At 41.2% G+C, this 59,718-nt stretch overlaps 1 protein-coding gene across 1 annotated transcript; it reads right to left on the bottom strand.

The window, feature by feature from the left end:
- Window positions 1–14,844: 14,844 nt before the first annotated feature.
- Window positions 14,845–59,218, bottom strand: LOC311524956 (vitellogenin-1-like; the record flags this gene model as incomplete). Its single annotated transcript, XM_084636627.1, has 35 exons — window positions 14,845–15,029; window positions 18,053–18,214; window positions 19,424–19,583; window positions 19,688–19,836; window positions 20,516–20,613; window positions 20,963–21,149; window positions 21,995–22,130; window positions 23,477–23,615; window positions 23,701–23,843; window positions 25,038–25,244; window positions 26,414–26,587; window positions 28,093–28,140; window positions 28,227–28,787; window positions 29,184–29,359; window positions 30,066–30,285; window positions 33,383–33,527; window positions 39,040–39,225; window positions 39,343–39,436; window positions 39,522–39,711; window positions 39,974–40,093; window positions 40,175–40,276; window positions 40,375–40,499; window positions 43,497–43,594; window positions 43,692–43,909; window positions 46,009–46,227; window positions 47,669–47,794; window positions 48,863–49,028; window positions 49,127–49,284; window positions 49,389–49,539; window positions 53,642–53,793; window positions 54,410–54,571; window positions 56,473–56,724; window positions 58,452–58,603; window positions 58,820–58,840; window positions 59,179–59,218. 35 exons carry the CDS (start codon window positions 59,216–59,218, stop codon window positions 14,905–14,907), a joined length of 5,562 nt encoding a protein of 1,853 aa, XP_084492753.1. The 3' UTR covers window positions 14,845–14,904.
- Window positions 59,219–59,718: the final 500 nt, after the last annotated feature.

Raw genomic sequence — 59,718 nt, 5'->3', positions numbered from 1 at the left:
TCCTGCTAATGCTCGATACTGCTCTCATACTCACCCTACATTTCCCTGTGTCCCTGCTGTCTTGTGTGGGTGTTGTGCTGACCATCTGCCTTTTGGGGGCCTGCGTCTGGCCCTTCTGCTGTGGGGTCTCTCATGTATTGGGTCTTAGGCGTGCTCAAAGCACACCTAAAGGATTGTACCCTATTGACATGTCCTGCCTGGTTTCAGAATCCCACTTTGGGGCCTCCAAAGCTTTCAGCTTCAGCTAAGTCTCTGAGCAGCTTGTTAGCCATGGGGCAGTCAGGGCTATGGGAGGTTTGTGAATACCAACTGGTAGAAACTTAGGTGCCTAGGGGACTTAGGTATCTATGGGGTTAGGTGGAATGTGAGTGCTGGTTTAGAAAATAGCGGTGGAGCCTAAGGATGGGATTCACAAAGCTATGTAGGTTCCTAACTCTGGTAGGTACCTAAGCTCCTTTGTGACTCCCTCCTTAAATGGTGGACTTCAGAACCTACAGGGGGCAGATAGGTGCCTAAATATCATTGGGGATGTGGGTCTGAAAAGCCTGTGATCCAATTCCATAGTGTATGAGTAGTGGTGCAAATAAAGAAAGAAACTGGGGCAAGGATACTTAGTTGTTTTGTTTGTTTTGTTTTGGGGCCTCAGCGTGAAGACTTGCTGGAGCTGGGCAGAGTGACTCTGCTGGATGGGCCAGTTTCATCCAAAAATTGGGTGGTGGGCACTAGGCTTGCTTATTAGCTATTTGAAGCTATTTAGATTATTTCTGTTGTGGTTAAGCACCCAGGCAGGGCATATCCGGAGTCCCTGAGAGAGTAAACAATGGCAGCCCAATAGCAACTCATGGGGAGGAGTCATAATTTATAAATAGGAGGAGAGGGAGGATGCAGTGCTGGAGCAGTGCAAGGACCAAAAAGTTCTGCTGTAAGGTTTGTATTCCAGGGTCTTAGGCTGTCTGTTTGACTCCCTCACCCAACTGCACTGCTAGAAATGCTCCAGGCTGTGCAAATTGCAGACTGTCATTGCAAATACCTGAGGGGAGTCTGAAGGAGACTGTGGGACTATCACTCTTTGAGGAGCTGATGTGACCTACAGCGGGTTTGGACACTATGCCACTGAGAAGGGTAAATCCTCTCAGAGGAAGAGTCCGAGGGGAGTGTATGCACATAACTATTTTACATTTTAAGTTGATAGCCACAAGTACTAAAACTTGGGGGAAACGCTACTGAAAGTGTTGTCTTTAAAAGATTTCTTATTGCCAATATTCACACTTGTTTCAAGGACTGTAAGTAACTATGATGTAGTCATATATAGATTTATTTAGTAAATGTTTTCCTTCTGAGATTTTGTGTCACTGACCTTCTATCAGAGATTTAACTCTGTATGATATTTGTGGGAATAAACATATATGAAAGTGCTGAAAAGACTACACTCTGGTCTCTACTGAAGCAGAGAGAGAAGCTACAATACAGGCAGAGGGAAAAAATACTATATCTGATTTAGCATACCGCCTTCCCCAGACCTGTTACAGAAACACCCACAGGCTCCAATCAGGACCCCATTGTTCAAACACAGACTTGTTTTTGCCCCAAAGAGCTTACAATTTAATTAAAGGAAAGACACAACATGGAGGAAGAACAAGAAATAATAAAATCATAAGGCCAATTGGGGAAGGAGCTAGTTTCCCATTGCAACTGGCCTATAGACAGACTTTCTGTCTCTGGGTTTGTTTTTCCTTGATTACATTAGAAAGAGTCAGTGTATCCCAGAACAATCTGTAGAGGTTCTGTGCTGTCAGAGTGTCTCTGCGTGTCTTAACCCCAAATTGGCTCCATAACAACGCCGCCCCAGTGGAGCCATTCTGCCATGGACTTGAAGCAGCATAAGTTTTGGTGTGGAATCTCAGAGGAGACAATGCATGGAGATGGTATGCTCCCTCCTTCCGCCCACTCATCACCACCTGAGCATCCCTCCTCCCAATCCACTCCATGCTGGGGAAGGATCCAAGGAGTTTTGGCCCCATTATGGCAGGGTGAACAATGAATTCTGCAAAAACAATGTGGACATTAAACCATAATGAAAACAATTTTAATATAATTCTAGGTAGAGAGGAAAGGGAAGGAGAAAGAGGGTGTGTATTTTTAAAAAATATGGGATCAGCTACTCAGCTGATGTGAATTGATGTAATTCCACTGCATCAAAGGATCTGGTCCCCAGCGTAAGCAAGGAACTGTTTACAATCATAAACCAAAGGAAAAATGATTACAAGTGAATAGCACAGTCAGGAGAGACAGATAAGGCTATAAAATTCCAAAGGCTTTGGCAGACAAACATTTTAACACGAGATTGAATTTAACTATTAAAGTTTAATGAATGGCTTCTATTAGGAACTGCTGTAAGGTCTGAATGGCTTTTTGCATACTCTGTATAGGAGGGGCCGTCAGTGTGTAGTTGCTGTCTGGTTGAAACAGCATTAAAAATTGACATTCATTGTGTCTCGGTGAGTCAAGCAGGAGAATGCATTGGTAAACTAATGAAATTAAAATAGGTAAAAAATAGGTTTAAGGTAATAATGGTATCTGTTGTAATCCTGTCTATCTGTGAATACAATTTCTGCTTCTTAGACTCCATCTAAAAGTAATGAAGGATACTGGGACAAATAAATATCCACTGTAAATTACAGTTAAGTGAACTGTTGGAAGAAGCAGACAAAAGTTATTTTTGGTGAATTCAGATGTTTGTAGGTACCCAAAAATAACTTTCCTATGTTGAGTCCAGGAAAGCTATATTTGCTGGTTTTGAACAGCTTTGGATTTTCTCAGTAAACTGTTCTCCCAGCCCTGCTAGTAATGTAATCAGCACTTATGCAGCAATAACAGGAGTGAGAGTGGCTTAGGCAATATCTTTAACCTCCAGAGACAATGGAAAATGGAGTTTACAAAGGCGCAGTACTATAATGCACTTATACAAAGAAAGAGTATTTTGGGGGTTGAAACAAAGAGGGCAGTAATTCACTTAAAACTTTCTGGAATGTTTACAAATGTATAAATAAACCAGGAGGAGGAGGCTTTAAACCATTGTTAATAATCAAAAGAGTCAGTAGATGGCATGAGAGACTTAAAAATTCAATGTGAAAAGGCGTTCCCTTCTTCAACATTGTGCCCTGTTTCCTGTTTTAGCACCAAGCCCTCCACTTTGTGGATTCCCCTGGTCTCTCATTCATCAGTTGTACTTTAGTTACATGAAGCACATTTGTTTTTTAGTTTACTCACTAACCACTTGTTCAAACATGGAGCGAAATCCTGGCTCCATTAAGATAAATGGGAGTTTTGTCATTGACTACAAAGGGGCTGCGATTTCACTCATTATTTTTTGAAGTTCTTATAATGAAGCGTAGGCATTTAATTTCCAGCAGCAACCTGATCTTAAGTTTTTCTTCCTCTCCTGCTATCCTGGATTCCTTGTCGCTGGCTGCAGTATAATATCATACTTTCTCCAAATGACACCCGGTGTCCTTTCAAACTAATGAATCAACAGGACCCTAATAGAAGCATCTGATTGGTCCAAACTGTTTATCACCTTTGTTCAGGAATGAAAAGAATCTGTTTAGATCAATCTTTTCTCTCTTTGACTTTATTTTAAGATGATCTAAATCATTTCGACTCATTACAAAGAGGTCAGTTTTAATCAAAACTCAACACAAGAAAATCAGACATGCTGTTTTGATTTCTCCAAATGCCTCATTTTAAAATGTGCTGAATCCTGAAACTGCAAGCCCTTTTCTTATCACTAAAATATACCGCATTTGGTAATGAGACCTATTGGAAAAATACCTTAATTTCTATCTTCATGGACTAAATTGTGTAACGTATACAAGAATAAATATTAATATCTATGTATTATTAACTCTGTGCAGTAGGTAGATATTGTTATCTGGAGCTGGAGAAAATGAGGCTGAAAGACCACTAGATTTGCCCAAGGCCACATTGCAAGTCAGTGTTAGTGCCAGGATTAGATTTTAGGACTTCACAGACTCTCAGGCCTACGGCATTCTTCCAGCCCTCATTTCATTACACAAGTGCAAACGAAAATAAAGAATAGAGGGGTGAGAACCACTCAGTGGTCTGGCAGGGCCCCAAAATGTCAATGGTATACTCGTTACAGCTGCTGCACCCAAAAAAATCAGCAAACCGAGATTCAGGCTCCAAACACTTGCAAAACACACTATAACAGATTCAAAAGTGAGGGAGCAAAGTACAAGATTACAGCTTTTATATTTTCTGTTGTTTATTGTGGATAAAGGGAATAGAACAAAAGTCAGTATATGATGAATAAAGCAGCAGAAAAGTCAGATGAACAAAGAAACTCACCAAGAAACAGAAGAACTGTGTGAACAGCGAGGGCTGTCAGCCAATCAGAAGAAATCAGAGCTGGTGGCCTTGCTGCACTTACATGCCATGAAGAGCAATGGGGTTTCTGCCCCAAACTGGGGTCCAGAGGAGTCCCTTTTTCTCCTACAGGGCATAAAAGAGACCAAGCAGATGGTTCCCCAGATGATCCAGCAGAAGTAGCAGTGATGGTGAGAGGTCCAGACCTGTGGAGGCAGGAGTAGAAAGACTGCTTTTGAAGGAGAGGTGGACGACACTGGAGGCCAGGTATCAGGAAAGTGGAGCAGAGCTGGAGCAATAGAAGCTTGCTGCCCAGAACAAACAAGCAGCTCGAACAGTCAAGTAATGCCCCTGGGACCCAGGAGGAAGGACATAAGGGTGTGCCTGATCAGGGGCTAGCAAACAAGCAGTGGGGGTATGATGGATGCCATCACTCTGCCTGCAGTCTTCAGCATTATGGCCACTAAAGGTTTTTCTGGGCATTGGCATGTGGGACCTTTTTTCTTGTGTTATTTTCTGTAGTGAAGTAACGGGGTTTAACTCTGAGGGCTCAGGTAGAAGCCTAGGAGGCCCAGAGTCAGTGGCTGAGGGGGCAAAATTGCTGTCTACCCTTGCCCGGGAAACAGAGTCAGGGGTGAGTGTGGCTGTAGCCACAGCAAAAAGGTGCTGTGGCCCAGAATCTGCTAGGAGCAACCTCTTCCTAGCATATGCACAACGGGCTATAGGAACCATCACCTAATTTGATCCACTTGTTGGATCATTAGCTTCCTCGGCCCAGGCCGGATATTGATGGGGAATGGGACATGAATGCTGAGCCATGGCCCCCACTAGGAGCAGTGAGACACTGCTACAGCTGGGAAATGCTGTGGGACAGGATTCCGCTGGCAACCTGGAAGCTTGGCACAGCAATAAAGCGATGTGGGTGATAAAAGCACTGAGAAATTCATGCTATCTCGTGTAACCTCCCCTTTCCTCCCTGGATTATTCAGCAGCAGGCAACACTCGCCTGGGTGCCTGATGTTGACAGTAAAAGAGATCCTGAGTATCCCAGTGGTGATGTTGGATAGGTGGGAATCCTCTATCCACCCCTCTGCTGCTGTCCCTTTACTGTACTAGTAAAGGAAATTAATCTTGGTGGTGCCTGCACCTGGTTGGACCCTGTACACATGCAATGGCATGCCTACAGGGCATATAAGAATAAACCTGAGCTAATCTATACAATGCATCTCAATTAAAAGTACCAATTATAAACAATATGCACCTAATATACACTTAGTTTACAGTTAACACACCTTTACTTAACAATTTAAAAACCAAGCTATTACAGACTGAGATGAATTAAAATGAGATTAATTAAAACCAATTTAAATTTGCAAGTGGCAGTTCAATAAATCCGTTAATAAATGCAGTTTACAGTAGTAAATGACACTTATCTAACTTGCATTTACACTGGCACCATTTCCTCCACCTCGGTGTGTGAGCGACTCTGAATTTCAGAGTTCTAAACACTTGTGTAGGTGCACTTGAAGACATGGGCATAGTTTGGGGAGGTTCAGGGAAGGCCTTGCCCCCCCCAACAGAGGTGAGGCCTGAGGAAGGCATGTGAGGTCATGTGCCACACCCCTCCCCCAGCTTTCTGTGAGTGCTGAACTGCCCTGCAGGGCTCATTATGCTCAATCTGTTGGGGGCGGGCGGCAGACATGCCAAACCCGAGGGAAAAACACAGAAATTGGGCCTCTTTTTGGCTAATTGGCTTGCGAGTTGCTTATTGACCAGTTTTTGGCTTGTAGCCTGTTGCTTCTTTGGCTTGTACCTTGTTGATTGTTGTAGCTTGCTGCTTCTTTTTTTTGATTGACTCCTGGCAAGCAGGAGAAAGGGGGCGGGGGTAAGCAGGGGCAAGGGGCAAGCATGGGCAAATGGGGGAAGAGAGTCAGGGGTGCCCAGTGGGCCCATCATAGTCCCAGACTGCACTCTGGGGGGTGGAGGGGGTTCACATAGAGTGTTGGAGTTCTTCGTGATTGGCTTGTTTTGGCCTTGTTTTGAAATGGAATTAGCTTGATTTTTGTCTTATTGTGAAAGTCAGGGTGCTTATTTACCATAGGTCAAGCCCTGCAGCCAGGCAGCCCAGTGAGGCGGGGAGCAGGATGGAGCAGCTGCTCCGTGTTGCTACCTCAGCAGTTGGACGCTATCTCTTGGGTCCTAGTTCCTACCTGTTTCCTCTACAACAGTGAGTTCCCACAGGGGACAGGGAAAGGGGTAGGGGGTTGGGGAAGAGACAGTGGAGAAGGGGGGATAGGACAGGGGAAAAGAAGGGGATGGGAGAGTGGATTAAGTTGCCCCTCCCTACCTCTTCCACTTGCAGTCCCCCCGTTCTGTCCCTAATGCTCTGTGCCTTCTGCCTGCGGACCACCCATGGCACCACCTTTTCTGCCCCTTCCCCAGGCCTGCCCCTTTTCCATCTATGGCCCCCCCATTTTCCCCCCCACTGCGGCCCCCATCCCATTTTCACCTTTCTCCCCCTCCCACCACTGTGGCCCCCAAACTGGAGAAGCTCTGTTCCAGTTCCATGGCCCCATGGCTGCAGCACGACATGAGACTCCTCCAGTCCCAGGACTGCAGCAGGGCATCCAGAGGCGACCCCTTGCGCTTCTGCGGGGAACCAGGGTTGGAGTGTCGGGGCTTCGCCTGCGCCACTCACCTGTCTGTCCCCGGCACTTCTGCGGGAGAGTGGGTCAGGCACGGGGTCTTCCCCTGCCACCCTACCGAGTTTTCTGGGGAGAGGGTCAGGGTTGGGGGCTGGGTTTTCCCCCATCCCGCAGCTTCTGCAGGGGAGGGGGTGCGGGTGCTGGCATTTCCCCTGCCGCCTGGGCTTCCCCTGCCGCCCCCGCACTGGGGTTTCCCCACCTTCCCGGCACTTCTGGTGACTGGGGGCAGGTGCTGCTGCAGGGGCTTCCCCTGCTGCCCCATGCTGAGGTCAGGCGGGAGGGGCCAGGGGCTGCCCTGGCAGCCTGGCACTTCTAGGGGCCAAGGGTGGGAGCTGCCAATGGGGATTCCCCTTCCACCCTGCGGTGGCTTTATATGGGGGGGATGTGCCCATTTTTCCAGGTCCCACCAATTGTCCGGGGCCCCTGGTCATGGACATTGTGGGCCCAGTGGATAATCCATCACTGGGGTGGGGCTTTGGGGGAAAGAGGCAGCAGGCGGGCAGGGCCTCGGGGAGAGGTAGAATGGGGGCAGAGCATTGGGAGTAGTGGTGGGACAAGGCCTCAGGGAGGGGAGGTGCAGTGGAGGCGGGGCTTCAATGGAAGGGACAGAGTGGTGGGGCCGGGCCATAGTTTTGGGTGTTGATGGACCACCACTTCTAGGGAGCTGCTGGAGCTCCTGGGCAGAAGTGACTCTCATGTCATGGCCAATGGCCAAAACACCAGTATCAACTCATGGGGGAGATTGTGATAATCAGGGTGCAGATGTAATGCTGACAGGCCCCCGTCATCGGTGGGCGGGATTGAACCTGGGACCTCAGTGTATGAGCCTCTTATAAATATAAAGGGAAGGGTAAACACCTTTAAATCCCTCCTGGCCAGAGGAAAAACCTGTCAGCCCTGTAAAGGGTTAAGAAGCTAAGATAACCTCGCTGGCACCTGACCAAAATGACCGATGAGGAGACAAGATACTTTCAAAGCTGGGGTGTGTGGGGGAACAAAGGGTTCTCTCTGTCTGTGTGTTGCTTTTGCTGGGACCAGAGAAGGAATGCAGATCAGAACTCCTGTAAAAAGTCAGTAAGCAATCTACTTAGATATGCGTTAGATTCTGTTTTGTTTAAATGACTGATAAAATAAGCTGTGCTGGATGGAATGTATATTCCTGTTTTTGTGTCTTTTTGTAACTTAAGGTTTTGCCTAGAGGGATTCTCTATGTTTTGAATCTGATTATCCTGTAAGGTATTTCCCATCCTGATTTTACAGAGATGATTCTTTTACTTTTTCTTTAATTAAAATTCTTCTTTTAAGAACCTGATTGCTTTTTCATTGTTCTTAAGATCCACGGGTTTGGGTCTGTGTTCATCTATGCAAATTGGTATGGATTTTTATCAATCCTTCCCCAGGAAAGGGGGTGTAGGGCTTGGGGGGATTTTGGCGGGAAAGATTTTTCCGAGTGGGCTCTTTCCCTGTTATTTTTGTTAGACGCTTGGTGGTGGCAGCAATAAGGTCCAGGGACAAAAGGTAAAATAGTTTGTACCTTGGGGAAGTTTTAACTTAAGCTGGTAAAAATAAGCTTAGGGGTTTTTTCATGCAGGTCCCCACATCTGTACCCTAGAGTTCAGAGTGAGGAAGGAACCTTGACAGAGCCTCTACTGCCTGAGTTAAAAACCATATGGCTGTTAGCTAAGGCTGTAGAGCAGACTCATTAATCTCTCTCTCTAAGTGGTCTTGATGCCACTACATGGGACAGAACACCACACCCCGTAGGTGTGTGGGTTACACAGACACCCCAAGGAGAGAAGATAAGGGTTAACTCCTGCCACAATAAGAAGTTCAACCAATTGATTGCATATACTGTTATTTTAATGTAAGAGAATACCAAGTAAGATCTTTTATGAAAGCTTGTAATGCACTGAACTAAACAGTCATTTTGAGATACGTTTATGGCTGAAGGTTATGACTGTATGTGTGTATGGCAAATTGCAACTGACCTCAGCAGCATCTCACAACAGCATGGTGACGCAATCAGGTGGGGGTGGGGGCTACCTCTGAACCAGACAAGACTGCCTTCAAGCATCAAGCCATTTTCCAGCCCGGGAAAAAACAATGAGGAACCACCGAAGCTATGGGACCTGCTTGAAACTGAAATATCTTCAAAAACGAAGCCAGGCGAGCGTTTTCTCCTCTTTGAATACCTATAGTGACTGAAGAACATCCCCCCCCCCACCGCAAACTTTTTTAAAATGGAAGGGGTTTACGTAAAACTGAGGGACAGGCTGTATATAGGCCAGAAGCTGTCCATGAAACACTGACACACAGGTGGTATGCTGGGAAACAGTTCAAAGGCAACTTGTATTAGAAAAGGGATTTTATTTAATGTGGAAGTTAAAGCCTGAGGTTATGTCTGTGTTTATTTACTGGATAACTCATATATGTTTGCTCTTTCTTACCATTTCATCTTTGAATCTGTGGTTTTGTTATTAAATAAACCTTTTGTTTACTTTACCCTAAGCATGTCGCTGTGGTGCAAACTGTGTGGCATGTGTGCACCAAAGAGAACTGATAACGTAGGGGAAGGGGAGCTGGATTCACACCTTTGGGAGTGCTGAATCAGAGGGGAAAAGTTAGAGTTTCTGGTACTTAGGAACTCAAGAAATTTGAGGAGACTTGGGAATTTGGGGAGACTTTGGCAGGGCTGTTGAGTCACCCTGCAAGGAGTAACTAGGCTGCTGGATGCCAGAGTGACTTTGCACTTGTGAACAGGTTATTGGTCTTAGGGATCTGAGCCACAGTTGCACAGGCACCCCCAGGCTGCAGAGCAAGTGGTGACAGACCCTCCTTAGTAGGGTTGCCAATTTTGGTTGGACATATTCCTGGAGGATTCCCCACATGACATTATCTTTAATTAAAGATTAATCCTTAATTCCTGGAGATTGCAGGACAATCCTGGAGGGTTGGCAACCTTATCCCTTACTGGTCTGGGTGCGCTCCAAAACATCCTAAGGGGCTTAACTGAAAGGCCATTTGCCTAGCTTGCTACAATACAGAACAAAACTTAAGCAATTCATAGCAGTTGAGATGCAACAGTGAAGAAAGGTACAGTACATAAAAGCCTTGACTGTGAAATATACATTTTAATACTCAGTAGATAATTGCAATGTGAGAGTTGCTTTATAGCATAGGGCAGTACTGAATTCCAAATGAGCTTTAAATCCAAACTTCAGCCAGCCTCTGAAATAGGTCTGAAATATCATTGCGGTATATTAGGGCTTGGTGCATTGGCCTTTTGACACTTACCAATCTAACATTGCTCTTAATTCCTTTGGTAAAATGAGTTTGTTCTACAAGATTCCACCCTCCCTGGTCCCACCCCAATTCCAACCTGTGGCTTTATGAGCTTTCATTATATTTGCATTTCACAGCTGCAGCATCAGTGACTTCCTTCTGTCTTTTAAAGATACTCAGCTGCCTCAGTGTGGGGGCAGTAATGAACGAGCACCATCACCTCCAGAACAACAGACAAAAATAAAAGCTGTGCCTTAAAAATGGAAATAATGTGAGCTGTGGCTAACCTCTGTCCTGAATGGAACAGAAGGAAGCAGGCATGCGCTCGTTTCACTAGCTATGGCTTCCTCATCTGGTCGAAGCGGCAGTTTGAGCAAAGCCTTACTGGAGAAAGTGCGAATGGCTGCCACTCTGTGCACTTCTGTAGCAGAAATGAACATCTGCTCCATCATCATCTTGTGCTCCCAGCACATACACCTCCCGGATGTCACCTTTCCTTTCGTCAGCGCCTGAGTGCTGTGGAGCATTCTAGCTTACAGCCGTTTAGACTGTGCCCGTACTGCCCCTGAGTGGACCTACACGTATAATACTGTCCGCTGATTTCAGTGGCCTGGACATAAAACAGCTACCGCATGGCGGCTGCAGCACTGAGCCACAAGAACGTGAAACAATTACACATGTTGCGATTTCAAAAGCCTGTCACAAGTTGCTGAGCTAACTTATGCCTTCTGATGCTTGGGGCCAACTCCCACTGAAGGTGGTGGGACTCATTTTAGTGCACCTGAGTGCTGAAGAAGGTTAAAAAAAAGTTTAAAGTAGCAGCATGGTCTTCATCCCTGTTTCTCCGCGTCAAGCTCCCTGCTACTCATCACTAGCAGACTGACCTTAAGTCAGGTGACTGGCCTGCCGTTGTTACTAGGGATGAGCATTGAATACTCAAGGCTCTGCCCTTCCCAGTTTTCTGTATGAGGCCATCACTGGGGATAAGCATTTATCGTTTCAGGCAGTACAGCGTAGTGTGCCTAATTTGGTTAATTTTATTTAAGAGGGTGCTATACACAGGGAAATGCATTTTTACTGTCTTCTCCTTGTTGCTCTTGTAGATCTGAGGCTGCCACCCCTGAGACAGGAACATAACACTCTCTGCATTTGCCGTAATTTATGGCATTATTGTGTTCCCATTATATAATACACTGGCTTGTATATGTGATTGTGTTTCCGCTCTTGAGGTTGATTCCACTGACTATAAACAGCCTGTGTCTTACTTCCAAGGGAAGGAATTCTCTTTTAGCTGACATAACAGGGGCTTATATTTTTGGATACTGCAGTGCTGATTACTGAGGTATCTATAGGTAGAGGGCATGGTCTATTAAAAATAGAATTAATTCATAATGGTAAAGAGTATTTGGCTTGATCAATTTTCCATAGTAGTACCTTTTGAGCAGTAAAGCTCCTGTTAACATTTCTCTTCACTATCATTCTTTTATTTGAACTGGTTTACTGGAGGAAGGTTTCCCTTTCATAAACAGGTGGCTTAAGAGACAAGAAGATTTGTCAAAGCTGCCACAAATGGCAGTGGGAAGTGGCCCAGGCCCAGTGGTGAGCTGGAGCCGGTTCACACCTGTTCGCGTGAACCATTTGTTAAATTTTGAAGCAGTTTTAGAACCGGTTGTTAACCTGCTTCCCTGCAGGGGGCGCTGAGGCTTTGATGGGCTCCAGCTGGGAAGTGATGTAATTTCTCCTCCGGCCGCCAGGGGTGCTGCACTGCGGGAGCCATGTGGGCTGCCGCCACGTCCTGGGCACGAGCCCTGGTGCTGCTGCTGCTCCCCCCGACCCCTGGCCTTGGGGCTCCCAATGCTGCCTGGTGGGTCCCCGGCTGCTCTGCTGGACCTGGGCTGCGTCCTGCTGCTCTCCCCATGAGTACCCACCACCCTGCCCGCAGCCAGCCCCCGTCTCCAGCCACCCCCTGCCCTGCCTCCAGCCACCCCCTCACCTCCTGCCTGCAGCCAGCCCCCATCTCCAGCCACCCCCGCACCCCCTGCCCGCAGCCAGCCCCTGCCTCACCCCCTGCCCTGCCGGCAGCCAGCCCGTCTCCAGCCAGCCCCTGCCGCACCCCCTGCCCTGCCTCAACCACACCTGCACCCCCTGCCTGCAGCCAGCCCCGTCTCCAGCCAACCCCTGTCCTGCCCGCAGCCAGCCCGTCTCCAGCCACCCCCACACCCCCTGCCCTGCCCGCAGCCAGCCCCTGCCACACCCCCTGCCCTGCCCGCAGCAAGCCCGGCTCCAGCCAGCCCTGCACCCCCTGCCCTGCCTGCAGTCAGCCCCTACCTCCAACCACCCCCTGCCCTGCCTCCAGCCACCCCCTCACCTCCTGCCTGCAGCCAGCCCCCATCTCCAGCCACCCCCGCACCCCCTGCCCGCAGCCAGCCCCTGCCTCACCCCCTGCCCTGCCGGCAGCCAGCCCGTCTCCAGCCAGCCCCTGCCGCACCCCCTGCCCTGCCTCAACCACCCCTGCACCCCCTGCCTGCAGCCAGCCCCGTCTCCAGCCAACCCCTGTCCTGCCCGCAGCCAGCCCGTCTCCAGCCACCCCCGCACCCCCTGCCCTGCCCGCAGCCAGCCCCTGCCACACCCCCTGCCCTGCCCGCAGCAAGCCCGGCTCCAGCCAGCCCTGCACCCCCTGCCCTGCCTGCAGTCAGCCCCTACCTCCAGTCAGCCCCTGCCCTGTCTCCAGCCAACCCCGCACCCTCCTGTCTCCAGCCAGCTCCAGCCAACCCCTGCCCTGCCCTGCCCGCAGCCAGCCCTGCACCCCCTGCCTCCAGCTAGCCCTGCCCCACGCCCCTGTCTGCAGCTGGCCCCACATCCACTGGTGCCCTGCAGTTCCCAGGGCAGTAACCCTGCACACCGTCTTCAATGAGGGGGGCAGGGAGCAGCTGGGACCCACACATGTGCACACCCTAGGGTGACCAGACAGCAAGTGTGAAAAATCAGGACAGGTAATAGGAGCCTATATAAGAAAAAGACCCCAAAATCTGGACTGTCCCTATAAAATTGGGACATCTGGTCACCCTAGCACACCCCCCAGGGGGTGGCAGGGACCCACACATGTGAAACGGAGCTCATTTCTATTTCAGGCCCATCTTTTTAAAAAAGAACTTTAGGCAGGGTTAACATACACCTGTATTTTCCTGGACAGGTCAGGCTTTTTGGTTCTTAAATTGCCATCCGGGAGAAATTTTTAAATTTTAAAAATTCCTCCCAGGAAAATACGGACATATGGTAACCCCGTTGGTACAAAAAATACATACTGGGGCACATCCCTTAAATCAGAACTTTTTATAGGGAACCGGCTGTAAAGATTTTGGCAGCTCATCACTGCCCAGGCCCAATAGAGGAGCTGACAGTAGCTCAGCTTGTACTTTGTCATTTTAATGAGAGGAGGCGTGTAAGATGCTTCATCTACCCTTTTGCAGTGCAACTCTACTGAGGAACTAGCAAGTAACATGGATTTGGCCTGAAGAAGAGGTTCTTCAAGGAAGAATAAGGAGCATCCTGTGAACACTGTATTACAAATAAAAATGTAGCAGGAGAACTGATGTTATTGTTCCTAGACTGAATGGAGTTGATGGGAAAACTGAGGATCAATATTAAATAGTTGTCTGAACAAATTTTTTGGTTACTACTACCACACGCCAGACAGAATCTGGCCCTTACTGTTGGACTTTATTTTAGATATGTAATGTATGGGTATTGTTATTTGTATCATATTTTTCTGTCATTCTTTTGGTAATTTTACTCAGTGTTTTACTAATTGTTTTCTAAAGTTTTTCTAGGCATGAATTTCATGGATGTACAATAGAAAACAATCAACCAAAAAAGTTCCTTTTTATTCTGGTAGCCTTTGAACTAACATCCCATTCTTTTAAATTCAAATCAAAATGGGCACTGTGTCACACACACTGGCTCTCTGGAAAGCTACTGTGGGAGCCTAGCAGTTCAAATCATTCTTTCATACTGTATACTAAGGCTAATGCTTTTGTTGGGAGTGAATTTTTTTTTTTCCAGAACAGTTCCGAAGCACTGGATTTTCCTTTATACTAGAAAACATAAATGAAAACAATTGTGTACTGTATCTTTAGTATGCTCAATTATGAAATCCTTTATACAATAGAATGTTAGAGATAGCCATAATCATGTTTGCCTCTCATCACCCAGTGAAAATACTTTTAAGAGAGGACCAGTGTAATTATATTCCAGATAAAAGGAACCAGAATATTATACTTGGCTTGATTGCTTTGTTGATAAGAAGCAGGGGGTGGGAGGAAGAGATCTGGATACTTATTTAATGAGCAACATATTTATTAAGCAGCATGTATTGTACATAATGCATTTGACTTTGTACGTAATGCATTAAGCTTACCTATTTTTAAAGCATATATTTTTTAATATTTTACTGCAGCTATTGCATTCCCTTTGCAGCTGTCCAACTATTCAATCATTTGGGAGAGTACATCTATGGCATATTGCTAAAGCATTAAGATGAACTACAATCGTCAGTGCAGGAACAGTCAGTGTCAGCATCCACAGATGCCACAATGTCCTCGGCTGCATATTTCCTGTCACTGCTCCTATGCCAGTCAGACAGGCTCACAGCAGAATCTGTCAGAAGAGCAAAGCCACATTAACTAACATCAAGCAAATTAACACTTGAAAACATTTCAAGGCAATATTATTTTGATGGCTGCCAACTCTTTCACCAGACAAAGAATATGGGTCCAATCCTGCCTTCACCATTAACATCTGACTGACCTATTGACTTGGAGCAGGATTTTCATTCGTGGAGTAATTATTATAATACTTCCCTAAAACAAAATGAATTGCATTTCATGATGCACAAATATAGAAAGCAGGAGCTTGTAAAAGTGCTGGATGTGACCGCCCTTTAAATAAGAGCACTCTGTAGAAAAGCACATTAGCCATCTCTTTTCATATTATCACTGCCTGTGAGGCTGGAGTGGGTGGGTGGATATTTCATCTCTCTGTTTAAGTTCATTCTGAAAGATAAGCCCTTTGGAGAATTTTCAGAGGTTCATAAACTTCTAATTAAAGTTTTCCATATATTCTCAAAACTGGCAGAGCAATGTCAGTTTCAGTATTAACCTTACCAGGTTGCTTTATCAACAGCAGCTTTAATATATCATAAACCCCTACTGCTGAAATAATCGAAATGGAATAATATTCATCCTCCCAATAAATATTCTGAGCTGGTTGGAGGTTTAACATTGCATATGGAAGAATATTAGAACCCACATTTAGATTGTTTGCCTAAGTAGAATGTGCCAACCTTTCATAATTTTATCTCTAGTTGTTTTGTCAGACATATGAGCAATATATTTACAACATGCTATATTATATACCAAGAGAAAACCCAGAACTGTTTGTATGGGTTTTGGCTGTATCAGTCATTCATACTCAATGAATGAAATGTTAATGCACTATTTGGTGGAATTACACTTCTCTGACCAACTTGACACACAGGTTTTGTATAATAAACTATAAAACATATTATCCCAGCATGATGCTTGAGCTGTTTGTTATTAAAGATTTAATATTTTAAAGCTAGAAAATGAGAAACCCTAAAGTGTCTGGTTTTGATTTGCTTTTGCTTAGCTTTTTCTCATGCCTTGGTCTTCTAAATTGTTGCATACTAAGGGCCCAATTGTGCGACCCTTAGCCCCATAAGTAGTCCTCTCTTCTGCGAACAGTCTCAGTGGCATCAATGGAACTGCGTACCTGAGCAACTATGATGCAAGTGAGTCAGAGGTTGTAGGATCAGGCCCATCAGGCAAACTTGCCTGAAGTATAAACTGCAGTATTTGGCCATAGATGTCTAGGGCAATAGGGGAAAATTTTCCCCTCAGTTCTGCACAGCAGTAACTTCCCTGATATTATGCTCACCCTACATGTGTGGGCCTCCCATTGCTGTCAGTGATGTGGGCTCCCACTTCGTGAGGAGCAGAGTATCAGAGCTGAGTTCTCCCTGTGTGGATCTGAGAGAAGAATTTTGCCCTCATATATAGGTGTTCATTTTATGAACCTGCTTCTCCTGCTACTCATCTGGTTCATCAAACAAAAACAACAAAAAAAGGACATCTCTTAAAGAGTTCCACTGTAATGCTGTTGATTCCCAGCCTGAGGAAAAGCAATCATGTTACTGAAGAACACCAGTGGCATCCTCTACCTTCCTCCTCCTCCTCAGGAAAATAATAATAATTAATAATATTAAAAAAACCCTTGATAAAAGAGCAAGAAGCAGAGGTGGTAGTGGGCTCTTTTGTCTGAGGTTCAATAAATGAACCAGAGAAACCAGCAGCTGCTGTGCAAGCATCAGTGACTACGATGACTGATTTGGCTGATTTTCTTCTTTTCATTTTGTGTGAGAATGAGACAAGTTTATTATAGTGTAGTATTCGGAAGCAGTGAGTGATCTAGGGTGATGACACTTCACAGATATGGAACATGGACACAAAAGAAAATCTGTGAAACACGGATATGACAAGATTTTAGAGATAGCTTGGCACTGAGGGTCTTTTCTTTTCTTAAAAGGATTCATCTAGTCACATCACATGGTGCTGTCCGTATGCTATTAGCTCACTGTGTTAGTTTTCTTATTGGTTGTGTGAGCTGGGATGCAGACTGAAGAGATATGTTTTGGTGAACTGCTTCGGCACATTGGGTATTCTAATAATATGAGCAAAGCATGATGATCTTCAGGAACATTGTTTAAAATCAGTCAGAGAACACTAGGTTCTTCTTCTGGTGTAAACTGAGTTCTATGGAGCTATGTCAGTTTACACCAACTGAGGCGCTGGCCCAGAAGTTTATCATGCAGAACAGAGCTGTACTGTTACAACAAATTGTGTTTACTTCTATGGTACATGTGAGTTGTGTGATCAATTCCTGTATATTTAAGGATTTGGAAGTAATGCACCAGAATAGAAGAAACTCTGTAGACATGAGGCCTGATTCTCCTCTCAAACTTGTGTGAATGCAGAGTATCTACTTTGTAGACAACGGAGTTGCACTAGTGTCAAGTTCATATAAGTGAAAACAGAATTAGGTCCATGCTTTTTAAAAATTTGATGTGTCTGAGAGTTAAATACCTTCAAAAAACAAGCTGTTTTCTGAAATAATCTGAATTTATTAATTTAGCAATATGTTTTTTGTTGATGCATTGCACATGGGCAGAGCATGGCAGCCTAATCACACTGTAGTCATGTCACATTACGTGACTGACTTTCAGTTTTTTTACTCATCTTGGTCTATATGAAATAGCAGATTGCAATGTGACTAAAAGGACTTTTTGTTGCTTATCACAACTCAGTGAAACATCTGGAAGGCATGACACATTTTTATTGGTCACTGCTGACCCTTTTACCATGGCTAAGATTTTTTTCAGACAATACCATCTGCCAAATAATCCACACTGGCTTCTAGCTACCCATGATTGTAATTGCTTATGTAAAATATTAATGGGGTTAGGAAATAACAGCTCTGAAAGCCAGGTGGGTAGTTGGGGGTCTGCGTGATGCTGTGCTATATCTTGACTAACTGATCTGACAGAGCTCCTCTGGTATGTGACAAAGAAAGTAAAACAAAACAAAACAAAACAAAAATCCTACCTTTTGGGAAACAGGAGAAGCCAACTTTAACCGAGGTTTTCTCAGTTGGAGTACAGCCTCTCATACACTGCAGTATCCTGTCAACAGAGTAACATGTAGATTCCTTTCCATCAATAACAGGATGTCCCTTCAGTTTCACATAGCGGCGTTGCAGTTTACACCCTAAGAGGAAAAAGAAAAATGTAGTTAAACCCTAAGGAATACAGAGGCTCTAATCTTTCCTTACAATAAGAAAAGTCCATATTTTCTCCTCAGGTTTTAAGTACAACTCCCTAGTGACCCATTTTCACAGCAGTAAAGGTGGCAAGAGCAGGACCATGGTTAGTGGGGAAAACTGATTTTTGAAAAGGGAGTTGTGTTTAAAAACTGATGGCACAGTATGGCCCAAATAGTCCACTCTTTTAGAAATAGCACCTCTTAGGACTGAAAGCTATTAAGAATAGGTACAGTGTAAGAATAGGGACTACTGAATTGCATTAGGAAAAATGGCAGTTGTTTGTGAGTAGATATGTTATGGCAGCGTTTAATGATGTCAAGACCAATTGTTGTATTGGATGATTTTTATAATGCTGCAATTATCAGCACTAAAAGGATAATTAACATTCACAGGATGCCATCTTGTTTCCTGACATGCTTATGGGTATGATCCAGCTGCCACTGAAATCAATAGAAAAAAGCCCATTTGACTCTATTGAGACTCTTTACAGGACCAAAGTAAATGAAAAATACTGCACTGTTGGAGGGAGAGTAGTATTATTATAAATACATGCAAGGAGACGCACTTATACAGAAAGAGTATTTCCCATTGTGCACCTCCCCCTCACCCACGCTTTCTATCAAGATTCTCCGATGGGGTAAGATGGAATTGAAGTCAATGGTGCTATGACAGTTTACCCAGCTGAAGATCTGGCCCAATGTACTAAAATTCTCTGTGTGCTGTTTATAACATATGTAGTTTGTTTGATTAAATTAAGTCTACAGAGAGCGAGCTGATTTAGTGCACACTCCTGCTCCGAAGCAAATCAGTGGTGAAACTTCCACTGACTTCAGTGGGAGCAAGACTGGGTCTGATTTTGCCAGTCATAGAGTAAGGAACTACTTAATATGAGTAAATGTGGCAGAATCAAGCCTCTAATAGTAAACTGAATGTGAGAAACAGATGTCTTTCACATGAACACAAAGTAGTCAACGCTTCAGATTCATTGGGAGAGTTCTAAATAACAATTAGTTATATAAACAGAAAATGAATGATAACAATGGTCCTTTTTATTAACAGGTAAATGTTTCTCTTTTATTTTTTGCATTTTTAGGGGGAAAATAAAATAAAAATGACATTTTCTCTAAGTAGAAATTGTGTTCAAATCTACTGACCTTCGGCGCAGGTTTCTTCTACCAATACCCATGAATGGACAAAAGCTGAGCAGCTGTGTGCCAGCCTATGATTGGGCATGAGTAGTTCATTTTGCTTTTGTCCATCATTATTTCCACAAATACCACAGGTCCTTCCTCTCATCCATGAAACAACAGTAACCTATAAACATAACACATTTTTGCTGTCGATGCCGATGTGTTGGCCCATTACAGTGCCAAGGTGTAAAAGAGAAGAAAGCAGTAATATAACAGATTCAGAAGTACCTTAAGTGTCGAGCCATCAAAAGTCACATTCGCCAGCCCTTGGTCTGGAGCTTCTACTACAACTGTTGTTTCATTTCTATAAATTTTAATGTTTTCTGTAAAAAGATACGACCGTTTATGACGTTCCTCTAATTTTGAAATGAAATGATCTAATCTCAGGGATAATGTAAATAATTATTAATTTACTATTTCCATCTGAATACATTTTTTGTGGAGAAGTAAGGTCAGAAATAAGAGTTTTTTCTTTTTATTTGCAAAATGCTTCTTCTCTAAATCTATATAGCTACCATTGACTTTTCTGTCTAGTCAACAGAGCTAGCCTGATTTACACCAGCTGAAGATCTGGTCCTAAATATCTAGCTTCCTCTAAGATGTTCATCATCATGGCATTGCACCTACATATAAACAAGTACCAACATATTCAAGCAGCTTTGAATGCAAAATGCTTCACATTTCAGTAAGAAGATTAATCCTTATGCTTTACAGTGGCAAGCACACAATACAAATCAATATAATAATGGGCCGGATTCACTTATTAGTGAAAATTAATGGTATGTCAGTTGAAGTCATGTATGTAAAACCAAAATAAGTCACAGGAGTATCAGGCCCATAGCTTTTCTTAGTATTGAATTATTTTTTACATCTAGAAGTCCTCAGTAAGCTTGTCAAATATTTTGGTCTAGATAATACTTAGTCCTGCCATGAGTGCAGGGGGCTAGACTAGATGACCTCTCGAGGACCCTTCCAATCCTACAATTCTATGATTCTATGTTCCTGTAAATATGTAATTTCTAAATAATTCCTGGAAAGGTGGGTAACACACTGTACCTCTTTTATTTTGATACACCTTGCTGCGTGTTAACACTGGTCCATCATTGTATGACACGAGGATAGAGGAAGACGCAGAAAGATAGAGTCTGATGCTTCTTGAAAGAAGAAAACAAACATGTTTAACTGTGGGAACATTGATGTAAATGACCAACACAGACACAGCCCCAACTTCAGCATCCAGATTTTGAATATGCCCCCAAAGTTCAACACCGCTTGGGCTTAGGGCTCTGGTTCAACACTTTCCTCAAAATGAGAAGCGCAAGGAGGTAGCTGTGTGGGGGCTGTTGATAAGCATTACCTGAGAAATTGAAGAGAGAGGCTGGAAGGCAGAAGAGGATTGCTGGTATTATGATTTAAAAAGTACCCAGCATTTTCCCCAATGCAATAAAATTTAAACGAACTGCCTAAAATTCTATACAGCGACTCAAGAATTATTACACTTACGATGAACTAATATTGATGTACACCTCCCTGGAGGAAGAGCGGGGATCGACTTTTCTCGTCATGACGATGAATTTGGGGTGAGCAGTGCAGTCTTGAGCTACCACGAGGTTGCAGTCTTTACTGAATGAACATCTGTACTTCACTTTGTCAAATGTTTTGAAGTTTTCTTCCTTCACTTCACATGTGGCTGAAAAATAACAATAAAAATAAATGGCAGATACAACTGTGCTGTCGAGATTGTCAGGGAGATTTTGAAAGCTGCCCAAGAGGCCTGAATGGTCAGTTCCCATTAAAATCAATGGGAATTGGACAGCCAAAACTCCTTGGCAGCGTTCAAGATCTCAGCCTAAGTATACATACTTAAGAAAGGCATGGCAGCAACATAAAATGATCAATCTATGTAGAATTATACTGCTGTGTATCCATCACTTATTTTGATAAGCAGCTGAAAACAAACCATCTAGTGATAGTCTAATTTTAAAGACACTGTTACTATCATATTCCTGAGAAGCTAAAAGCTGAACCCATGACAAAAACTAGTAGCATCTCTCCAAATTTTGCCACTGTTTGTAATAAGTATCATTAGAATTAGACAGACCCAGTCCCACTAAAAATCATGAAATCCCCCTTCTAAGGAAAATAAATAGGATTGGAAAACTCATGTCCCTGCCCTATATCCACCATGTCATCCCTCTTGTGGTGGGTATGACAGACTCTTGGAAGGGACAAAGAACAGGGCTTACAGTGCTTGTAGCCACTTGGGATCTCTGTGTGAAACCCATGCATTCCTAAGCATGTATATAGACCTGAACTCCCTACGCCCCTCTTCCAACAACTGCTGAGAAGGCATCGCCTATGGTTGGGGTAAGCGTAAAGGTAAGGGTTACCAAGTTTCCCCAGAAGAACACTGCTGGGAAAGACAAAGCCCAAAGCTGACGGGAGACAGAGTCACTGGAGGGGCCAAGTGTTAACTACTACAAATAATCATTGCTCATTTATCAGATACTAGAACAGTACTGAAGTAACATTTACATTGATCTTCTTTAGCTATCAGTGAAGATATTTCTGGAAGGAAATTCCAAGCAGTCACTTCTTGAGCCTGAGAAGCTGGAGCTGGGCTCACAGGCAATGCAAATGGAAGTGGGAAAGCCTCATAGTAAAGGGTTAGCTGAAAAAGAAGTAATGAAAATGCTTTAGGCTATGTTTAGTCATACAATTTGGTCAATCATACAGAAAAAAAGACCCCCCCTTGTTAAAAATTCCCTAAATATGTATTTGTATAACTGGAGTTATTACAGTCTTCCCAGGACACTGTAGGCACCCAAACCTAACATATACATTTTTATAAGCTCATTATCTTTTATTTTATTATCATTTGTTCATATTCTTGAGAGATTATCTTTGAATGATCATTTAAAGACATAGGGAATTAAGATGCACAGGTGATGTTTATGGTATTGTTAAGTGTCTTCCTTAAAACGAAAAACCAAACCAAAGAAACCACCACACCACAGGGTGACTGAGCAATAAGTTCCCTGTGCCTTATGCTGTCCCACTGCAACTAGGTACAGCAGACTAAAGAGCATGCGCTAGCTGCCAGTCTTAGAGAATGAAAGCTGGTTTGATGTGATTTTGGTTGAGCTCACATACCATAGTGAAAGACACATTAAATATACATAGATAAACAGGTTATACACCACTCCCTCCTTATCACATATGAAACCCCCCTGGAAAATTGAAGTACAAGGGTAGGTTAAGGACACACTTACTTCCTTATGGAAAGCCAAGCTGTTATTAATTTAAGCCAGACTCACTAGGGGACATTTTTCATAAAGATGCACAGGGATTTAGTGGACAAAGACCAATTAATCAGTTGGAGTCTGCAGACTACATCTGTGCAGGCTGCTGTGAAAACATAGCCCTTCTTGTTTGTTCAGAGGAGTGCTTCATTTGGGAATTCCAAGGTTTGATCCTGCAAATCCGTGAGTAATGGACTGCAAGAAGCCCTGGGCTGTAGGACTCCAGCACCAGGCAGCATATAGGTGCAAGTAAGGTTAAGCATTAGCCATAGTCTTCCTCAATGTATCCTTTGTAAGTCACATACACCATACTCCTGAGAGCCCAGGATAATAACAAGCAAAGTGTGTGGGCAGGATGGGCATATCTGAGGAGATATCAACTTTAGTGCCACCCTCTGCATAGAAATGAAGGATTTGGCTAAAGTCTTCCCCTTTGGGCATTACTCTGCAGGCTGGAGTGAGTTGGTTCTGTGCAGTTGGTGTCTCTTTCATTATGAAAGCATCAGGTTCCCAAGGACTTCCGGTCATGCTGATCACTTTTTTTATCTTGTGCTTTATGGCACACTACAGGATCAAGCCCTGTGTATTCAGGATCTATGGTAGCTTGTGTAGGAGGGAAGGGTCTGCATTTTTCCTTTCTCAGAATTAGCTTAGATGTATTACAAGTAGAAAGTATATTTGGAAAAACAAACAAACAAACAAAAGTCCCACATACCCCAGGAGCCTTTATGACTGTATTAATTGTCCGCGGTGAAGTTGCAACTGCTCTTAATACAACCTCCCGAGAAGGATTTTTCTGATACACTTCTGAGAAGCCCATCACGAGTGCTATTCCAGGAACAAATTCCATAGCTCTAGAGATAAACAAGATGTGACATACTCAGAACCTTCATAACACCAACCAACGTAACAAGAACAACACAACAAATAACTGCATACGTTATAGTTGTCCTCCTTATCCAGGATGGAAGTTTTGTCCAAGCTATCTTCACCTGTATGGCTGGATTCCTTGAAATTTGGCCTGTGGAAGCTCTTGCTTCAATTTTGTAGTCCCGGCATTCCTTGCCCCACCTGAACCTGGCCTTTATGAGGAACAGAAAAAGTCATTAGAATTTTGGAAATGAAATCATATCACAAAAAATCTGTCATCATATCAAAATACATGATCTTTTTATGCAACTTCAGTGAAGTCTTCAATGCTCCTAACTCATTCACTAAAATATACTTGTGGAGGAGTTATGGCTACATCTGGAGGAATATGGGGGTGAACGGTAAGTGTGTCAGGCAAGGCTGAATGTTCCCATTTGGAATGTTCGGAATCTTGCACTGAAACATGATCTAGAATTCTGCAGTGTGACATTTTGCTGAGATTCATTACATTTTGCAAATTCATCATCAATCTGTATATTTAAAAAAGACATGGTGTACTCTTCTAGAAATTTCACTTTTACAAAAATGTCTGGTTCTGCAAAGATAAACAATTTTCACTACTGACAATTCTGATGAAACTTTGAAACTGCAGCCACAAAATGCAGAAGTCTGGAGATCACTATACATGTACATAGCTCTGCAAATGAAGGCTTCCATGACTGGGGCACGTGGGCATTGCTGTACAGAGAGGCTTGAAAATAGAAACTGCAAACACAGTGCCCTAATTCCAATGCTTTCAGGCATCAACTCACCACCCAACATCACTTCAGCACCTATCTTATATGGAAAGAAGGAAACAAAATGTCCTTGAAGTGGCAAGGTGGGTGAGGTAAAATTTTGTATTGGACCAATTTCTGGTGTAAAAGACAAGCTTCTGAGCCACACAGAGCTTTTCTTCAACTCTGAGAAAGGTACTCTGAGCAGCATAGCCAAAGGCAAGATGGAACACCTTGTCTCTCTAATATCCTTGGACCAACATGACAGCTATGCATCATACAATACTTGAAGTGGCAGTCATCTGAAATGCACATATAAAGAAAGGAATGAGCCAGATCCTCAGTTGGTGTAAATTGGTACTTGAGCTGGTCAAACATTTTCAGATTTTCAAAATTTAGCTACAAATATTTTGCAAACAAATTTTGAAAATTTTCACAAATTTATTTTCCTGTTTTTCAGAAGGCTTATAAAGAGAGGTTGACTTTTTTTCAAAAATTCAAAATTTGTGAAAAATGCCAGGAAAATTTGTTTTCCTTGTTTGACCATCTCTAATCAGCATACCCATCTGGTTATTTGATAGCCTCAGGCCTTTTAAAGCTCTAACTTGGTTGAGCCAGTTCTATCTTTACCTGTGCTTTGAGAGGCAATACTACAGAATCAGCACATGCTTTCCAGTTAGTTTCAGCAAGCTGAACCACAACCACTTGCATATCGACTTTGGCAGCAGCAGAGTTAATATATGCTGTGGCTTGGTAACCTTGATTTTTGTTGTCACTCCTAACTGCCCGAGCCACAATGGTGAGTCCAGGTGGAAGTACATCTCCCAGGAAATTGGGCTGAAAAACAAAACAAAAGTGGCCATGCTTAACTGCACATGTATAGTCAATGGTGAACATTGGATTCATTTAGTACTGCACTGATTCCAGTACAGCAGTAGAGAGCCTGGTCTGGTTGAGAATGAACATAGTTCCCGATTCTTATTGTTAATTCAGTGTAATTTTGGTGGGTTATTCTCCTTTTTTATCTCAGTAGAATAAAGAATTTTAAAAGATGCAGTTGTCTTGACACAAGATCCACGCCTCACTTAAGACATATCAATGGACTTATTAAGATCTTGTGTATTATTTTTAATATTTAATAGATTTCTAGAACACTTATTGGATATTATTACCACAGCAATATATTCATTCAGAAGCAACTCCTTTGAGACATAATGAGAGTTGTGAGTTCCTTATTAATTGGAGTATTCACACAATATTATGAATCCTTTGGATATTTCACTATGTAGTTGCGTCAGGCTGGTATGCTATTATTAAGATACATTTACTTGGAATGGATTCAGAATACCACACTACGGATAGTGAACGTTAGTGAGCTAACCAGTGCTTAAGGAAATATTTGTATCTCCCTAAAAGTAATGGATCCGTTTTACGAGCACATGGCCAGATTTTGTCTCTGTTACACTGGATGTACACTGATGACTTCTGTGGCTCTACTCCAGACAGCAAGACTAGGATTTAACATTTAAATGTACAGGTGGGTTTTTTCATAGTTCTCACTGAATATGTAAATTATATAGGACACATGCCTAAGTTGTGTTTTTCAGTAGAGCTGGTTGAAAATTTTCTGTCAAAACACTTTGTGATGGAAAATACCCTATCAATGACATGGCAATTTTCCCCACAAATTTCAATTTTGGAGTTTCCATTAAAAAATTGAAAATCTTTCCATTTCTAGCCACCCAAAAATGAAACTTTTCTTTGAACGTTTTTGACTCCTGAAGACTCCAAAAAAAATATTGAAACATTTAATCAAGAAAGGAACTTTTAACATCGTTGGTCACAATTTTTCACAGGAAAGAAATCATTTCTGGTTTCAAAAAAGATCTCCCTGTCGGGCATTTTCTGGGGAGTTAACGACTCATTGGGGTTAATGGCTGGAGGCAGAGGCAAGGTCAACAACTCCTCTTACGCGGTCTAGTTCCTAGGCAAAGAGAAAATTTCACCTCGTGTGCAAAGCTAGAATCGCTGCTGCTGCTGCTGCTGCTGCTGTTTCTGCTGCTGCTGTCTCTGGAGCTGCTGCTGCTGCTGCCTGACGGAGGGGAAGATGAAGATGAAGATGAAGATGAAGATGAAGATGATGATGATGATGAGCTGCTTGACGACACCTGACCTGGAGTCTGGAAAAGAGAAATAGGTAAAAGACGGTGGGACAAGTATCTGGCCAAACCCAGCTCTTATCCTGAAAACTCCCTCTCCTAACTGGAAGCTCTTGCGGCAGTAATCAGCTACTACGTCACACGGAGGCACCGAAGCCGTGTAACGGATCATTATAAAACTAGAGCCGGTTAAAAGTGTTTTATTTGTACAAATAAGAGCAGGATTTTTTCATTACAAATTTCACAGAACAATTTTCCTATTTTGTGACCAGCCCTAATAACAAGAAGTTTACAGGAAGAGTCCATAAAGCCGTCACATTATCCTCCTCGTTTCAGGGCCTCCTTAGAACTCACCTCAGCTGTGATGCACACAGAATCTGCCTGCTGGTAACGTCTAGGCAGGTGGCAAGCTCTTATTACGGTTGTTGATTGTCTAAGAATTCTGCACATAGCTCATCCATGCTAAAATATCGTATTATTTTGTTATCCCTAGTTGTAGGGATAATTCTTCAGTGGTCACATTAGTAAAGTGACATACCATATATTGTTTTTCCTTTGCTTATTTTGAGTGCATGTCTCTCCTACACATCTCTCTATTTATAAAGATCCTCTTCTAGACTATCTTTCTCCTCACTGCGTAGAAACAACATGCACCAAAGTGCCTCCTTCTTTTGTATGTTCCTTGTAAGGGTATCCAGGATGATGATAAATAAGAAAGGGCTCAGTGCTGATCCCTGATGCACTCCCACCTTTACCGATAGTTCTTCTCTTTCACCACTACAAAGTTCTGGCTGTTGATGTTGCACCTACATATATGGCTTGAACAAGCTGCTCACAAAGTTCTGCATCATTTTCTCCCTCATACACCTCCAGGTGACTTTCCTGGGAACTTGGGCAAAGATCAATGAACACTATGTGAATATTTTCCCTCTTCTCTCTGAATTTTTCTCACTTGCTGTGTCAGTGCAAAATCAGCATCTATTGTCAATCTTCCTCTCAAGATAATAGTATTCAACAAAAATGATTAGGGGGCTGGAGCACATGACTTATGAGGAGAGGCTGAGGGAACTGGGATTGTTTAGTCTACGGAAGAGAAGAATGAGGGGGGATTTGATAGCTGCTTTCAACTACCTGAAAGGGGGTTCCAAAGAGGATGGCTCTAGACTGTTCTCAGTGGTAGCAGATGACAGAACAAGGAGTAATGGTCTCAAGTTGCAGTGGGGGAGATTTAGGTTGGATATTAGGAAAAACTTTTTCACTATGAGTTACCTAGGGAGGTGGTGGAATCTCCTTCCCTAGAAGTTTTTAAGGTCAGGCTTGACAAAGCCCTGGCTGGGATGATTTAGTTGGGGATCGGTCCTGCTTTGAGCAGGGGGTTGGACTAGATGACCTTCTGAGGTCCCTTCCAACCCTGAGATTCTATGATTCTATGATTCCTAGCATGGAGCCATATGCGTTTGCTCTAATACCTGCTTCACTTCTCAGTGTAATGATCATTAAAGAGAACACTTAAATATTGGACCTACCGAATGGGACTTGAAGACGAGTCGGTACATTTCTGGAATGTGCTTTTCCTGCAAAATTCCAAAACAAATTATTGCCGGCAATGATACAACAACCGCCACACCACAGTCACCTGGGATACATTAAAAATGGTTACCCAGTCTGCAGAGGAGTCATAGCTGCTGCGACTGGCATATTTAGACTTCGCATGTTTCTTCTCCTCTTTTGGATACGGCTCCTTGGAACGCTTCTTGGCATCATAGCGAGTTTTATCAGCACTTTCGCTGCTGCTGCTGCTGCTGCTGCTGCTGCTGCTGGGTCCGCCGGAGGTGGCTTCACTGCTGCTGCTGCTGCTGCTGCTGCTGCTGGGTCCGCCGGAGGTGGCTTCACTGCTGCTGCTGCTGCTGCTGCTGCTGCTGCTGCTGCTGCTTTTCCCAAATGGAGATAACGTCTTCCCTTTGGTTTTAGAACGCCCTTTGCTGCGGGGCCCTTTCTGCTCATATCCTTGATGCCCCTTCTGCTGTTTCTTGCTTGATGGGCCCAATGAAGAGTCAAAGGAAGCTGCATCCTTCTTCTTCAGATTTATCTTTGTGGCCTTAGGCTGAGCATCGCTGCTGGCTGAGCTGGAGCTACTGTTGCTGCTGGAGGAGCTGGAGGAGCTGGAGCTGCTGGAGCTGGATGACGATTTTCTGTCTTTTCGGATTCGGAGTGATTTTCCCTAGTCGAAGACAGGAGCAGAGAAAGAAAATTATTATTCTGTTCGCTGGCGGAAGTTTTTAAGTAAAATGCTCTGCTGAGAGAAAGAAGTCTTTCTGCTGTCCTCCACAAAGCAAGGTCGAGTCCCCCAATAGAGACTTCATCTCTGTTTATAATATATTTTAGTGATGTCCACACGGGATGGTTCTCTAAACCAGCACATTTAGACGAGAATGTGTAGAAGGTATGGCGGATAGAATTACGCATGACTGAAGTTAATACGGTATGATGTTATTTCCTACACTATCTAAAGTACTAAGTTTGCCTTGTTATTGTCACTTTATTTGCTATTAAGAGTTTACCAAGTATGTGTATATTGTCCCCTGCAAGTCTAGAAGTGTATATATTATATAAGTACCTGGGTCTGGACTGTGGGATCATCAAGGATTTTCTTCATTTTTTGAATTGCCTCTTTGCCGGAAGCTAGTTCAGTTTCTGGGTCTTCAAATGTTACCAAACGCACCATTTTTGCAGCAGCCTGAGCACCTGCTTGAATTGTTACTTGTATTTTCTCAATTGATGACTCTGTATGGACTGACATGACATGGCAACTATTATCACTGTTACTGGTTATTGTTATTAATAGCAGGAGAGGATTACAATAGCCCAGAATGTGCCAATTTCGGCTTTTATATTGTATGTGGGAGATAAAGCAACATTTTTTTGCAGGTCTATTTGCATTTGGTGAAAATGGCTATTTTTGGTATTTAGTAACTTTGATAGTGTGTCATGCAAATTGAACTTACATACATTTTTCAGTGTTGAGCATGACACTAGATTCATTTCAAGTAAATAAAAAATTGCAGATAATCCAGTCAGCACATCCAGATCACTGGAATAAATTGCTTTTTTGACCAGAGTTTATTGGCGGTGCCTTACTTGGCAACAGCTGTGATAAGAGAATTACACATTTGTTGCCATATGGGTCTTGACAAATTAACATGAATTTCTGTGTTTATATATTAATTAATTAGATATTGAGCTTGCCGCTGGACATTTAAAGGATTGTCCAGAGTTCATGCCACTAGCCTGGGACTTGGGAAATCTTTGTTCAATATCTTCCTCTGCTTCAGATTTCATGTATGACCATGGGCTAGTCATTTAGTCTCTCTGGGATGTTGTGATGATAAATATATTAAATATTGTAAGGTGCTGAGATACTAAGGTAATAGGGGTCATGAAAGTGCCTCAGATAGAAAGACAAATATTTATTAGTTTCTCTCAAGACAATAGTATTTACCTGGTTTGCAGGTAAGTTTAAAAGCATTCTCCCCAACCAGATAATAGAGAGGAGCCTTTCTGATAAATGCAGCATTCACACTTTTTATTTCTGCGCAAAATTCAACTCCAAATGTACTTGCATTGAAGCACATGGAACGAACAGATGATACTTTCTGTTGGGATGATTGTCCAGCTGAGTAGATGCTTCCTGTTGAAATGATTTCTGAAGACAGTCTACCCTATTGTGTAATAAACACATGTCAATGTTAGATTCTCTGATGCTGATAATAAAAAATATAAACAAATTGTTAAATCTCCTGTTTTAAGAATAGATTCCTGTATGTTTTATAAGGTGATTAATCGATTTGCTTGAGATTCTGGTGGTCTGATATGGAATGACCCTGTTGTCAGCTGGTCAAATTGGCCATGTCATATCATGGTCAAGTAGGCCATGTTATCTCATGTTTAGGGTACCTAGTTAGAATAGAAGGGTTTAAGACTGGAAAATGGAGTTCCACCTAAATGTGCTAATTATTTTATTTTGCTTTGTTTGCTCAGTGAGTCAAGCTGTGTTCACTGAATCCCAGTATCTCGGTAACCCTATAATGACTGTAGAAATGCTAGACAAAAAGAAATGTATAGTATGGAATTCTGTCCTACCATAAACATTGAGCCAAATTGTGGAGCCCTTACTCAAGTCAATGGGGCTTTTGCCTTCATAAGGGCCTAGTAAGGACTACAAGTTTCATCAGCTAAGAAAGCCACAAAGATCTCCTAGATGGCCAAAGTGGATGCTTCCCCTAAGCATTCCATACATGGCAATCAATGGTTCCAAAGGACCCACTGAATTACAGTTAAGAGGTTGGAACTAAATCTGTGCAATGAGATTTATGGTTTCCCTGAGCAATGAAACTAACACCTAAAGAGAGAGAACTATGAGTTTCCACCAGCCAGGTACACAGTGCCTCTTTAAATGTAGTAAAAGGGTTACAACCAATTTTACTTTTTCAGAAATGAGTAAATACTTCACATTTTTGTGGACTACCTGACAAGATTCCTCAGTCATCAGAGGCATACTCTAAAAATAGAGCTTTTAATGGTAACTCTTTCTTTTGTAGGTAAATTCCGACTATGCTGCAAATTGTTCAAGTTAGGGTCATCATTTAGTTACGGTTTATTTAGCGGCAGTTCAACAGTCAGGGCCAGATTCTGTGCTGCAGCTCTCCACAGACTCAGCAGAGAGGCACAGACTAGGAGGATTCAACTTGTTTTAGTGCCACAGGGGCTGCTCTATCTTATATACTCCTGGGGGAATTCTGCGCCACTGCATGCATGCATAACTAATGAGTCATGCATATTTTTAATTTTTTTGCGCTTAAAAAAGCTTCGGCTGAAAAGTTGCTGCAGTTCTGCCTTTTGTCCACCAGAGAGTGCTGTGGCGATAGAACACAACAGTAACTCCCAGAAAAAAATAACTTCTGCAGTTCTGCCTTTTTCCCACCAGAGTGTGCTGTGGCGATAGAAAACAGCAGCAGCTCCCAGCCAGCTAGGGAAGAGAAAGAGCCTGTAGAGCCTTCTTCATAGAGGGCCAAGTCAGGAGACAGGGGCTATGAGGAGACAGACAGTATGGGCGCTGGTGGGGTCAGACAGGGGATCATAAGGGCTAGTGGGGAAGGATCGACTGGGGCGGGGGCTGAATGGGAATGGAGGCACATGGCCACAGAGGAAAGGGAGGTGCAGAGCCACATGGTGATGGGGAAGGGGGTGCAGAGCTACATAGGTTCATAGGGTGTCTGAGTGGGGGCACAGAGACACATGGGGACGGGATGGGGGTGAAGAGCCACGTGGAGATGGGGAGAGTGGGTATCTGAGTGGAAGTGGGGGGACACATGTGCCTGAATGAATGGGAGAGGTTAGGGGTCAACCAGGATGTATATGGGGGAAGATCCCTAACAGTCCCTCTCCCCTCCCCTCCAAAAAAAACCCCTGTTCCATACTTTTCCCACCCATACCCAACAACCCTCTAAGTTCACACCCAAGCAATTATTTTATCTCAGCAATTATTTTCCTCTCACTCAGATCCTCCGTTACCCCTGGCTCCTTCCAGCCTTTGCACTGCTTCTGAGGGGTGCAGGAAATATGGTTCTGTATTGTAGTTTAAATGAATTAATACTCAGAGTAATAATACAGACGCTCCCTAGGTTACAAAAGAGCCGACTTACACAAATTTGCACTTACAGAAAAAGCTCCATAAGCCAGAAATAGGATTTTCGAGTCGCGGAAATTTTTGTGTAACGTACGGGTGTACGTTTCTGACTTATGCAAAATTCGAGTTACACAAGGCTTTCCAGAACGGAATGATTGCGTAAGCTGGGGAGTGTCTGTATGCGTAGTAAGTAATCTCTTTGTCAAAAAACATTTTCTGAATCTTTTGCTGTTGTCTGTTATAGAAATACTTGCTAAAGGTATTTTGAAATAAATGACCAAAAATAATTGAAACTGGTGTGATTATACTGTGTTATTTTGACAAATAAAATATGCAGAATTTTAAAATATCCGGTGCAGAATTTTTTATTTTTTGGTGCAGAATTCCCCCAGAAGTACTTATAGCAGCCTCCCTATGATTGCCTATAGGCTTTTTCACAGCAAAGCACTATGGCCACTCTCCTTTGGATCCCCATCCCACCCAGGAGCCAATTGCCAACATACCCCTCTGGCAGAGGCTGTGAGGGGTTCAGTACAGTGCTGTGTACACCATCCTGTGTTGCTCTTACACTGGAGAAATTCTCCTTAGGGCCATTGTGCCTCCTATACGTTACTAGAGCATCACGAAGACACTGGAATAGGAAGCCCTTACTGAAAACTGTGTCCCCAAAATGGAATTATATTCAGTCATTTGACTTGTCACAAAAACAGACAGTCATCCTGAATCAGAAATGCCCCATTCCTCAACATCATATTTCATTTCTACCTGTTGAATAATCCAGCCATTGCCTCGTGGAACATTTTGTGACCCCCCTGCTAATTTACAGGAAGGCTACATGAGAGTTATAATGCATTTAAAGGGTTGTGGGCCTTTCCCATAGGAAATGCTAAAATTAATTATTCAACAAAATGCTATAGTTTCTAAAAACAATTATTTTAGCCTGACACTGTGATTAAATTCCAGATTTCTTTACTATTGGGTTATTTTTGCCTCAATGTTGTACTTGATTCATTTTGAAAAAAATAACACCAGTCAGAAACCATTAATACAAAATTCACTTCTGGATAAAGGAGATAATCTTACATTGATCAAAAAAACAAAAGGAGTGTTCAAAATCCAATATGTGTTACCCTTATTTTATCACTCTCGCCTGATGCGGAACCTGAATCGAAGGACAGCTTCATTATGTCAGGCACTGCCTCAGGTAGAAGAACCGGCGTCATCTTAGTGGCAGCTAAGTCTTCAAGATTTCGTGTAACAGCATATGTCTTAGACCTGAAGAATAAACATGAAGGGGAATGTTGTATCAATAAGCACTTCTGAGGAAAAAATCTGAATTACATCTTGTGGCATGTACTTAGCAATAAACATCCTACCTTGCAAATTACTTCACAGATATTTACAGCAGTCATCCTGCTAGTGAGATTGTCAAGCTCTATAAAGGCTGCAGAGAAATGTAGACCAACATTTTCAAAGTTGGGTGCAAACATTTAGGCCCCTTTGTTCATACTTAGGCTCTTAAATATGTGGCTTGATTTTCAGAGGTGCTGCACACCTGCCTGCACCAATCATTGAAAGCAGTGGGATCTGTGCATGTAAGCACATTGGAAAATGGGGCCACTTAGTTTGGTGCCTAGCTATGGATTTAATTGCTTAGCTTTTGGCTCCCATGTTTGGAAATTATGGTCTTCTTTTTAATTTTCAAAATTTTACATAGCCTAGAAAAGACACACTTGGGATACTTGTTACTAAATGGTTACTTCATTCTCTCTTTTTTATCATTAAAATAATAAACACCAGGGAAAGTATGCCATGAAATGTAAATTCTTGTGTGACATATATTAACAATGCCGTTGAAAAGAGGCACCAAGAGTCACCTGAATAAGACATCCGCAACTTGCTGCAACTGCATTATTGCTAGAATCACTGCTTTCCCCAGATCATCAGAACTTTATTTACATAGTAATATTCGGTACAGAGGTTCCTAAGATGTGGTCTATGGACTGCTGGTGGTCCATGGGCACTTGGATCTGGTACTAGTAACGTGGGATGAGATTCTGTATTGCACCTTTCAGAGGCTCAGAATGAGAGGGGGGCTGAGGTGGCTTTAAGCCACCTTTGTGCCTTCCCAATCCTGTGCTGCTCCATGACCGGGAGAATCCTCCTCCACCCAGATGTGGGGCTTTTAAAGTCTCTTTACACCTCTCCAGCCCTTTTACTTGGTGTAAGGGGGCTCACACAGAGATGAGGATCTTACCTCTGGTGCTTGCTCTTTATTTCTAGCTGTTTAATAACATTAAAATACAACTAAAAATACCTTATGTATGCTCCTAACGTTTCTTTTTCATGTCAGCAATAGCTGTAGCTACCACAGGGTTGTTATGGGATTGTGAATGAGAGGAGGTGGCCTGCCTGACTGCAAATGGAGAGATGGCCTATGAGATGATCTCTATTATAATGAGGTCCACACTGTGTGAAAGTCTGAGAGCTCTCAATCTCCCCTATTTGAAAGGTGAATTTGTATTCATTTGATGGTGCTCTCTTCCTCTTGAAGACTCTTGCCATGCTGCTGTGCACTGTAAAGCACACAATTGCACTTCATGTGGAACACCTCAATAAAACATGTGTCACCCAGGGGGGCTTTGTTTGCTTTTCCTGCTCTTCAGTTTTAGATAAGGACATGACAGCAATGCTCCATGCCGAGAGTGAGTAGAACCTTGAAGAGTGGAATCTGAAGTGAAATATTCTTCCTAACAAGCGGAGTGGATAAAAGAAAATACAAATCAACATGCAATTCAGATGGCTCATCTGGATAAGGGGGACAAAAGAAAAAGCAAGTGGCTTTTATTTCAGTCCCATTCAATAATTTAAATGACCACTGAACAGCAGGCTGGGTCTCCAGGCACAACGCTCTCCTATTCCTTTTTTTTTTTTTTAAGTATTATTTTTTTATGCCAATAGTCTACTCCTGCCACCTAATGAAAGCGGCAGATCAATTCCTCCCTGTTGTGCTCAGAGAGCTGACAATGCAGCTGCATCAGAGGTGACACGTGTCAATGTCTGCAGAATCACACAGCACAGTAAAAACAGGCTGCAAGAGCCAGCTCTGGCTCTTTAACAAGAAAAAAACCAGTTACAAAGAGGGCCTACAGCTAGGGTATGAAAGAATCTGTTCTCTGTGATCCTCACACAAGGGAGAAAATAAAAGGGAGATTTTTCCAATATATGTATTAGTGTATTCTTGGATAAGAGAAGAAGCTGTTCATTTATCTGTGATATAATAGCAGCCAAATTCAATATGTGTGTGGGCGGGGGGCTGGGGCGCAATTCTGTTGAAGTGGGCCCGTTTATGTCAGCAGCGAGTGTTGTCCTAAGTACTTAGCATAGGGGGAAAAAAGAGCTATATATAAATACGTTTCATTATTAAAAAAAGTCTTTATTAATTTTAAAACAAGGTTATGACACTACCTATAAGAACTACAAAAATGATACGCAAGTAACAAACCTATGGCCAAATTCTGATCTCATGTGCACCAGTGAAAAGCCAAAGTACCTCAGCTGAAATCCACAGAATTACTCCTCATTAATACCAGGAAAAATTAATTCAGAATCTGGCACAAGAATGTTACAAAAATAAAGTCTTGAACAGGTATGGCACTTCCCTCCCACACGCGCACACCACATCTCCCAAGCAATGTCTTGCACCACACATTGGCATACTTGTGTGCTCCTTTCTAGGAGAGTGAAATTATCCCATGTCACATAAACTTCTGCAATTCTGTCATTAATCTTATTTATAAGAGGCTCCTGTGAAGCAATGTCTGCCAGGCCAACATACAATTTTTTAAAAACTGGGACACAGCATTATTCAAGTGAATGTATATATTTCAATAGCTTGTCATTATGAATATGAGATACATTTTCAAAGTGTGTAGTGCATTCTCTGGCATCTCTCCATATATATACTTTAAGCACAAGGCTCTGATTTCCCCCAAAGCTTATTTACATTTCTTCCTGTAAATGTTACAGGAAAAAATATGTTTTTAAGTGGCCATTTGCTGGCAAGCTGAATATAATACCAATAAATATGCAAAGCCCAATAAGTGTGTGAAAAAGGTTTTAAAAATACCTAGGATTTGTATTATTTCTCAAATTCAGTTTAATTTTGATTGGATTGGATTGAAGCAATGCTTTGTATTTTTCATGTAGTATTATTAATGGGTAGTTGTGATATGTGTTGAAAAGGGAGTCTGAGTCCTAAATTTACCGTCTTGTCTTGGGGCTTCAGTGTCTTTATCATCAACACTTTAAACCAATTCTTCAGAAGTCAGTGATTTCTCATCTGGGTTTTTATTTGCTGCTGGAGTCTCATGCATCTCACAATTCTCACAGATATAATGTACCAGCCTTGATAATATTGAACCAGATTTTCCTCACAGTTACATCCGCACGGAAGTCTGGTTGCTCTCAAAGCATGGGTGCCAGGAGATAGTAATGCTAGCTTCCCCATGCAGCCAATTATCTTGTCACTATCTGTAATGTCACAGTAAGGTCTCAGTGCAGGTTGGTTGGACTAAGTGACCTTTTAAGGTCTCTTTCAGCCCTGTGTTTCTATGATTCCTAGTTAGCTCACTACTGTGAAGTCCATAAAGGATGAGTCAAAGTGCCATATTGTAAAATATAGTTTAATTATGAAGGCCGCTCAAAAATGGTCTAAAGAGCAAACGCTTCCAACTTCTCAGCTTCCCCTTTAGAACCATTCCCAGTGGTTTCTTTAACAGAGGCTACAAAGCTAACTAGGTAAACAGTGTCAGAACATTTCCAAAATATTGAATCCAATAGATTTCTTATAACTTGACAGGAAGCATTGAATTATTCAAAATATCATGCAAAACAAATACATATTAAATTAAGGTTTCCTGCTAATTCTCCATATATTGGCTTAATATTTATCCTCTTACCTTTAAGATTTTACTTGTTTCAGAAGTACTTTGGTGACATGGTTCAATGTTCTGTTCTCTAATCATTCCCCTTATGTGCACATTGTTTCATTCTGAGTGCATATGCCATTACTCACTTGTTTTGTAGCATAGTTTTGAAATGCTTTTATAAGCATAAGAAAAACTGATGGTGGTAAAACTTTGCTCATCTTTGCTAGAGTCTATACCATTAATTTAAATGTTTGATTAGGCATTATCTAATTATTTCTATCTAAGATTATTTCAGGTGACATATAAATTACTGTGCTGTGATACTTAGAGGTGAGCAAGGGGAAGTGGTTTGAATAGGAATTCTAATCCCACAGTCCTAATGCTGGCTCACTTTCTGACCTGGCTCACATTTCTGTGTCTCAGTTTCCTTTTCTGACAGACAGGGAAAATAACTTTTACTTGTTTTGCAGGAGTGTTGTATGTTAGTTAAAGTTTGTATAACAATTTGAAGCTCCAGGTAAATGTTTAGCATTATTATTAATATTCATTATTATTATTTATTTCTTTAATATTCCCTTTAACCTGTCCCACACTGGGACCTACTGAGCGTGTTTGGCATAAATATCCCTTTCTAGCTGAATTCAGGAACAGACATGTGGTCCATGCAAGAGACTGAACAAATAACTTTGGGCCATGGCTCCTTTGAAGCTCTTGCACAGATAACTGATGATCTGTCAACTGTGGAAGAACTCACCCCTCTGTTTAGGCACCTGGAGTGCTTCCTGAGCATGTTCACTGGAACCCCCAAAATCATTGTGGGGAACCTGGTTATGATCACTCTTGATGGAGTGAAAGATTCATCCTTGGAGGAGGGTGTAATACAGAATGCCTAAGAAGAAAGTTTGTGATCATAACAGGGAGAGGGGACTTTTAAGGGCAAATAATGATCAGCCTCCATGGCTGCTAAACTGAAGAGGCCTGCAGAGCTTCCAGGAGCCAGCAGCCATGAATGCTAACTTCAGGGGGGTCAAACACTGAATTCTTTTGTCGCTGCCATATTCCTAGAACAGAAACTTGTTAACATTTCTGGGCATTGTAGATTTCTGTTGGTGGTGGCACTTTTTCCTTTGTGATGAATTTTCAGCCTGGCTTTCTGTGTTTTTTGAATGTGAACATTTTCCTAAGCTTTGGTCTGCTGCTTTGATTCCTTGGACACACTCTTTTTTTATTCCCTGCCTCTCTTTGTATTTCTATCTGTTTTTGCCTCTTTGGCATCGGGCTACAATAGTTTTCCAGAGTGTTTTGCAGTTGCATGCAATGGTAGTAAATCAAGTAGACCTATGAGGCAAGAAGATCAAATGCCCACCACAGGAAAACCAGATTAAAACACAAGAAATGCCAAATGCTGGACAATTTTAAAACACTGAATGTGTGTGTGTGTGTATGTGTGATTAGCAATGTGTTCCAATTATAATCAATGGGATTTATTCTGCTTAAACCTAACCTTATATTGTGTAGTTATTTGAGAGAAAAATGATGAAATGAATGTTATAAACAGCTTGGGCCTAAAGGTGGTTTAAAAGAGAAAAGCAAGTGAAGACCACTGGAGAGAAGTGGCATTTATTTAAGCATAATTTTTGATTCAAGGCATTTATTCTATAATAAGTAAGTAATGCCGGAGAGTGCCAGTCAGCCAAATTATTTGCATGGGGTGATTCCTAAAAAGGAAATGCATTTTATTTTCAAAAGATTCCTTTCTGCATTACTACATAGGAAGATAATATAATATCACCAAACTGATATAACCTGATATGAGAAAGTTCAGAAATCCCAATCGTAAAACAGATGCAGCTTACCTTAGAGTAATGACATCAGTTTCCTGGCTGCATGGTGGGATTTCCAATTTGAAATTCTTATCCTTAATATTCACAGTAGCTGCAATGTTCATAGGGAGATTTACATTCACTTTAGCATGTGCCTCCAATCCAGCTTGGAACAGGTGTGTATTAGTTCCCATTACAAAGATCATGTCCTTGACCATGCTGAAAAATTAGAACAACATGGTGAAGTTGCATGCATACAGTAAAGAGTTAACAGATACTTACAACTGCCCTGTGCATTTGGAAATATGATCATTTTATTTTCTACTAAATTTTTACCTTAGGGTCAGCTTGGATCGCACTTTAATATTGGCATTAAGTAAGTCAGCCAGTTTGAAATCGGAACTTGGAGTTGGTGAAATCTGTGCTTGAACTATTGTAAAGAAAGAAAAGAACATGAATCCATGTAAAAAATACCTAGAAGTCCTGCATGCCACTTGCTTTTCAATTTGCCTTACCACTTCCTGCAACATTTGTGAAAGAAGCATGATACAAGCTTGTCTCCATTGGGAATCCAATACACGTAGGCACAATGCGACGGATTTCTGCAGACAACAAAGCTTTTGACCACTGGATCCCTACACCACTTTGAAGATGATTTATGAATCTTTTTATTGAGGGAATTTTTTCTTCTGGTCCATACATTGCCTGCAATTATAGATTTGCCCTGTTTAAATAAGTAGAACTTGAATAACATAGTACATGTCACAAATTATGCTCCAGGAGAAAATCTGCCAGCAGTGATAATAATTACTGTTGATCAAAGTTTGAACTTATTGTACATGATCAAATCCTTACAGCAAACCATCTCATGAGTGTAAAGTTAAAAAAAAAAAAGGAAAGAGAAAAAAAAAGAAACAGTATTTTAAGCCGTTTGATCATGGGTCTGATGGTACTATCAAAGAGCTACCTGCAATAGAGTTTGCATGGAATCCTTATCAAGTGCACCAAAGAAGATTTCTTGTCCAAACATCTTCATGTAGCCTGCCGCAAGAGGTTTATCACTGGTCTGTGCCTTCCAGTCAGAGAGCTGCGTGACAAGAAGTTTGTTAGAATGTTCCTGGCGTTGGTAGGATTAACCCCTTACTACATTTTTTTCCTGCAAACGCACCGTTTTCAGAACTTCCCTCACATCAAATGCACTGTCAGAATCACTGTCAGGTAAGTGTCTTTTTGCTAACATCTCCTGCAGTCTTTCAGCTCTCAGTCCCACCTGTGTAAAGAAGTAAATCATAAATGAAAAAAGAAGTGTGGGAGGGATAACAAAACAGTGATATTAATCAGAGAAAAATTGTGGGAACGCCCATTTACCTCCAAAGGTTCAGCAATGTGTCCAACGAAATGGGCCCTGAATTTGGACAATGCTATTGATGGGAATATGCTGCCTACATTATTCAGTGTCAAAAATTGGGCTGCCATTCCAATCATAAGAGACTCTAAAGAGAAAGGAAAATATACAGTAAAACGCAAGCTCAGTTAGTTTTTAAAACCACAGAGTGCAGACTGTATCAATTTACTTATTGCATAATATGAGCAATACAGCATGACATGAGAGAGGCCAGAAGTCCCAGTAATAAAACTGATGGCATAAAACTGTCATAAACAGAATATTCTGCATATCTGAACTATTAATGGACAAAATTACAACTCCCCTGCTCCTTGCATAGCAATTATTCTATTTTTTCAATTGCTTCTGCTATATCATTTACATCCGGTCAGATTCTGTAACATCAGCTTATGAGGTGCATTTACAAGACATCATTCAATGTAACTTGACAATGGGGATCAGGAATTGAAACAGATTTGCCATCCTTTGCTAACAGTTCAGGGAAAGTGATATAGATGTCCTATCAGGACAGATGGTGAGGTGTAGATGTGTCTCCCAAATTACTCTAAGGCAGTTAAATACATCTAGTAATAAATGTTGTAACTCCTTACATGAAGTGGCACTAATTGCTCAGTAATTGTTAACTGTCTAGTAAATACAGAGCAATGTAATTTATATGTATTTCCTGTTCTTTAGCTTTATCATGCACAATGGGGCAGATACTAGGGCATGGTTAATCTGTCGGATGGTTCTGTGCTAAGGTGGTTTAAAGCTCATCTTTGCACTCCCTTGATCTTGGTGCAGCTCTGTCCAGTTTAGTCCCTGTGCTGTGTGAAAGCAGCCTCAAGGCTCTTCTAAAAAAGCTGGGCTTCAACCACAAGACCAAAACCATATGTGAGAACCAGGATATCACAGGAGCATCCCTACTACACCTCCGTTCCTCCAGCTATGTCCACTCTTCCCTTGTTACACCAGCAGCGGCTAGTATGAGTGGCTGAAGAACTCCTATGTTAGATCTCTGCCACTGGAGGATCACCCTTACTTTGGAATTATACTTGACATACTGGTTAAACTGGCTTTAGGACCAGACAACACCAACAATGTAGCACAAAGTTGAATAAACTTTACCGAGACCCTATGTTGCTGCAATCCCACTACATAACACAGGAATCTAATGGAGAAAGGACTGGAGGCAACAAACTAAGCCATCAGGAGCTATAATTTTCATACTGTTCTCAATACAGCCAAGAGATGTCATTTTAGTGTGTAATGATCCCACATTGGATCACCCACTAAGGAGTAAATCTGGGGCTTTCAATGCCAGAAACACAGGTCTCTACCAATTGAGATAGGTCCATTAGCTAGTAGCATTAGTACTCTATTATCCTTTATATGAACCAGTCACTGATGTAGGACATGACACTTAGCCAGTGTATTACAGGTGCATATTGTCTACATTCTAGGCCATGAAATCTTGTTGTTAATCCAAACATTGCTCCTACTGACGCTTAATAAGAATTGCTGCTTATAAATGATTAGATGATTACACAAAATGTATTAACTTGAAGAGAGCATCAGTGTGTGTCAGTAACTCATACAGCTTGAGTATCAAATATTTTTAGTTTTCTGAGAAGATATTTACCAATATTTACCAATGGAAAATCGTGTCGGCACAGTCATATGATGCACTGTAGCCATTATAGCTAGAGAGATGTGGATACATATAAATTTATCTGACTAGATGACATATCTCGAGGAAGACTGAGAGACTGATAGAAAAAAACAGTGCTGACAAAAAGCAATGCTCAAAAAAATGAAACCCTAAAATATTAATATATGTGTTTTATTTAATTCTGTAATAATTTTTAGAGTATCTCCCTGAATGCATTTTAAAAAGTACAAAAGTTCACATAGCACGTATTAGTGACTGTATTTCTTCAGCCACTCTCTGGCTGCATCTCCAAGGTAGCAAACATGTGTATCATATATTACTGTGGTCGCTGTGGTGTGTACTATACTTATTTTCATTGTAGAGCAGATTAAATGGTCATGTAAAATACATGAAATAAAGGCAGAGCAATAACAAACACTACCAAGGCTTTGCAATAAAATAATAACATAATAATAATAATAAATTAATAATACTCAATAACAACAAAATACATCTACAGTTATCACTCTAGGTTTAGAATGTTTCAAAGACTTGTTTTTCATTGATTTTTTACAAAAGTAGCTTTAAATATCCTGATGAGTTACAAAAGTGATAAAAACATCCAAATACAGAGGGACTGTGTTTATAGATATAAGTCCCCTAGTCTGCCAGCTACGTATGCCAAATTGTTGGGGCTGTCATGGTCATTTGTACGGGGGCACCACTTAAATAATCGCCATTATAAAATATAACTTGCATGAAAATAGCTAGAATTTGGTTGAGCAAGCATGTGTCTTCTTATCATGCTCTCTCTCTTCATACAGCTAACGGCCATACATTGCCTATGACCTGTGCATGAAACTCCCATGGACAGGAGTAGCATATCAATAGGATTCCATGCATGGATCTACTGTATTGTACAGGGGAATTAAGGGTATGATGGTGCAAGCAAAAGCTGTGGACGTAAATCTTAGTTGTTCATGGGAAAAAGAAATGTTTGTGTCTGAATATTTTCAAACTTGAATGCTTAAATATGGGCACCTATTTTCAGAAGTGTTGAACATTCACAGCTGCATTTGAATTCAGGGGGAGTTGTGGAGGCTCAGCACTTTTAGAAATCAGACCACTTATATTCAGTTTTGGTGCCCAACCATGGTTTGAAAACTTGGCCTATGTTTGCATTGTTCCTAGCCCATCATGGAAGCTATATTGGGCTGGCTGTGTACAACGTAAAATGCACATGTATATAAATTTCTTTAAAAGGAAGATCCTTAGCTATGGCATCATATTCCTGATGATGGAAGAATTTGCAGGTGCAATGTGCAACTGACAAGCAGTTCAGGAATCTATAGAACTGGGCCCATGGCTTCTATGCTTCCCCCGACCCTTAACTTATGTGTATTTTATTTCAAAGCCTACAGGTGATTAATATAGTTGGAGAAATCGGAGCCTTACCTCTAAACATACTAAAGCGGAAAACTTTGCTGAACCGATAGCCAGGTCTGTCAAGTTTGGGGCTGAGTATTCTGATAGCCATTCTGCAGGCAGAAGCCCTGAAAGATTCAGTGAATTGTACCATATTAACGTCTCTGTTGCAGTTAGCAGGAAAGCAAGTTTCTTTTTTAGAGAAATAATGTGTAGTCCCCTTACACGACTTGGAGATCCGGAGCTGTACTTGTGCCCAGAGCCCTCAGGGAAGTAAAGATGAAACTTGCCACTTGCATGCTAGGTTCTTTTAGCATAGCATTAGCTAAAGTCACCAAGACAGGAAGACCTGGTTTGGTTTGAAGCAGAACAAATGCAGCAATCATTCGGACTTGAGGATTAATTTTGTGGTTTAGGAACAACTCCAGGGTAATATCTTGTACCTGAAAATAGGAAATAGAATTTTAAGTTTCTGTATGTTTGAACATTTGCAATTAACTATTCATCTTTTCCCATCCTTTACCATAACTGCAGTACAAGTCTTGTGTTAGAAATAAAATCCATGCTTTATTTTTTCCATTTAATTCTTGCAAGTAATGTGGCAACAAAGTTCATAATTTTAAGTTCAGAAGGGACCATTATGACCATCTAGTTTGACCTTATCGGGCCAAAGGACCTCATCCAATGCATTTTGCATGAAACCCAGAACTTCTGTTTGAGCTATAGCAATTCCTTTAAAAAGCTAGTCAATCTTGGCTTAAAGACTTCAAGTGATGAAGAACCCACCACCTACCTTGTAAGTTGTTCCAGTGGTTAGTTACCCTGAATGTGCCTTTATTTTTAGTTTGAATTTGTCTAGCTTCAACTTCCAGCCACTGGATCTCATTATAGCTTTGTCTGCTAGACTGAGCAGCCCTTCTACTATCAGAAATCTCTTCCCCACATAGATACTTGTAGATTCTCAGCTTGATCCAAAGTACTTTAATGCTCAAGCTCTAACTGACCTGATGTTAACTCAATGATGTGGATTAGCAAATGTTAAAATAAAAGTGACTACAAGGATGCAAATATTTCCAAAATGTACACAACTATTTCAAATTAAGCAATGAAATGAAAGGGCACTTGGTAGGAATGATTAGTGCAAATTTGTGTGTGTAGTAAACCACAAACCTGGGATCCCATTGTTTCTCATACAGTGGAACACCCAGTCATGGGCATTAAAATACGTCACATTAGGGTTTTTCCAGAAAGTGCATAATAAATGTAATGAAATAACTGCCTCGGCCACATGAGGAGTGCTGGGCTCAGGGAGAATCACAGCCACAGTACTGCTTTGAAACACCAAAGCAGCTTTTTCTTTTCCACTGAAGAAGAAACCATGGCTCAACCCCCATCTCCCTGCTTATATATCTCATGTAACCTAGCAGCTGTTTCCTTATTTTTTCTGCTAAAAACACACCCTGGAGCGGCTAACCCTGGAGCCAATATATGGGATCAAGACAACATATACAAAAATTGGGTATAACAGAAACCCTGATAAAGCCTCAGTGGGATGTTGTGAAGCTGACGTAAAGATTAATTAAAACCGTATAATTTTTTTTTTGTTTAGAAAAAGAAAAGAAAACAACAATATTCCACCCTGAGTGATTAAAAAGGAATCTTGAACGTAAGTAAAACTTGAAAACATAAGGTTTCTGGTTTAGAATAAGACTGTTTTCAGGTGAGAGGAGCCGTAAAGCCAGATCTGTGGAGTAAGAGACTATTTTGTGCTGTCTGATCAGAATGTAATTCAAAGACAAAAGTCACATTTAATAAATGTTCTGTTTATGGCTTAAACACAATGTCTATACATTAATAATTAGGATTCAAATCTGCAGTATCTATTAGATATCAATATCTATCTAAGATATGGCCCTGATTAATGATTAGATGTGACACTTAATCTATAAAAAGAAAAGGAGTACTTGTGGCACCTTAGAGACTAACAAATTTATTTGAGCATAAGCTTTCGTGAGCTACAGCTCACTTCATCCAATGCAGTGAGCTGTAGCTCACGAAAGCTTATGCTCAAATAAACTTGTTAGTCTCTAAGGTGCCACAAGTACTCCTTTTCTTTTTGTGCATACAGACTAACACGGCTGTTACTCTGAAACCTGACTTAATCTATAGTTAATATAAATCTTTGGAAAACCTTGCTTTGTGGGTTCTCTCTGACACCAGTGTTGAAATAACCCTAAATACATTTTGATCTGTAACTTATCTCTCATGTATCTTTGGAAAATAAGATTTTAAAATGCAAATGCTGATAACAACCCAACAACAGAATAATGAACGTATCCATATACTAAGCTATTCCGTGCATTCTGAAATACTGAAGATGAATGTGTCATATGGAATTGGAGGTTCCCACTCATGAATAATGGAACTAATGTAAAGAAAACCACCAGATGTATGTATGAAATGCCACCCCTGTCTTGCAACAAATAGAAACAACACGTTGAGCTTATAGCACATGCTAAAGAGGGATTCTTTGTTTCCTTACCTTTCGTGGGTCTCTCTTGGCCAGGTTTGTCAGGGCCATCACTGCACTAATTTGAACCCTGACTGGGAGATCAGAAGCACCAGGTGCATATCCTGGCATAAACTTCATGATGCGCTTTAGAATGGCTGGATGTCCTACATTCCCAAAGGCCTTCAGGGCCAGGACCATTTCTTCCTCCTTAGCCCTGCCAGATGCTTCAGCTGCAAAATCATATAGTGGCTGAAAAACAAAAAGAGGGTTTAAGTTCCAGTTCGGTTCTGTAGACATACCCTGAGGGGGTGGCTGAGAAGTTTTAGTGTGTTCAGATAATTTAATGAAAGTATTTTAAGTTGCATTTAGTGCTCATAGAAATTGCTGGAAGTTTATCCCTGAAGACTGAAGTTGTGAATTTGTTCTTGGAACAAGTACAGCATAGACAGCAACAGTGCACAGTTCCTCACCAATATACCTTAAACATGATGGGTTAGATGTATAAAGGCAAAAATGGCAGTTAGGACCCAATTCCATTGACTTTCAATGGGAGTTAGGAACCTGGCATTGGTTCATTTGAAAATCTTTCCTTCCCTGGTTAAGAACCCCCCCTAGATGCAAGAAGTCAGGCTAGTCTTTGGGCCCATTCTGTCATTAGGCTCTTTTATGAGATGGTTAATAAATGTTCCAATATCTACCAACTGGAGTGGCAGTTTTAGTAACATGCACTTATAGGGAGACCACCAGGCCATTTCATTCTGCTACTTGTAAAGCAAGAAAACCCTAACATTTTTAGGGCACTGGGCAGCATTTGTACTTGTGATCTAAACAGCTGTCATTTCTGAGTGTGTGGCTAGAACTAACTCTTGCATGGTAGATAACTCTTCTGACTGCACAAACAAGGGCTGAATGAAAAGAGCCAAAGTATCATAGAATTTTTTCAATACATCAGATAGGCCTAAAGAGCAACTTTTGTTTTTTAAGACATCATATTTTTAATCTATTAATCTAGCTCAAAACTTGCACAGGATAATACTAATAGGCAAATCCAAATTTAAAACATTTCCTGTCTGACCCCTTGCTTTACTTTAAACACTTCCCATTTCCCAGTAACATTTGTCTTAATTAGCTGGGAGGCAGTGTAGCCTAGTGGAGAAAGAGTGCTACACTGCAGTGCAGGACACCTGGGTTCTATTCCTGGCTCTGCACTTGGCCTTCTGGGTGACCTTGTGCAAGTCAGTTTAGCCCTCTATGCTTCTGTTTGCCCATCTGCAAAATGGGGAAAATGGTACTTAACACCTTTGCAAAGCACTTTAAGATATACTGAGGGAAAACACTGTATAAGAGCTAGATATTATTATTGCCAGTGGGCAGTGTAGTCTATTGGTTTAAGTAGATGACTGGGTGCCAAGATTTCTGGGTTCTGTTCCTAGCTCTACAACTGACTCACTGCATGACTTTAGGCAACGAATTAACCTTTGTGTTCCTTAATTTGCACATCTCTTACATGGTTATATTTATCAGTACCATGGAAGTGTGTCATGAGACTTCACTATAAAGCATTTTGAGAGCCTCAGATAAAAGGTGCCATGAAAGCGTCCAGAATGATATGCTTTGTCCTTCCAACCTTAATTGTCTCATTTACAATTTTTCCTTTAAAAAATAAATAAAAGAAATTCAGGCTTTGTACCTGGAGAGCTGACTCAGGGCAGGAGTCTGAAATGGAGCAGTACTTGTGAACCAATGAGCCATAGGCTAGATAGGCAATTCTGTGAAGGAAAGTATCTGAGCGTGGATGTGTCTTTTTCAGGATGAGCTAGAGAGAAAATATTTGGACATTACCATCACTAGCAAGAAATAATTTAATTTTTATTTTGCATTTATGTACATTTTATATAAATCCGCATGCAGGAAAAGGCAATGCATAGCAATTGACATTCCCTGAAAGGTTGGCTTCTTAGCTGATCAGTGGCTGTTACTGTATTTCACATAGTGACCATGCGGTATCTCTGAGAAATTCCAGATTTTGATCTGGGTATTAAGTTCTTGTTGTAATCCAATGGGTGAAAAATCACCCTAGTAGGGAATTTTACTGAGAACTGAGGAGCACATAGTATTCATAAAACTATGAGTGTTCTTTGTGGTTTTATAATTGCCTGAACTGTAGGGACAAAAAGCTAAGATGAATACTAAATATATCCCAATAATTCAGACTGATGGGTATATTTACCATGAAACCATATGCTAACATCAGACTTGAATCCATCATTTTCTGCCCCATAGGTGAACATCTAATCACTGGTCTGTGCTGACATTCATAGAGGGCCAAGTTTTGCTCTTAGAGGCATGGCTCTCATTGAAATTAAGAGGAAATGACTATATGCTTCTAAGGGCAGAATATGTACAAAATTTTATAACGAGCCTGATTCTACTCTCTCTTACACAAGTTCATTCCAGACTGGCATAATTCCCTTGACTTCAGCAGAATTACTCTGATTTATACCAGTCTTGATAGGACAATCAGACCCAATATATTCCGATAAAGCAAAACATGTATTTCTTACTGTCTAGCTGGTTGTGAGGCCCCTGAGTTACCAATCTTGATCTAACTATAAAGTTAATTTGGACAAAAGAATTCCAGAAATCAGTCTGCAACATTAAAACGACATCACTTAAGAATATTCAACTGTTTCATTCTGGCTTCATCTATGTCCCTTTGATTGCTTCCGCCCTGCCAACACAGTCAGGAAATAAACTCTTTTCAACCTCACTAGGGGATATAAAAGCTTTGTATTTTCACAGCCTTTGCAATCTTGCCAAAGGAGTAAATACAGTGGATGCTAGAATTGATGAAGAAAGAACAGAGAGTGTAAAAACATCCTACCACAGCTTCCTCTATCACATCACGGGTTGGTGTACTTAAATGGAAGCCCACAAGCACTGCTTGAGCTCCTTCCAAGTCACTGAGTTCTTTCCTTTCAATTTTATGCCTTAAGAATCTGATTGCACTCTGAGTGGAAATGGCAGGAATTATATCCAAAATCAAGCGCCTGCAATAGGAAAGACAATGATCATTTTCCAGATCTGCATCCGAACACATTAATTTCAGATCTTCAATCATAGTTTTAAGAATTAAAGTTACTATTACCTATATACAGGCCGGCTAGAAAATTGTTTCCAAACTGACTCATAGATATCATCATTTGCTGCCCGGAAAAGCTGTACCAGCTGCAGGAATTTTGGTGGAGCATCACTAGGAACCCGCTCATGTGTGTGCTCTACCAGATACCGCAGGTTTTCCACTATCTGCAAGAAAATTAAAATATACAGTAAGATCAAATATGTTCCCTTTCCCACATGCATCAGCACCAATTTACAGCAAAATATTTACTTCCAGCAGTTAATTTTACCTGACTTTCCAAGTTTTTGATTTTGAATAACTGGAAGGGAAGCTGAAGCAATTCACTGCCAAAATGGTACCGAAGTGATCCACGTTTCTGGAATTCTGTTGATGGGACTTCTGGGGAGTGTTTTTCCACATCACTCAGTACCAGCTTCTGCCTGCAAAGGAGAAACCCAGTGAAATAACATCATGAGACCCAGTATGCAAAATGAAAATTTTGCTCTTAATATTATTATGTATTTTTACAAAAGTGTTTTGTTATCAAGATGCAAAGTTATTCACAAACATATGCACTGAAATCCAGAGAGAGAGCCTTATTCTGAGAGAACCTGCAACTCCCAATACTCAGAACCTCTCAGGGTAAGATCACAGGACATGTGTGTGTTATATGTACATTTGCATACTGAAGTTCAGACAAAAATAACTGACTAGATCCTTCATCAGAAATCATCACTGAATTTTAAGCCTGACTACAGGTTTCCTGAGAGTTCTTACACACCTCTGCACTTTCTAGTTTCAAATGGAAGTGAAAAAAGTGAAATACGGCAAGAAATATTACAGTCTCTTCTTAAATTATTACTGACCCAACTGTAAGCAGAATGTCCTGGGGTTCTCATAAGATTAAATGTTCTCATGAGATTTCCAACCTGATTTCTCAAGCAAAGAGATTCAGATACTATGGAAAAACATCCAAACGTCTGGTAGCTTTTCAAACTGAGCCGAACCATCTCCCTTCATCATCAAGCAGTTTTAACGAAAGGCTGTGTTTGTAAACATTTCTTATCCTTGCCATATTTGTGGCTAAAGGGTTGTGTCCTATCCTGCCAATTACATTTAAATAGTCCATTTAGGACAATATAATACTTTTAGGTATTTGAGTGAACATCTGAGAACATTCCAGTAGATATATGATTGTACTGAATAGTCTCTAAAACCTCCATAGAAAATTGGCATGTTCACTTTGGAATCTCTACAGAGATCCTTGGAAACATTCCACACACTGTTTCTATCGGACTTTCATAAGATCTTTGCAAAATTATTATAGAATCATAGAATATCAGGGTTGGAAGGGACCTCAGTAGGTCATCTAGTCCAACCCCCTGCTCAAAAGCAGGACCCATCCCCAATTAAATCATCCCAGCCAGGGCTTTGTCAAGCCTGACCTTAAAAACTTCTAAGGAAGGAGATTCCACCACCTCCCTAGGCAACGCATTCCAGTGTTTCACCACCCTCCTAGTGAAAAAGTTTTTCCTAATATCCAACCTAAACCTCCCCCACTGCAACTTGAGACCATTACTCCTTGTCCTGTCCTCTTCCACCACTGAGAATAGTCTAGAACCATCCTCTCTGGAACCACCTCTCAGGTAGTTGAAAGCAGCTATCAAATCCCCCCTCATTCTTCTCTTCCGCAGACTAAACAATCCCAGTTCCCTCAGCCTCTCCTCATAAGTCATGTGTTCCAGACCCCTAACCATTTTTGTTGCCCTTCGCTGGACTCTTTCCAATTTATCCACATCCTTCTTGTAGTGTGAGGCCCAAAACTGGACACAGTACTCCAGATGAGGCCTCACCAATGTCGAATAGAGGGGGACGATCACGTCCCTCGATCTGCTGGCAATGCCCCTACTTATACATCCCAAAATGCCATTGGCCTTCTTGGCAACAAGGGCACACTGCTGACTCATATCCAGCTTCTCGTCCACTGTCACCCCTAGGTCCTTTTTCGCAGAACTGCTGCCTAGCCATTCGGTCCCTAGTCTGTAGCTGTGCATTGGGTTCTTCCGTCCTAAGTGCAGGACCCTGCACTTATCCTTATTGAACCTCATCAGATTTCTTTTGGCCCAATCCTCCAATTTGTCTAGGTCCCTCTGTATCCTATCCCTGCCCTCCAGCGTATCTACCACTCCTTCCAGTTTAGTATCATCCGCAAATTTGCTGAGAGTGCAATCCACACCATCCTCCAGATCATTTATGAAGATATTGAACAAAACCGGCCCCAGGACCGACCCCTGGGGCACTCCACTTGACACCGGCTGCCAACTAGACATGGAGCCATTGATCACTACCCGTTGAGCCCGACAATCTAGCCAACTTTCTACCCACCTTATAGTGCATTCATCCAGCCCATACTTCATACTTTATAAAAATACTCTATAGACAATCCAGTAGGGAGCTCAATACAAGGCTATACAATTAACAGAGATTTTTCCTCTCCAGAAAAGTTATACAATATTAGTGGAAGGGCATTGGGGTCAGGAAGTATAATGCCAGGTACACTCAGATAGGTTTGTCTCCCGCTTCCAGGACATGCCAACTCTATAATATACCTTCAGTTCTAAAGTATTGGGAAGAAGCATATGTGCATATATGGGAAAATGAATATCAAGGCTTGGTCTACACTTAAAACTTATATCAGCATTACTATGTCAGCTGGGAGTGTGAAGGGGGAAATAAATCTAGTGACACAGCAATGCCAAATCCACCAATGTAGATTCATCTTGCCAGCAGACACACTCCTCATTGGCATTAGCTAATGCTGTTCAGGGAGATGGTATTAGTATACTGGGAGAACCCCTCAACATACGCTGAATCTACATTGGAGACTGGCATAGGCTGGCATACGCTTTGTAATGTAGCCATGGCCTAAGAGTGGGGTTAAAAGTTAAAATAATAGTAAAACTCCCCCGACTTCAATGGTTGCAGTGTTAGGCCAGCGGTGAACAGTTTTGAAAATCTGACCCCACATGTGTTACATTTTACTTCTGACTTACATGAAAAATGTATTTAAATAGCTTTAGTTATCTGACAAATGCTTTCTAGAGACCCAGACTGCAGGCCCTCCTCTTACTACCCCTTATGTGGTTGGCCAATTCTGCTGGACAGTTCATGGAGAATAGGAGCAGGGAGCAGAGCAAACCCACTGCTGAGTCTCTTTTCCACTCTCTGGGGGCATCAAGCAGCCCTTGAGGAACAGGAAGGAAGCAGTCTTTGCTCTCCTGAAGATAGAGGGCCAGGTCCTAAGTGGGTGGAAATCAGAACAGGTCCATTGGCTCCAAGAGAGCTCTGCTAATTTACAACAGCTTAGGATCTGGCACCTGGTCTGCAATTATGCCTGACCCTTTCCTGGGTTGCATCAAACACCTTCCATCATCCACCCAAATGTGTATCCACATCTGATCCTTAGAGTGTAAAAGTTCTTTAAAATACCTTATCCTACCTCCCGCTTGTTCACTGTTTAACCAAGTTATTATGCCCACTTACACTCCTCTTTGATAATTAATTGGTCTCCAGGCCTTTATTCATTTTTGTTGCAGTTCTCTGAATTCCTAATTTGTCCTTATCTTTCTGGTATTGCAGTGCCTAGACCCATAGGCTATAGTGGAGGAGCCAGTTCCTCACGGAATTTTATGGAGCAATGCCAGTTGATGTAAGCTAGGATCTGGCTTGAGGTGAAATATATCTAAGTGATAAAAAGAACTCTCTCTCTTCCCTACTTTGAGACATGATGCCTCTGTATAAAAAGCCCATAACTAGAGCTGGTCATAAAATAATTTGTTTCTGTGGAAAATTTTGTAGAAAATGAAAAAAAATTCATAAAGAAAACATGAAACTTTTTGGATTTCAGCTGAAAACTGGAAGGTTTAAATTTTCAGCCAAATATTTTCAGGTTTTGGCCACAAAGTTTTTGACATAAATTCAAAATTTTCCACAGACAGCAAACATTTTTAGTGTAACATTTCTTTGGTTAAAACCCCAGTTACCCATCAAAAGCAGTTGTGATGGAAAATTATCAACCAGCCATATCCATAACTGCACTGGCAACATGGCAAATTTCAAACTGCTGTGAATATCCACATGGGTCTCTTTCAGTGACGTGGTTTTCTAGGGATCTTCCTTTTAGTGAGTAACTGTGTGCCAGAGTATTTTACTACAAATACATTAGTTTGCATTTTTCAGATCAAATTGCATTTATCTTGGTTTTTAAGGCATAAATCAAATATCCCAGAGAGATTAAACTAATCAAATACTGCCAACTTTAGCTAGCAAAATTTGGATAGTGATGCACATGTTTCAGATTTATGACCAACAGTGAATGTTGATTTTTTTTATTATCTGGTTGAGGCTTTATATAATGTAATATTGCCAGTCAACATGTGGTAGGTGCAGAGGTCTCATTTCAGTTAGGGAATTTGACTAGATGCTGAATTAGTGAATTAAAGGGATATGTAATTTTGGATCAGCTATGCAAATGCACAGTACCTTGCTTCTACGACAGCATCCCCTCCAGTGACCTCATTGAATGGTGTGAACTGATGGACTTCTTGGACATCAGCTTGTACAATTAAAGCCTCCTCATGGGAAGATTTGATTTTGTAATTGTAAGTAGTGGTTGCCCGGGAATACTTGTTTTTCTACAGAATGAAAAAGTGACAAATAGAAAGTTATTTAACCATGAATAGAATTCATAGATAGTAGGCTCAGAAAATATCACTTATACCATCCAGTGTGACCCATTTGTTTGCAGGGCTACTCTCTATACCAGGGGTGGCCTATATATTCATTGTATGCACCTCTCTTCAGAAGTTAATATGCAGCTCCTTGTAGAGGCACTGACTCTGGGGCTGGAGCTACCGGCGCCAACTTTCCAATGTGCTGGGGGGTGCTCACTACTCAACCCCGGCTCTGCCACAGGCCCTGCCCACCTCACTCCTCCTTTTCTTTCCTTAAATTTAAGCAACTGATCATTTTTTTGAGAGGGCAGAATTTTGTTCTGAAAAGAGACAGCATGAGAGATATGTACCCCTATTCTGACGGCATAATGTGATACAGAGGCTTTGCATTGGCCAATACGCATGAATACCATGCAGAAAGCAAATATAGATAATTAAATATAACAAGCCTGATTTGCCTTCTGCTTAAAGTGGTCTAAATCAGGAGCCAATGTAGTAAATGGGTGCAAAATGAATGCATGTGAGAGAAGAATCAGAAGAATCAGAATGTGTTTAAATATAAATCCATCTTACTTACTTCTCTGCAGGCTGGGCACTGGCAAGTGTATGCAGCACCAGTGAACATCTGAGCTCTCTCATCACAGCTGTTTAGGTCCTTGGATTTTGTCACGTAGATTTGACTTGCTCGCCTGTTTTCTTGAATCACATAGGTTGTATTGCAAACACCATCGATCCCAGCCTGCCAAAAATTAGAACCAATCAGCTCTCAGAGAATGCTGCTCTTGATGCAGAATTGCTGGATGCCTAACATGGAGATCTACTATGCTCTGACCATATTTAAAAACCATGCATATACTGTCAAAGGGCCAAAGCAGGGGTCCCATTGAAAGCACGGACAAAATTCCCACTGATTTCAGTGGGACAAAATTTCGGCTCAGTGGGAGGCTTGTATCAATTGCCAATTAGGGACTATGGAATAGGAGATATAATTTGGAAAAATTAATAAATATGTGTTGAAATAATGTGATCAGTCAGAATTAAACTTCAAAAGCAAGAGATTTTTGAGTTGCGGCCGATACTTTGCCCTTAAAAATCCCATTATACCTAATCTCCAGCTCATACATTCCTCTATTAGAGGCTTCAGAATAGCAGATAATCTGACACACAATGTGAGCAGCAATAATTACACATTAGTTAAGAACAGTGGAGCTTTAACTGTGGATTTTCTTGCATTTGAAGGTTTAACTCAGATGTTTAATACTACTTTAAGATTTTATATGTATAAGGTGCATTGGTTCTCTTCAGTCAGTGAACAGGACTTCTACTAATGTTAAAGGGAGATAAGTGAATGTATTTTGGGGAGGAATGGTTCATTTCCTAACTTTTCATTGTTAATGGTAGTGTACAATTGCTCCAGGGACTTAGAGGTACGGGACCTGATTTTGTAGACCTCAGTTAAAACTCCCATTAATTAAGTGATCTTCTGTAAGCCATTTATCACCTGATTCTGCATTCCTTAAATACCCCACACTCTTATTGACCTCACAGGAGTTTAGGAGGCACAGGAAATACAGAGTAACGCTCTGCAGCTCAGGTTTACCTTATCGTGATGCCTATCTTCCTTTGTAAAGTGCTTTGAGATCCTCAGGGAAAGATCCCAAGGTTTATTAATCAGTAAATGACTGAGTAAAATAATGAAAACTCAGAGAAGATTTCAGTAGCTAACCCCATATGCGCAGGTTGGCAATGGACTACCATATGTAACGAATTCATTTAGAAATAATGAAGATGTGCAACTAGGCATTGCAAAATACGGCATATACTACAGCTGCAAGGTCTCAATATGGTGCTGCGGGTGGAATAAATATTGTGAAAAATATGAGATCCTGAAGCTCATTTCCAAACCTTTTTCTGATCAGATCAAGTAAACAAAAGTTGTTTTGATCTACATTTGCAATACAAATATTTTGAAAGCACAATAATATCAATGAAATGAAACCCAACCTCATCAATGTAAATATATCTATGCAAAACTAAATAAATTTCAATCTGTGTGGTGAATTTCAATGTGGGGAGACTTAAAAAGGTATTAAAACCCATAAAACAGTGGAAATTCCAACAGAACATTAAGTACAGCTGTAAAAGCTATTCTAATAACACAACAGCATATGTACTATATTCCTTCTCAAATAGGACCTAAAGGAGATTAAAGTATACATGATTTCTTAGAGACATCAAATTGCTATTATTTCTAGATGAAATGTTAATGATATGCTGAGGGTTTAAGCTTATTTTAATGCATTATTAACATTTTTTAGGCTAACATTATAGCTTTCAGAGTGGTTTCCTTTTTCCTTTTACCACCCAACAAGCCATGTTTTCTTAGTTTCTAATGTTGTTAATGGACTCCTGAAATCATTTAATCAATTAGATTAAAAATCTATACATTTCTTTGGACCATTAAGGTACAGATCTACCAGTGGTGGTACAGAATAAATGAACAACTTCCCTCTAAGTCAAGATGTTGCTTACTAGTAAATATACACTTAACACTGAATTCAGATAAATGTGTTAGAAGAACCAGAAGTGTATCCTTATTCAAATTACACCCAAACATAATTACCAAAGCAAAGTGCTCACCTCCTGCAAGTTATATGTATTCTGTGACTTCTTCAGGGTGAATTCTAGCACATTCAGAAATCCTCGATAGAAATTAAGCCCATCATCTGAGAGAGAATCTGGAGCCATAAGATTTCCAACACGGCCATTACTGTATTCAAATTTGATGGGGTTTCTGAGTTGTGCTGAAAATGCCTGGGTCAGTTTAGATGACCGTGCGAACGGCTCTCGAGGCCAGATACCATTGTATTCTGCTGCTTCGAGTGAATAAACCTGGGAGAGAAGGGGAAATAGATTTCCTATTAACGTTTTTCCATTAACTTTTCTTCTTAGGATTTTAGGAAGCAATACCTCAAGATGAAGCCATGACAGGGACTTGCGGATGTGAAAAGTGGCTGAGTGGGATGTTTCCGCACATACCCATTCTTTGTCTCAATTCACAGATCATCTGTCTGGCCCAAAGGTTGGCCTGTGTACAGAACTGAGCCAGAGAAGAGCCACGCTAAGCTGAACTCGACCATCAGAACTGCAGAAGACCTGCAGTAAATTGTGGGGAAAGTCAATGCTGTATGAAGGAGCATTAACTTTGGTGGCACTTGCTATGATCCCCCTAACTGAAGTCACAAAGCACAGCCAAGGGTAGAGCTAATAGTGACGTGGCTGCTGAGCTATTCTTAGAGTCATAATTAGTGAGGGGGTTAGAAAGCAGAGTGGAGGAATTGTCCCTCCCTGTACATTTTACTAGAGAACCTTGGGGTCGGAAGCTCAGAGAGCTGTAGATCTCTCTTCTCCACTTCATATTGTAGCCCTGCTGCAATGCAAAACTCTCCCCCTCCCCTGCCTCCCGCGCAACACACTACCCCATCTGCCATATAAGTTCAGTCTCCAGGGCCCATTCAGTACTTGGGCTCTCAGTGGAGACTGCCAACATGGGTGAGAGTTATGCTGGTGGTTTTATGATGAAGACACTTGTCTACTGGGAAGGGGTCTGACACCATTAATTTTGACTTGAGGTGGATATGAACCAGTGGCCTACAAGTGAAAGGTTAATCTTCTGCACCATTCACTTCTCCAAAACCAAGGAATGCTTTAAATTTAACAGCATAAAAATAAACTTCCCCTGTAGCTGAAAGGGCATACCATGTTACATAACCAAAGAGAGAAATTTCCTGTTGTCTTTCATTATATCCTATAAGAATACACAACAGCAGGCAGCTACTTCAGTTAGAAAGTTCCTGCACTTTTCAGGCACTTATTAGGAGACAGCCACTAGTCTTTCTAGTCTTTCTATCTAGAATTTCTTTCTAGTCTTTCTATCTAGAATTTAAATTTGCCAAGTGAAATCTGTTAAAAAGATGATTTTTCTTCCACACACATACAAGACTAAATGGAACCAGTCCAGATCAAGGGGTATGTTTCAATACATTCATTGGAAGCACACATAGGCTTACATTAAAGATCAAAATCATTTTCATATAATCAGAAATCTTTAGTAATTACTCAGAAATGTTAATGTCAGCATACAATAAAGGAATACAATCTCAGTGTAGCACAACATGGCACTTCCCCACTGAAGCTAAAGAAACAGCCAGAAAAAAATACTTATGCCAGATATTGAAATACATCCAGCTGCTATAATATGTTTATTTCTGTTTGTTTGCTAGTTGCAAAATCAGTTGATTAAATAATCGTAGGTTGTAGAGTTTGGGAACAATTGAATTGATCCAGTAATAAATTATTATGCATTTGAAATTATATTCTGTTGTCTCCCTGACCACAAAGCAGAAGAAATCCTTCAAGCCCAAGGTTGGCTTGAGCTGAGAATTACCTGGCAAAGTGCAAATAGAATATAGAAAACTGCATAAAAAAATAACAGTGTCAGTTACATTCTGCCTGAGTAAGCAAAACATATGATGAAACTTAATTATTTCCCCAAAGCTTGGGAAAAAGAGTCATGTAGGAAGATAATTTCAGCTTTCACATTGGATACATTTTCTTACCCTAATAAGACAAAGTTTTGGCCCGATACCACTGATTTCCACTTTACATTTTACTTTTATTCCAGCTCTTGCAAGTCCTCTGTCTGGAAGTCCACTGAGAAATACACTTTCATAATCATATGTGTAAGCCTTGTTTTCTTTGAAACCAGGTTCTGTAAAGAAACAATGCTCCGTAAACATTATAGAGAACCTATAGGATATATGTTATTATACTAAGCTCCAAATAGGAAAGATCAATTTGTTCATTTTAATATTACTTCTGAAGCACATTAGCAGTTGTAAAACTAAATTAAATATTCATACACCTTTCAGATTATATTTCAATTGCACTCATTAGAATGATATAATCTGATAGGAAAAATACTTACCATAATTAAGATGCTGACTCCCTGAAAGAGAAAAAAAATATAGCCATTATGACAAAGCGTTATTTTACAATTTTTTTAAAAAAAATTACTGTCCAAATTTTTATCTCAACCTGTGAAGTACATACTGCGTAATATTTTCTAGTTAATTATGTTAATTTTTCAATACAGATTTTTATTCTAAGGTCAGAATATATCCAAATTTTCCTCCCCTAGACAATGGAGAATTTGCAATCGGGTTTTCTTTTCCATTTATGCAAATTTGAAGTTTATATTTATAAATGAACACAATTAGTCGCTTAAGCCTTATTCAAAAAAGTTTCTGCTAGAAACCTATCCAGATAGATAAGGTGCTTACTTACCCACAAGGGTTAAAGTCAGAGCTAGAATTAAGTCCCTCATTATGAAGGATAAGCTAAAGGTGAATGTGCCGGGTTCTCTTTTATAAAGGCATAGTGTATCACGTGTTCATCGAAGTGAGGTTCCAAAATAAATAAGCATATTTCAGAATCAGTATTGATCTATCAAAAACCAAACATTTCTTGGGGTAGGAATGCTGTTAATGCAAACCTATTGGATAATTTAGACCAAGTGTATCTTTTCTATGAAATATGGAATCTATTTTTGATATTTCTTGTTTTCACCCTTTTTTTCCATTTCCACACACACATTTCTACAATAATTCAACAACTGGCAATAAATATTTGGGCTTACTTTAAGAACAGTGGAGCCAGATTCACAGCTGATGTAACTCAGCCTAGCTCCATTGAATTCAGTGAAGTCTTGATGATTTACACCTCCTGCGTATCTAGACCACAAACTCTTTGAGACATGCATCAGTTCTTCAAAGTGACATAGTCTTAAAGGAGGATTAGTGCATGATTTAATCTTCTAGTGACTTA

This window comes from Lepidochelys olivacea (assembly GCF_965140295.1).
Source record: "Lepidochelys olivacea isolate rLepOli2 genome assembly, chromosome: 8".
NCBI lineage: Eukaryota > Metazoa > Chordata > Testudines > Cheloniidae > Lepidochelys > Lepidochelys olivacea.
This window is presented reverse-complemented; position numbering and strand designations above follow the sequence as displayed.